The sequence below is a fragment of the Nuphar pumila genome, chromosome 11, assembly GCF_984573655.1.
Source record: "Nuphar pumila chromosome 11, dmNupPumi1.hap1.1, whole genome shotgun sequence".
NCBI lineage: Eukaryota > Viridiplantae > Streptophyta > Magnoliopsida > Nymphaeales > Nymphaeaceae > Nuphar > Nuphar pumila.
The window spans coordinates 32,983,670-33,055,758 of record NC_143259.1 but is presented as its reverse complement, the minus strand read 5'-3'; the positions used below and the strand labels follow the sequence as shown (position 1 = coordinate 33,055,758).

At 36.4% G+C, this 72,089-nt stretch overlaps 1 protein-coding gene across 3 annotated transcripts; it reads left to right on the top strand.

The window, feature by feature from the left end:
• Positions 1 to 21,921: 21,921 nt before the first annotated feature.
• On the top strand, positions 21,922 to 53,844 carry LOC149822230 (uncharacterized). Of its 3 annotated transcripts, none has more exons than XM_089981034.1 (5): positions 21,922 to 22,276; positions 31,272 to 31,386; positions 45,558 to 45,676; positions 53,343 to 53,395; positions 53,598 to 53,844. In XM_089981034.1, exons 1-4 carry the CDS (start codon positions 22,071 to 22,073, stop codon positions 53,392 to 53,394), a joined length of 492 nt encoding a protein of 163 aa, XP_089837160.1. In that variant the 5' UTR covers positions 21,922 to 22,070; the 3' UTR covers position 53,395; positions 53,598 to 53,844. The 3 variants fall into 3 exon arrangements, with proteins under 3 accessions (XP_089837160.1, XP_089837161.1, XP_089837159.1); XM_089981033.1 differs by having other exon boundaries at positions 21,925 to 22,276; positions 53,614 to 53,844; XM_089981035.1 differs by lacking the exon at positions 45,558 to 45,676.
• The last annotated feature ends 18,245 nt before the right edge of the window (positions 53,845 to 72,089 follow it).

Below are 72,089 nucleotides of genomic sequence, written 5' to 3'. Positions count from 1 at the left end.
AGAGCCATCTGATTTCTTGCATGCTGAGCATATTTTCAAAACATCCCTACCTACATTGTCCCGGTCTTCACGTTGTTGAGCTGTCTCACTAAACCATAGTTCGGGAAAGAGCCTCACAACTGAACCACTTATTTGGGTTAACGCCCCCTTGCCACGTACTAAGGGCCATAGTCCGAAGTATATCAGTCGGCGCTCAAGGATGTTGGGAAACCATTACCTTAGGACCAGAGAACTATTCTTATGACACGTACTTCGAGCTTTGGCTTGAGTATATCGGCATATCTTGATTGGAATTAGATGATTAAAGTCCTACCAGCCTTTTCAAATATTGCATTTAGAGTCAGCTTCTAGGGAGTGTTGTTCTGTGCATCATTGCTTGTATAGTTTTTGCTTCTTTTGTGGATATTATCTTATAAATCCTTATTTACTTCACCTTTTCAAAACCCTAGATATTTATTTTAAATTTCCTCTACTTTCTCAAATCCAGGTATACATTTCTTCTTCTCTTCTTCGAAATAATTTTCTTAAAACTCTCGATATTTTTCAAAATTTCCCCTCTATCTCTCAAAATCCAGGTTGTATATTTTTCCTTCTTTATTTCTTCATAATAATTTTCTTAAACCCTGGATATTTTTAAGATTTCCCTATATTCCTCAAGATCCAGGTGTATATTTTTCTTATTTCTTCAGAATGATTTTCCTAAATCCTGGACATTTTCAAAATTTCCCTATATTTCTCAAAATCTAGGTATATATTTCCTAAGAATAATTTTTAAAAACCCTAGATATTCTTTTTAAGATTTTCTTATATTTTTTAGAATCTAGGTATATATTTCTCCTTCCATATTTCTTCAGAATTATTTTCTGAAAACCTAGATATTTGTTTTGAAATCTTCATCTATTTTTCAAAGTCCGGGTGTATATTTTCTCTTTTTTCTTATTTCTTCGTAACTATTTTCCCAAACCCTGAAAATCCCTTTTAAAACTCTCCTTAGATTTTCAAAAGTCCAAGTATATTTTCTTTTCTTCTTTTGATTTCTTCAATTTCTTCGATCTTGCCTGTAATTTTTCAAAATTTTAAATCTTTAGCATCTATTTTTCAAATTTTTCTTTCTTCATATCTTCCAGTGTATCTTTTGATTCTATTTCAAAAAAAATCTTGTTTACCTTTTCACAAATAAAATATCTTTTCATCAAAGAGATATCCCTTTTGGAAATAGCACTCTTTTTTGTATTCTAGTTGTTTATTCTCCCTCACAGAGAAACAATGTGATTGTTGCAATTTCTGTGATGACCCAATCCCTAGTAATGGGGTATCTTTTTATCAATTTGATTCATTCTTTTGTCAAGATTTCCTCCAAAGTTTTTCTAAATATCTCATTTTGTCCTACAGAGAGCATTGGCATTGATTGTGTGGTTCAGACAAGATCAAAGATCGCACCACTCTAGCACATCAGTTACAAACAGTGAGTAAGAAATGAATTCTCTAAAGTCTGCGAGAGAGGAAGTTCAGGCCAGCAAGGATGAGATTGATCCCGCTATATATCGGTTGTTCAAAAAATGATGGTTTAAATATTATCCGAACAGGCTGAAGCCAGTTTCAGAAAAGTTCCCGCTAAAGAGGAGGCACCTGTCACCTTCCCTATGAGCATCATTGACAACCACAACAACAATAGCAGCGCAGGGAGTTCTAAGCCCAACAGAAGCATCAACAAAGGAAATCACGGCAATCAAAGCAACAATCTAGAGGAGTCTAGAGGCTAGAAGGGAAAGTTTTGCAAGAGCCATGGTAGACCTTTTCAATCCAACCCTCAGCAAAAGGACAAAATCGGGAAAGGCCAAAGCACAAAAACTGGAGCAATGATTGAGATTTCACTCCTTTTAGATGAGCCGCTCGGTAAAGTCCTTGAATACATGTTGACCAAGAGATTAGTCAGGCTCCCAAAAGCCACAGAGCCTTCCACGATCATGGGAAGATTCAAAAATCAATTTTATAAATTTCATAGGGCAGTGGGGCATGACACTGATCATTGTTTTGTCTTCAAAAATATTGTTCAAGACTGCATTGATAAGAATCTCTTTGTTGAAGACAAAGAAGAAGAACATTCAATTGCCCTAACCGAGCATGTTCAGTCCAGCTCCCAGAAAAGGGTCAACACTAAACAAAAATTAAGCAATCCAAAGAAGATAAAGCATGATGGTTGGGGTTATGATCGCAAGTTTACTCCTTTGGGTTTGCCAATCGAGGAAATTTTTGGATACCTGCTCGCGAAGGATATGATCAAACTTCCAAGGATTGTTGATCCTCCTATCACCATGGGGAAGTAGAAAGATTGTTTCTGCAAGTTTCATCTAGCAATGGGGTATGATATTGAACACTGCTTCATCCTCAAAAACATTGTACAAGACTACATCGACAAAGAGTTTTTAGTACCAGAAGAAGGAGAGGAACAACCTACAGTCCTGACCAAGCCTTTCCCGGATCACTTAGAAGAATGACAATGCCGATGTCCTCTCATTTCTATCATTTTACTTTTTGTCAGAACAATATAGTCCTAGTTGTTTATCGTTTTCAAGTTGTCATTGCTTTTAATGCATCAATGAAATCATCAACTTTTTCTTATCTCAGGGTGTCACTTTCTCTATGATTTCTCCAAATTCTCATGCAATATGTCTCTTGTAAAGAATAATTTTCTTTGAAAACTTTGGCTTGCCTTTCTTCTTTTGCAAAAAAAAATCTTTTATATTTTCTTGAATCTATAAGGATGCTCATTGCCAATTCTGATTTTCTTCTTTTGTCGTTATGTTATTCTCCCTCCCCATTATACTGGGGCATTTTTTTATTATTATTATTTTATGAAAATTCATTTTTCAAAAACCTTGTATGCAGGCAAGATCAAACAAAATCTTTTCTTCATCCATTCTTCATCAATTTCTCTAACAATTCTTCATCAATTTTCAATAATTCTCATCTAAATTCTTTCCCTTTCAGGTTAAGGGATAAACCTGAACCTCATTTTTTGAGGTCTTATTCTTTCCCTTTCAGGTTAAGGGATAAAACTGGGCTTCTCTTTCAGGTTAAGGGATAAACCTGAACCTCATCCTTTGAGGTATTTCCTTTTTTCTCATTCAGGATAAGGGATAATTCTGAGACCATCATGAACAATTTTAATCCTAAACCATCTTGGATCAAGGATTTTGAACAAATTTCTCATTCATAATCTTCGGATTCAATTCATAACTTTTGTCAATCCCTCTCAAATCCAACTTTCAGGTTGGAATTATTTTTCCTTTTGAAAATCTCAGTTTCGACTCAGGTTTTCCTTCAATTTAATTTTCTTTTAAGGTCCGAGTTCCGACTCGGGTCTTTCTTCAAATTATTTTTCCTTTTTGAAAATCTGAGTTTCGACTCAGGTTTTCCTTTAATTTATTTTTCTTTGAAAATCCGAGTTTCAACTCGGGTTTTCCTTCAAATTATTTCTCCTTTGAAGATCTAAGTTTTGACTCAGGTTTTCCTTCAATTTGATTTCTCCTTTGAAGATCCGAGTTCTGACTCGGGTTTCCTTCAATTAATTTTCCTTTAAAGATTCGAGTTCTGACTCAGGTATTCCTTCAAAATTATTTTTCCTTTGAAGATCCGAGTTCCGACTCGGGTTTTCCTTCAAATTATTTCTCCTTTGAAGATCCGAGTTCCGACTCAGGTTTCCCTTCAATTTGATTTCTCCTTTGAAGATCCGAGTTTTGACTCGGGTTTTCCTTCAGTTTATTTTTCCTTTGAAAATCTGAGTTCCGACTTGGGTTTTCTTTCAAATTATTTCTCCTTTGAAGGTCCGAGTTCCGACTTGGGTTTTCCTTCAATTTGATTTCTCCTTTGAAGATCCGAGTTCCGACTCAGGTTTTTCTTCAATTAATTTTCTTTTGAAGATCAAAGTTCCAACTCGGGTATTCCTTCAAAATTATTTTTCCTTTAAAGATCCGAGTTTCGACTCGAGTTTTCCTTCAAATTATTTTTCCTTTGAAGATCCGAGTTTCGACTCGGGTTTTCCTTCAATTTGATTTCTCCTTTGAAGATCCGAGTTCTGACTCGGGTTTTCCTTCAATTTGATTTTTCCTTTGAAAATCTGAGTTTCGACTTGGGTTTTCCTTCAAATTATTTATCCTTTGAAGATCCGAGTTTCGACTCGGGTTTTCCTTAAATTTATTTTCCTTTAAAAATCCGAGTTCCGACTCAGGTTTTCTTTCAATTTATTTTTCTTTTGAAAATTTGAGTTCCGACTCGGGTTTTCCTTCAAATTATTTCTCCTTTGAAGATCCGAGTTCTGACTCGGGTTTTCTTTCAATTTGATTTTTCCTTTGAAGATCCGAGTTTCGACTTGGGTTTTCCTTCAAAATTATTTTTCCTTTAAAAATTCAAGTTCCGACTCGGGGTTTCCTTCAAATTATTTCTCCTTTGAAGATCTGAGTTCTGACTCAAGTTTTCCTTCAAAATTATTTTTTCTTTGAAGATCCGAGTTCCGACTCGGGTTTTCCCTCAAATTATGTTTCCTTTGAAGATCTGAGTTCCGACTCGAGTTTTCCTTCAAATTATTTTTCCTTTGAAGATCCGAGTTTCGACTAGGGTTTTCCTTTAACTTATTTTTTCTTTGAATATCCAAGTTTCGACTCGGGTTTTCCTTCAAATTATTTTTCCTTTGAAGATCCAAGTTTCGACTCGGGTTTTCCTTCAAATTATTTTTCCTTTGAAGATCCAAGTTCCTACTCGGGATTTCCTTCAAATTAATTTTCTTTTAAGATTTCGGGTTCCGACTCGGGTCTTTCTTCAAATCTTTTTCCTTTGAAGATCTGAGTTCCGACTCGGACTTCCTTTTAAAAATCCAACGCTCGAGTTGGACTAATTTTTTCTTTGAAGATCCGAGTTTCGACTTGGGTTTTCCTTCAAATTAATTTTCTTTTAAAATCCAGGTTCTGACTTGGGTCTTTTTTCAAATCTTTTTCCTTTGATGATTCGAGTTCTGACTCAGACTTCCTTTTAAAAATCCAACGCTCGAGTTGGACTAATTTTTCCTTTGAAGATCCGAGTTCTAACTCAGCTTTTCTTTTAAAATTGAATTTTTTTTTAGGATCTGAGTTCCGACACAAGTTTTCCTTCAAAATTAATTTTCCTTTGAAAATTTGAGTTTCAACTCGAGTTTTTCTTCAAATTATTTTTTCTTTAAAGATTCGAGTTCCGACTCTGGTTTTCCTTCAAATTAATTTTCTTTTAAGATTTGGGTTTCAACTCGGGTTTCCTTCAAAATTAATTTTCGTTTGAAAATCCGAGTTTTGACTTGGATTTTGCTTCAAATTATTTTTCCTTTTGAAGATTCGAGGTCCGACTCGGGTTTTCCTTCAAAAGTAAACTTTTTTTAAGATCCGGGTTCCGACTCGGGTCTTTCTTCAAAAATATTTTGTCTTTTGAAGATCCGAGTTTCGACTCGGGTTTTCCTTCAAAATTAACTTTTCTTTTAAGATCCGGGTTTTGACTCGTGTCTTTCTTCAAAATTATTTTTCCTTTGAAAATCCGAGTTTCGACTCGGGTTTTCCTTCAAATTATTTTTCCTTTAAAGATCCGAGTTCCAGCTCGAGTTTTTCTTCAAAATTAATTTTCCTTTGAAAATTTGAGTTTCAACTCGGGTTTTCCTTTGAAAATTCGAGTTTCAACTTGGGTTTTCCTTTAAATTATTTTTCCTTTGAAGATTCAAGTTCTGACTCGAGCTTTCTTTCCCCAAAAACCAGCTTTTAAGTTGGTCTGATTTTCATTTAAAGTTTTGAGTTTTGACTCGGGATTTTTTTCCTAAAAACCAGCTTTTAAGTTGGTCTGATTTTCATTTAAAGTTTCGAGTTTTGACGCGGGCTTTCTTCTCCTAAAACCCAACTTTTAAGTTGGTCTGATTTTCATTGAAAAGTTTTGAGTTCTGACTCGAGCTTTCTTTTTGCAAAATCCAACTTCTGAGTTAGACCTTCCTTCGAAATTCAGCTTTTCGGTTGGTCCCTTCCAAGTTCAACCTTCAGGTTGACTCTCTTCAAATTCCTTTGATTTCCCCTTTCAGGTTAAGGGATAAACCTGAACCTCGTCGTTTGAGGTATTTTTATTCCTATTCAGGATAAGGGATAATCTTGAGACCATTCATAGAAATAATGCGATTCTGTATAATGGTTCAACCTCATGCTTGATGACAAATTTTTACAAACAGACCTCAGGGTCGACCAATCATTTTCAAACCTTTGGGTTACAATCTTACCAATGTCAATCATTTTTCAGCTTTCGGATTACAACTTTATCAAAAATCAATCATTTTCTCTTCCAAAGGACCATTTTTCTAGGAAGAGTTTGAGGGAGCTCGTTCTTTTCGCATGCAATCATTTTTATCATTCACAAGAATACTTTTTCTAGGGAGAGTTTGAAGGGACTCGTTTCTTCGTGAACCGTTTGCAAAACAATAACCCAATTTTTATACAAAGGAACCCTTTTTCCAAGGAGAGCTTCGACTAAAGCCCGTTTCTTTTTGTGGCCCCCAATTTCTTATTTTGGCCTCTTCTTCATAGAGGACCCTTCTTCCAAGGAGAGTGTGAGGAACTCGCTCCTCTATGATATTTCTCTTGACCTTTGTTATCGGTCACCTTTTTATAAGAGAAGCCTAGAGATAGAGAGTTTTGACGAAAACTTAATTTCTCTTCGAAAGTTCCGTTTTGCAAACACCTCCTCTTCAGGGAAGCGAGGAGTATTTACATACTCGTTCAAGTCAAGGGTCAAGCTTGAGTCTCTCTTTTGGGGAAAAAGAGAGGAGCATTTTGTCACGAATGTGTCAATTCGATGTTAAGCAATTTCTTTCATCAAAGATTTCAAGAATATTTTGCCAATTTGTCACAAAAACAATTGTTGATCTCAAAATTTTATTGCACAAAATCTTATCTCAAGCTACCTTCAATATTCTCTCTAAAAGAGCAAAGCTTTTTGCGAGAAAAGAACAAAATTCAAGCTTTTTTTATTGGTCAACCGAAAGGATGAAAAAAAATCTTTGATATGACCGACAAAGGAAAATTCAATGATGTTGAAAAGTCATAAGTGAATTGATATTGATCATAGCTATGACACATTTTTAAAGATAATTCTTCTGACAATAAGGCAGTAGAAATATCCTGGGCGATAAAAGAATTCACTCATTCTCCTCAATCATGTAAACTCCAATTAACTATCTGTAAAAGAGATCTCTCAACCATCATCAAGTTGAAGACTGGTGGACGAGTTAGATCTCCGGGGCCAAAGAAGACTCGGATCATCTCCAAGTTGAAGGAGTATGTGGCATGTCCTTCTAGGAAAAATTCAGATCACTGTCAAGTTGAAGGAGGATGTGATGAACCTCCTGACAAACCTTCAAAGATATTTAATTTTTGTTATCATCAACAGATTTCAATTAAAGAGATGATATATCATTCAAATTTTTGGGACCAAAGAAGACTCAAATCATCTCCAAGTTGAAGGAGCATGTGACGTGTCCTTCCAGGAAAAATCAGAACATCTCCAAGTTGAAAGATGATGTGATGAACTTCTCGCCAAATCCCAAGAGAGCTCAATTTTATGTCTCAAAGATTGCAAACAGATCATCATGGGTAAACCCCAGATATCAAACTGCCAAAACCACCAGAAATCATCTTTATCTATGTGAAATTCTTCTATCAATATCTTTTTATTTAATTGCTTTTATGAAACTAAGAATATTTCCTCTCTTTTCATATCAAGGAAATGGATAGTTTCCTTGAAGAAACTCAACAACAACAAATTTGAATTTGATTCTTAATTCTACGGAGTTAACCCAATTGGAGGTAATACTCTAGGTAGAAAAACGTAATATCTTTCGCACATATGTGCACATTTCAATCATTTTGAATCAACTATAATTTTTGCATCTTAACTGACAATATTTTCTAGCTATCCCGACATGAAGCAAGAACTTGATGTCTGTTTTGATATATCCTGACGTTATCCCTCATTAGGATTTGATAACCTAAGTTTTCAAAGTCCTTCCCTTCTGTTTGATCTGAGTGCCTGGGCTCTCGGATCTGCACAGTTCCCTATGTTCCTCACTGTCCCGCCATAGACAGTCCCCATTCAGAGTAAGGGTTAAACCTAAACTGTTTCTACAAAAGGTCATCTGTTTTAAAAGTCAGTCAGTCTTAACAATGAGACGCCCAAGATCAACCCCTTTTCAAGCTTTAGGGAAACCCATTTTTATCCTTTTGCAAAACTCTCTCAGATTTATTGTGCAAAATCTGAAGCTTCCATCATGGTTTCTTCTTTCGAGATTTCCGTTGTCCCCTTCAGGTTAAGGGTCAAACCTGAGCCTTGTTCTTCCATGAGGTATCGTCTCCTTCAGGTTAAGGGTTAAGCCTGAACCTCATTCTTCCATGAGGTATCATCCCCTTCAGGTTAAGGGTTAAGCTTGAACCTCGTTTTTCCATGAGGTATCATCCCTTTCAGGTTAAGGGTGAAGCCTGAACCTCATTTTTCCATGAGGTGTCATCCCTTTCAGGTTAAGGGTTAAGTCTGAACCTCGTTTTTCCATGATGTATCATCCCTTTTAGGTTAAGGGTTAAGCCTGAACTCGTTTTTCCACAAGGTGTCATCCCTTTCAGGTTAAGGGTTAAGCCTGAACCTCATTTTTCCAGGAGGTGTCGTCCCTTTTAGGTTAAGGGTTAAGCCTAAACCTCATTTTTCCATGAGGTATCATCCCTTTCAGGTTAAGGGTTAAGCCTGAACCTCATTTTTTCATAAGGTGTCGTCCCTTTCAGGTTAAGGGTTAAGCTTGAACCTCATTTTTCCATGAGGTATCATCCCTTTCAGGTTAAGGGTTAAGCTTGAACCTCATTTTTCCACGAGGTATCGTCCCCTTCAGGTTAAGGGTTAAGCCTGAATCTCATATTCCATGAGGTGTTGTTCCTTTTAGGTTAAGGGTTAAGCCTGAACCTCATTTTTCCACGAGGTGTCATCCCTTTCAGGTTAAGGGTTAAGCCTGAACCTCGTTTTTCCATGAGGTGTCATCCCCTTCAGGTTAAGGGTCAAACCTGAACCTCGTTCTTCAATGAGGTATTTTTCATATTCGTTCAGGTAAGGGTTAAACCTGAACCTCGTTCTGACGAGGTATTTATTCCAGTCCCATCATGGTTTCCCTAGCAAGGACTCTATGCCTTTTATATCCATTCAGAAAAGGATTGTACCTAAGCCTCGTCTCACGAGGTATTTTTCAAAAATATCCCATCATGTTTTCCTCATCCTGTCTCATGGAATTCATGTAATCCATTCCCCATTCAGGTAAGGAATAAACTTGAGATTCATTTTGAAATATTTTAGTCCCATTCAGGTTAAGGGCTAAACCTGAAACCATTACAAAAACTTATTTTGTCTTAGCCATGAGATTTCATCAAAATCTCTCTTTCACAATTTTGGGATCTTTATCCAAAAAGTCTCATCACGATTTTCTCATTTCCTTTTTATCCAATTATTTCATTCTTGAGGATTTCGTCTCTTTTTCCAAGCCATTTAGGATAAGATGATAAACCTGAAAATAATGTTTCACAAAATAATTCTTCCACACCCAGTTCAGATTTTCTGACTGGGGCATTTTAAAATTTGGTGTGTTGTCTTTGCCACTAAGCTCGACTCTCAATCGGCTTAGCAGCAAAGAGGGGCATATGTGAACACACCATTTTTTTCAAAAAAAATCCCCTTTTGCCCCTGGCCCCCAACTTTTGAATAAATTGGATCAATTTCTGATTAAAATTTCATTCATTTCTCAAATTCACTGGAATCCAAATTCAAATTTTGTATCTGACCCCACTTCGAATCCAAGTTTGATATCCAAATCCAATTCTGAGCCCTACTATCCGATTTTCAATTCAAAATCTAAAAATACAAAAATAATTTTCAAAATGGCTTAAACAGTTCATCCAATATCCATTTGGATCCACTCAATTCATTCCCTAAAATTTGAGATCCAAACTTGAATATTTATCAAAAATTTTATATCTAGATCCAATTTAAAACCTGATTTTTTAAATCAATCAGGTATCTTCCTAAAAACCTCATTTTAGAAAATCTTAAATTTTTTAAACAAATATTTTACAAAAATATTTCCAAAACTTTACCTGGATCCCATTCCCTATAAAACCCCTCTTAACTTCCTCGTATTTTAGGTTTTTCATCAAAAACATAAAAATTTCTAGAAAAACAACTTTTACTTTTTCTGAAAAACCTTGTGAAAAGAGCCATTATTTTGAAAATTTGCGAAAACTAGAGGGACCCGATTTGTAAAACCCCCAACGGCCTTCTGTTATAAGAAGAGTCGCGGGGGGTCGATCATTTGCATCCATTCTCGACCCCTCCATCGCTCTCCACTCCTCTACATCGCCTCTCTTCTCTTCTTACTCCGCTTTCTCCTTCCCTTTTTTTTTGGTTTTTCCTCTTGATCGACTGAAGAAATTGGATCCCCCTCTCAGTCGGCTAACAATAAGTATCCCCCTTCTCTCTTTTATCTTATTTTTTCTGTTTTTTCTTGTTCTTTCCATTAAAACGCCCTTATGGCATTGATTTGCTTATGGCAACATCAATCCATATACGTGCAACATCACTGGAATGGCCCCATTCCAACATAAATTTTTTGTTTTTCTTTTATATTTTGTTGTTTCATTTACATTGCATTCCAATCTATAGTCGGTTTTATTTCTTATTTCCTTTTGTTATCTCAATTCCCATTTTGCATTGGAATTATGGTTCCATTGTGATAAATTGGCTTGCACTTTGATTTTTTATTCTCTGCTTCATTTTTCTGTTAGTCGTGATTATCTGTTCGCATTTGATTTCTTGCTTTGATAGTGCCGGATTCATTGTTTTCATTTCTTACTGTGTTCTTGTTTAAAACATTATCTGTACATTTTCGTACTCCTTTTCTTAACATTTATGTGTTTTCCTTCAATTCATCATAGCGCATGCATAGTTTGATCTGCTTCATACTATCATTCAGTAGCGTTGGTTTATCCATTTTATCCAGCACATCGCTCTCTGTTATTCTTGCTTTTATTTTATTTTTTATTTTTACATATATTTTTGCAATTTGCGATTTGAAGTTGCTATTCATTTTTGGCAATTTGTATTTCCTAAGATTATGTTTATGCAATTTGTGATCTAAAGATGGCATGCATCTTGGCGATTTTCTTTTCTGAAATTATGCTTCTGCAATGGGTGATTTAAAGATGTTATGCATTTTTGGTGATTTTCATCTTCCGAGATTATATTTCTGCAATTTGTGATTTAGAGATGTTGTTCATTTGGGCGATTTACATTTCCTGGGATGATATCTCTGTAATTTGTTATTCTCTCTCATCCCTATCAGATCCTTACTCCACACTGCACTTTCATTACATAACAATACCTATACGCACTATTCACCATATCCTATCACACTTCTCACAATGTCTTCACAACCCTTGCACATGCCCTACTTCACCCCTCATGCCGATACAGAAACAGATGAGGTTTATGCACAGATGACTCTTCAGCCTGTAAATAAGTTTGACAAGGATGCATTGTTGGCATCTGATCTTGGTCTTAAGCAAAGCAGGCAACCAACAAAATTCTTCTATACAACAATCACATCGAGTGACACAAGCACACATGGTGGATTTTCTGTGCTCCAGCGTGCAGCTGAAAAGACTTTCCCTCCTCTAGATTTCTCAATGCAACCACCAGCTCAAAGAGCAAGCTTCTCAGAGTTTGTAGTCCCCTTTTTCCAAATATCATAAATTTGTCTATGGAACACAAATTTCCCTTGGTATGCGGTTCAGAATGATGTTGAGACTGAGGAATCTAGGGTGCGTGGGAACAATCACTGGCATTAGTGACACATATCCTGTAAGATGGAAGAATTCACACTAGTGCAACCTTCAGGTTGGATGGGATGAATCTACTGCGGACTCAAACTCTCTAGACAACCAGGAATGCCAGATGAAGAGTCGTGGATAAAGGATGCCTTCAAAAGAGGAATGCCTTGGCTCACAGAGGAAGCTGGTGTCAAGGATGCTCAAAATCCTATACTATAGGGTATGAGCTTGGTACAGTGGATGAACATGCAGTAGAACCCTCAATTACTTGGTTCGGTTACTCAAGTTGATTGCTTGCCTCCCATCACACCATCACCACTACATAACCTTGAGATCAATGACCCATCTAGACAATTTGGGTTTTCAGGGCCATGTACTACCTTTACCTGCACTACCTTTACCTAACTTACAGCTTGAATTGCCCAAGTTACAACAACAACAACCACACTTTCACTCCCTCACTCCATGACACAACATGTTCACTACCTCTGTTATACATATTTCCTCGCTCTCCCCATGCACCTCCACTTACAACACCATTTCCAGCTCCAACACCCTCATCTTCCTCTGCATCTATCACCTGTTGCCTCACCTCACTGCTGCATGCTCACTTGCCTTGCATGGCACCTCTATGGCTTCCATCACTTACACCTATCTTTTACCTTCTGCATTCAGCTATACTCACTTCACTGCCTAGCACTTGCCTGCTACGCAGTGATTACACTTACCTGTTGCACCTCATCTCCACTCACAGCTTCATTTGCCATATCATCTTCATGCCACTGCAGCATATACATCATCTTCCCACTTCCTGCGCTAGCTACACACCCACTTGCACTTGTATTTTCTCCTACACACAGCAGTTGAACACCTCCGCCAACTGCATCCTTTCCCTGCTGCACCAATACCAGTCCATCGTTTCTTACCACCTCACCTTCAGCCACTACATCTTTCACAGTATTTTTCACATCACATGTGTATCACCTTCCACTTTGCATACCATATTCAAATCCTGCATACTACAGTAGGTTAGCACCTACATTTGATTTAAATCGCCAACACATCAAATAGCATCTCACAATGCCCAGCACCTCTATGATTTGTTGTAGCCTGTGTACACTCATAGCACATGCTTAGGTATGTTGTTTCATCTGTACATTCACTAAGCATGGCATCTGCTGCACCTTCTTCCCCTGTACACCCAACACCCTGCGCCTATGCAGAACACTATCCTATGCATCATCTGTGCCTTTTTTTTTACCCACACCTTCGCTAACACTTGCATCATATCACCACAATCCATTCCACACCATCATCACCCAAGCAATCTGATCAAAAGGCTAAGGCTAAAAAAATAGCAAAAGAAGAAATAGTAGCAGAAATGCTGCAATTTTTCCTTTGTAAGCAAATGACCAAAATTTTGCATATGTTGATGTGGTCTCAACAAAATAGACTGTAGTTGCAGCTACATAGAGCTTTTGAGTCAAAGGAGAGATGGTCCAACTTTTTTTTGTGTGGTGTTTCTTCTTTCAATCGACTTATTCATGAACTTAAAGTTGAATACGATCATTCATCAACTTATGATTATGCTTTTGGGGATGAAAATGTTGATGATAACAGCTAACCTGCATCTCCACTTTCTCTATCTTCACAATTTTCGTGAGCTACCTACTGTTCTAAGCATGATAGACACCAAGTATTGTGGATCAAGAGGATCTTTTTATAGATTTCTTTTTGTTTGTTATATTCTTCATGAGGATTCCTTTTTACAACTTTGGTTCAAAAAAATAAATAAATAACTACATGTTGCTACCTATGTGGGTGTTTCAGTTCCTATTTCCACCCTTGAGGATGTGGGTCCAACTCTGACTGAAAGGCAAACCACATTTCACCAATCACTGAATACAGATTCTCGAACTTGTCGGGATGTCTTTACAGAGTTTGGGTACCCATATGAGGCCATTCATGTTGTAATTTCTGATGGATATATTTTGCTGTTGGAAAGAATCCCAAGGCACTGAATATGCCTTCTCATATGTAGGTCTTCATTAGCCTAAGGTATTCTATATATATTCATGTATGTAAATTTTCTCATTAGCATAAGACATATACATGTGCACTTCATCATTGATATGAGCATAGCATTTTGCACAAGTATTCTTCATTAGAATAGGCATGACCATGCCCATTTTTATTTTCAAGATAGCATTTTCATCTTCTATATTTTGCATTTTTGCTTTGTGCTAACTCTGTTTTGCAGGAAAGATGTAGAAATGTTAAATTCATTTTCTAGATTAGGAGTTTTATGATTTTAATTTCAATTCAAGGTTGTAATAATTAGATATTAATGAGAATTTTATCTTTTTAGTTTAGAGTAGAATGTATGAGCATATAATTCTCATAATTGTTTGTTTCATCTCATTTTATTTTTATTTTTATTTTATTTCAAAAATCTACAATGGTGAAACACGAATGACGCATGCACATTTCTAATAAAAGGTAAATAATTCTAAGTAAATGATTCACATTTATGGCCATAGTCAAAATGTGAACAATACTTAGGGTTTTTATCTTTTATGGAATAACATTTGACCTCCACTTAGGTCTCTTTTAAAAATCATCATATTTTTTTGAAATATTCTTTCCTTTAACGGAATTGAATATGTGAATTAACTTAAGATATATTTGTTGCCATAGTCATAGATATATTAAAAGTTAATTTCATTTTAAATCCTATAAAGGCAAAAAAATTTATTTTATTCTTTATTAGAATTTAAATATAGATCATATTATAACACATGTGTGATCATAGTCATGAATGTATTATGATTTAATCTTATTTCAATTCTATTAAAAAATGAAATATGCTTTTAAAATCCCAATCTTTAAATAAATTTCAAAGCATTCATCATTTAGGATAAAATTGCATTTTTTTCATGTTATTTCAAATCATCTTCCAAAAATCCAAGTGATTTTGAAATAAACTTTCAAAAACTCGGTTTTTATTTTCTAAATTCAAAATCATTTTCAACTTCCATTTGGAAATTTAGATTTATCCTTTTATTCCCAAATTCCATCTTATTTCGAATTCCAACTTCCAAATTTTCCATTTCTAAATTCATTCTTCAAGTCCAATTCCAATTCCAACTTCAGATTCTAAATTCAATTTCCAAATTCATTTCCAAGTTCAAAATTCAATTTCAAAATCAATTCAATATTCCAATTTCAAAGATTAATTCAACTTTGAAATTCCATTCTGATTTCAAATTCTATTTCTAATTCCAAATTTTTAATTTTATTTCAAAGTTCAAATCTCAATTTTTAGTATCAATTCTTATTTTCAAGTTCCCTTTTTCAAAATTTCACTTTAAATTCCAAATTTCATTTTCTTCAAATCTTCCTTCTTTAATTCAAATTCTAATCTATTTCAAATCTTTGATTATTTCAACCTCAGAATTTCAAATCTCCCTTTTCAAATCTCGAATTCACTTCAAATTTCAAGTTTAGATTCAAATTTCAGTTTTTCAAATCAAGTTCAACTTTTTGAACCATTTCTTCAAAGATGTTTTCAAACTTAATTCAAAATCACTTGGAAAAGTCCCAAAATCTCTGAAGCATTTCTCAAAAGCATACATCTTTGTATTTTCGTAAGCACAAGCATGATTCAATGTGTATTTTAGGATTTTAGAATATTCATTTAGACAAATTTAGGCAAAGCAAAAGGCATTGATTCGATCCTTGGTTCAATTACCCCTGGTAAAGGCGCCAGGAACGGTTGAACCTCGTACAGACGAACAAATCCCATCTCTCCATCTTTCCCATAAATTTTCAAAATAGAGGTGAGTTAATTTTTTTAAAATATCTTTTCAAATAAAGGTCAAGTGAGACCTTGCAAAGAGTTTCTCTCTTCTTCTCTTTTTCCCCTAAAAAGGAGAAAGAAAGGAAAAGAGAAAATTTTTGCAACGATCATACTGGCCGATCTTGGGAAAACCACAAACCGCAGGGCCACACTGAGGAAGCAAAGCGACAATATGCTCCCACGTTCAGGCCTACAAAAACAATATATTAGTAAGACTACAACCTTCAACGAGCTTAGTCTATAAGTACTAAATATGTAATAAACGAATACCTGAAGAAATGGCCAAACCCCCCTGACGGTTTTTGTACCCTTACTCTCACGGTAAAGTTGATTGTACAAGTGTGCGAGCATAGCAACACCCCATGCTCAGTTGTCAACTTCATCTAAGTCTTCTAGGAACTGCAACCACAAGTAACTTATTCTTGAACCAGAATAATCGGAAAATAAAGTAAGTTCAAAAAATAAAATAAGAAAGCCACGCAACTCTTGGTCAACTGCTTCAGATGCACATGCAGCGGACCGACCTTCCCATTTATTACGAAAAAAAATAAACTTTCATTGATGTGGAATTGCTTCTATCAGAAATACACTCATGCCATTCCTCCATCAACATTCTTAGAAGGGTGATGCACTTGTCCCTTGGGTTATAGTTTGAATCCTGTGTTAGGATAGCACTTTCATGACACTTAAGACTCGTAATTCGTGCCATATCTTCTAGGGTCATGATGATCTCAAAACCCCCAAACTGGAACATGCTTGTCTTATGGTTTCACTTATTGACCAGGTGAGTCATGGTGTTCCAATAATTTTCAAAATAATGTTGGTCCAGAAGGCCACCGAAGGGCATCTTTCGTAATCGGTCTTTCTAATATTCACTCAGCTTTCTGTACCATGACAGAACTACAGGACACTGACACCGTCCTTTCAGTTTTTCATCTGTTGCTCTGCTTCCCTTCTGACCTACCTGTAACACAAAATATCAAATCACAATTAGTCTCATTATACATAGTAATCGCTATACATAATAATACCTATCACAGTAAATCATGGCCGACTGGAGCGATTTGCATATCAAATCACTTTTAACAAACGTGATTTCATTTGCTCGTATCATTGCTATACGATTTAACAAACTTAAGTACAAATCATGGTAACCTCATAATCATTATATATAGTAACTGTTGTCATAGTAATCGCTTTCATTGTAATCACTATCATAGTAATTGCTATCACAGTAATCACTATACAGAGTAATCGCTATACAGAGTAATCGTTGTACATAGTAATCACTATACATAGTAATCGCTATACAAAGTAATCGCTATCGCAGTAATCGCTATACAAAGTAATCACTATACATAGTAATCACTATCACAGTAACCGCTATACAGATTAATCGTTATTCATAGTAATCGCTATACATAGTAATCACTATATATAATAATTCCTACAATAGTACATCGCCACATACAGTAGCGATTTACGTACCTTAGTCACACTTTTATCATCTTCATCTCCTCCCTTCGTCTGCTTTTGTACTTCTTCCTTTCTTCGCTCCTTCGCGTCCATCTTCTGCTTTTTTCTTTCTCTTTCTTTCTTTTCCTCCTCCTGCTTCTTTCTTTCTCTTTTCTTCTCTTTCTCGTTCTCCTTCTCTTCCTCGTCTTCCTTCTCCTTCCTTTGCCTTTCTTTCTCTTCCTCGTCTTCCTTCTCCTTCCTTTGCCTTTCCTTCTCTTCCTCGTCTTCCTTCTCCTTCCTATGTCTTTCCTTTTCTTCCTCATCCTTCTTCTATTTTCCCTTCCTATGTCTTTCCTTCTCTTCCTCATCCTTTTTCTCCTTCCCCTTCCTTTGTCTTTCCTTCTCTTTCTTGTCCTGCTTCTCCTTTCTTTGTTTTTTCCTTCTCTTCCTCATCCTAAATCTGCTTTATTTGCCTTTTCTCTTCCTTTTTCTTCAATTGTCTTTGCTTCTCTTCCTCCTCCTTTTTCAACTGTCTTTGCTTCTCTTCTTTCTTCTTCAATTGCCTTTGCTTCTCTTCCTTCTCCTCCTTATTCTTTCTTTGCTTTTCCCTCTCCTCCTCCTCCTCTTTTTGCCTTCTCTCCTCTTCCTCCTTCTCCTTATTCTTTCTTCGCTTTTTCCTCTCCTCCTCCTTCTTTTGTCTTTCCTTCTCTTTCTCATCCTCCTTCTCCTTCCTTTGCCTTTCCTTCTCTTTCTCGTTCTGAATTTGCTTCCTTTTCTTTTTCTCTTTCTTCTTCTTCAATTATCTTTGCTTCTCTTTCTCCTCCTCCTTCTTTTTCAACTGCCTTCGCTTTTCTTCCTCTTCCTCCTTATTCTTTTTTTGTTTCCCCCTCTCCTCCTCCTTATTCTTTTTTTGTTTCCCCCTCTCCTCCTCCTTCTTCTTTTGCCTTCGCTTCTCTTCCTTCTTTTCCTTATTCTTCCTTTGCTTTTCCCTATTCTCCTGCTCCTCCTTTTTTTGCCTTGATTTCCTTTGCTTTTTTTCATTATTCTCCTCCTTCCTTTGCTTTTGATTCTCTTTGTCATCCTTCTTCTTTTTCATCTTTACTTTTTCTTCATCATTCTTCGTTGGATTATCATCTTCAATATCTAATGGATTAGGCTTTGCTCTATACTTTACCATCACTTGCTCCCTTTCTTTATCATTCTCAATTATCATTATTCTGTAATACACTTCTAATTGCTCATACAAAGCATACTGTTCGACGATTTTGTCAAGAGTCATCCCCTCTAACGATGAAGTGTTTCTTCTCTTGCGAATGTAAGCCATTGGCAACAAATTGATATGGAAATTCCTGTTTAGGGTTTATGGTTTTAGGGTTTTAGGATTTAGGTTTAGGTTTTAGGGTTTAGGGTTAGGGTTTAGGTTTAGGGTTTACAGTTGAGGTTTAGGGTTTAGGGCTTAGGGTTAGGGTTTTAGGGTTTGGGGTTTAGGGTTTAGGTTTAGGGTTTAGGGTTAGGGCTTTAGGGTTTGGGGTTTAGGGTTCAGGTTAGGGTTTAGGTTTAGGGTTTAGGGTTTAGGGTTAAAGGGTTTAGGGTTTAGGTTTAGGGTTTAGTAATATATTAAGAGTTTAGGGTTTAGTGTTAGGGTTTAGTAAGATATTACGGATTTAGGGTTTAGGTACAATGTTTAGGGTTAGGGTTATGGTTTAGGGTTTAGGCATTAGGGTTTAGGGCTTAGGGTTTAGTAATATATTATGGGTTTAGGGTTTAGCGTTAGGGTTTAGTAAGATATTAAGGGTTTAGGGTATAGGGTATAGGGTATAGGGTTAGGTATAGTAATATATTATGTGATATCTGTACCGATTTATAAAATATTAAGTGTTTTCTAGTATCGATTTGTTAGATATTTGTAGAATGTAATTGAAACCTGTGCGCAAGGAATTTACATTGTAGCGACATGAGGTAGTCATTTGCGTATTCAAATCGTTGCTTATTTAGCGATTTTTATGAAAATTGCTTCAAAGCATCGTACCTATAATTAAATAGCTATCACGTGAATCGCTATCGTCAATAAATATAAATCACTATTGCATCAAACGTATAAATCATTCCTATTTTAAACGTAGAAATCGCTGCTTCAAACATACAAATTGATGTAGAAATCACACCATTCATAAGTACATATCATTGTAACATTTGAGCTTCAACAGTGAGTATCGTTGTACGATTTAGCAAACTTGAGTACAAATCCTGGTAATTTTATAAATCATAAATTGCTACTGCATTAAATGTATAAATCATTGTTGCTTTAAATGTATAAATCATAAATTGCCACAACGATTTGCCTTTGTTATGAAAATATGTGTCATTCATTTATAAAAGAAACGTCATTTCATATCTCGCTCGTTGTAAAAAATCGACATGCCTTGTGAGACCTGGATTTTGGTTGACGATTTATGCGATTTACGCAATGGCGTTTATGTCAGCCACAACAATTTTCCTTTGTATACAGAATATTGGAATAATATAACACAAATCGTAATTGTAGTAACATACTATCGATTTTCGAGATATTGTTTTGTTTGTTAATATCGATTTGTGAGCTATTATGCTGAATTTTCGTATAGATTTGTAATATATTATGCGATATGTATATCGATTTGTAACATATTATGTGTTTGCTAGTGTCGATTTGTAAGATATTTGTATTATGATATTGAAATATGTGCATGCGGCATTTATATTGTTGTGCGATTGCGGTGACAATTTGTGTATTCAAATTGTTGTTCATTTAGCAATTAAAATTGAAATCGCTTCACAGTGTCGTAGTTGTCATTAAAACGTTGTCACGTGAATCGCTATCGTCAACACATATACTATAAGTTATTTCTTTTGTTGGCATGGTAAATAACAACTCGATGCATAGTATAGTGCGATGTAACTGACGATCATGACAGATAACATGAAGAATGACGTGCATGTAGATTTAATTTTTCATGGTTGGCAGGAAGAAATCCTTTTGCCTCATAAGTGCGCGTAGTTTTCATTCTCCTCCTCATTCTTCCTTTGCTTTTCCTTCTCTTCGCCATTCTTCTTCTTCTATATATTTAGTTCTTCCTCATCCTTCTTCGTTTGCTTTTCCTCTTCAATATCTGATGGATCAAGCTCCGCATAATAAATATCCAACAATTTGTTCCAATCTTTTTTATTCTCAATGATCATTATATTTTGGTACTTTACATAACCCTCATATATATCATATTGACGGATGATTTCTCCAAGAGTCATCCCCTTCAACGCCGAAGGCTTTCTTGTCTTACGAATTGTAGTCATTGCTAATCTGCACAACACATAAATTTAACCGCATCATTATATGTTACAACCACCTCCCCAAGTACATATTATTATAAATTATCACATTCGTTACACGATCACTAACATTACAAGTCATCACAATATTTGGCTTTATAAGTAAACATCGTAGTACAATTTAGCAAAATTAAGTACAAATCGAGGTAACTTCATAATTACACATCGCTACTACATCAAATGTATAAATCATTGTTGCTTCAAACGTACAAATCGTTGTACAAATCACACCTTTCATAAGTAGATATCGTTGTAACGATTTGGCTTCATAAGTAAACATCATAGTACGATTTAGCAAACTTAAGTATAAATCATGGTAACTTCATAAATCATAAATACACATGACTACTGCTTTAAACGTATAAATTATTGCTGCATCAAACATATAAATCGTTGCTTTAAATGTACAAATCGTTGTAGAAATCGAACCCTTCATAAGTACATATCATTGTAAATCATAAATCACTACTGCATTAAATGTATAAATAGTTGTTGCTTTAAATATATAAATCATGAATCATAAATTGTAAATCGCTACTGCTTCAAACATATAAATCATTGTTGCATCGAATGTACAAATTGTTGCTTGAAATATACAAATCGTTGTAGAAATCGAACCCTTCATAAGTACATATCATTGTAAATCATAAATCGCTACTGCATTAAATGTATAAATAGTTGTTGCTTTAAATGTATAAATCATGATTCATAAATCGTAAACCGCTACTGCTTCAAACGTATAAATCGTTGTTGCATCGAACAAATCGCTACTGCATTAAATGTATAAATCATTCTTAAATTCAAGCTTACAAATCATTGTAGAAATTTAGCCTTCATAAGTACATATCATTATAATGTTTGGACTCTATAAGAACAAATCATGCTAATTGTTTTTCGATGCCCAAAAGGTGGATAGGTACAAATAAATTTGTTTCAGTATGAAAATAAGTGTAATTTAACACGAATAGTACAACCAGTTGTAAGATTTAACATTCAAATTTACAAATCGATTTGTTTACATAACAAAATCTTACACAAAACTCACCAAAAGGACACAAGTTTTGCTAATTCGACAGTGGAGGAGAACACTTAGAAGGTAGATGCAGCTGATGGTGGCAAGGGTGCTCTAACTACGCTTCGATGGCAGTAGACGACAAAAAAGAGTGCTTTGACGGCAAAAGACGATGACAAAATGTTACTCTTTAGGGCAAAAAGGATGATAATTTTAACCCTTTTTTATGAAAAAATATTTTTTGTCCTCTACTCAAAACATTGTTTTATTTTGAGACGGGTACTTAACTCTTTGCAAATGCACCATACTCCGACACACACAGGGAAAGGAGCCCCCACGTGGTTACATACGTTCACACCCGAGACCTGCGTGTTCTTGGGGAATATATAACCTGGTTCGGCCAATTCCCCTCGATACCGTCTACCAGACAATGCCTTCTTCACAACGCTGAGAGAGAGAGAGAGATATGCAGTTCTTCAGTGGGACGGAGACGCCGTCTCCGGCGACGAATCGGATGAGGTGCATGTACATATTCAATCGCAACGGGGTGTGCCTGCTGTACCGAGAGTGGCAGAGGCCTCTCAAGACCCTCAGCCCCCAGCAGGACCAGAAGCTCATGTTCGGGCTCCTCTTCTCCCTCAAATCCTTCACCGCCAAGATGGACCCCGTCAGGTACCCCCTCCGACCCGAATCTCGATATGGGGATTTCTTTTCTTGGGTGCTTTTGACCTTCTGTTTGATGGTCTTTAGGATTTCTTAGATTATCTTTCTCGAATGCCTTTCATATTGTGTTATTGCATATTTCATACGTGTTTTGATTTATGATGTAGATGGTTTGTTTAGTTATGAAGAAAGGATCTTTCTGGATGTGGCAACTTTGGTTATATGACTGTTGGTTGTAATGAAGTTTTTTTTTTTTGTGCATAGAAATCTGTCGAATTCACTGCTTCTGCATTGTACGTGAAGTGATCAAGATCGTTTGTGAAAACCATTGTGAGGCTAATCAGAGTTGGGAATAATGCGATCAATTGAATGTTGATTGGTAATTTGAGATGGAAAATAATTTATTAAATACAACAAGGTTTTCAGTAATCTTCTGGATTAGAGGAAGGTTCCTGTTTCAGTTGTTAGGCATGTGTGATATGCTATATTGCTTACGTTGGTTGAGATCTAACAGATTGCATACTAGAACTGATCCACAGATTGTAGGCTCCCATGGTTAGTGGTTGAGAACTTAGGCTCATCCTCGTGTATAGTTACTTCTTACTTTGGTTACAACTTCATTTTTAAGTGGGTGTGCATCCACCAACTTGTGTTGCCAGTTGCCACTAAGAATCGGCCACTGCTTAGGAATGCTCAACAATCAAAGATGGGCAAATTAAGTGGAATAGAGAAGCAGATCTAGAAGAGATAGACGACGGCTGCAACATACCTCTCCTTGGGTACCAGTATTATTCTTAGAGGTCATTTTTATGCAGCTCCGCTGCTGATGATCATCCGTCTCAACATTTCTCCAGATGGACACCACACACATCTCGAGAAATGCCAAGATGGGTGCCTGTCAGGTTGCTACATGCCCACCATGCAGCGACACTGCATATAATGTCAATACTTATTCTTATGAAACGCACCTCTCCTTGGCTATCTGTATTATTCTTATGAAGGCCTCTGTCATACATCTCTTTTTTTCCTGTTATGACTGTTATTCATCCAAAAGATTTGGTCAAAAATAAGGTGCCCAAAACTTGGAGACCATTGAAAAAATTTGATTAGAGTTTGGAAGGGAGGAGAGATACAAGTTTTAGTGCTATCAAAGAAGCGGATATTGTCGGACATGGGAAACTATGTCACATGGGTGCGGGTGCGGGGATGCGGCACTTCCAAAAAACCCGGGTGCGGGGGTGCGACAGGGGCAAAAATGTAAATTTTATATATATAATTTTGAAGTTTTAACAGTTAACATTGTCATAATATCATTCATCATGCATGCAGTATATCAACTTAAATATCAAATTATCAATCAAATAAGTAAAGCAATTACATAAATCGACCTAAATATCAATCAAATAAGTAAAGCATAAAAGAACTCAATTACATACCAAAGTATATCCTGATGAAGTAATGGATGTTAATAATTTTCTTTTTCATCATCAAATGCATCATTAGAAGGAATACTGGGCTCAGCTAAATCCATGTTTGTTATGTTGAAATCATGTTCTCCCTCGAAGTCACACTCTTCTGGGTTTACATCCCAAAATTTGGATGTTCCTTGTCTGCGTTACAAACCCAATTTGAAAATGTTAAATACAATACAAGTATATTTAAATGAAAACTAAGAAATAATCAAATAACTAAGAGAGCAAATTAGTACCTGTATTCATCATTGCTTCGCGAAAGTAATCGAAGATTTGAATGAACATATACTAAATCCTCTGCACGCTTGCTGGTGAGTTTGTTTCTCTTCATGTTGTGGATTTGAGAATATGTGCTCCAATTTTTTTCACAACAAGATGAACTAGCAGGTTGCGATAGCAATCTTAATGCAAGACGTTGGAGAAGAGGTGTTTCTGATCCAAATGTTGACCACCATGTGATATGATCTATATTATCTTCTTCTCTCGCGAATAATGCTGGTCCATATAATCTCGAAGATGAAAAATTTTCAAACTCTTGTGTGACTTGATGTAGAAGATATGCTTATGGAAAAAGTCTTGTCATGCACATATTTCTATGTCTTGATAGCTCTGGGTCTAAATTTGGAGGGACACCACCAATACCACCAGCCCGCTACTTATTTGCATAATATTTTGGATTAAGAGAATATGCCATGCAATGCAAAGAAGTGTTGCTCTTATCCCATCTTCTGACTAAAATTGAATGAATATGATTAAAAAAATCTGAATCATCCAATGCAGAATTTTTTTCTTCATGCTTGAAAACTATAACTTGTATTTTTTCAATCATATTATCCCACATTTCATAAACTCTGTGAAGCATTGGCTAATCCTTATCAACTTCTTTTAACATTTCCCAAATAGGTTGCTTAAATTGAAGGAAATATACCACTCTGTCCCAAAACTCATTATCAAGAATGCATTTTTTAATTTCTTGAGCCTTGATATCATCATCAACATGATAGAATGTCCAATTTTTATCAGTCACCATGTTAATCAAAGCATTTTTCACTCTTTTAATCCTCTTCATCATCACATTGATGGACGCAAAACGTGTGTCAGCGACCTTCAACAATTTCAAATCAGAATGCCTATTAAATATAACATTAGCACGATGGTGGTTAATAACAAAATTTCTAATGCTTTTGACATTTCTTTATAAATCTTCAATCCATGAACATAAAGCATATGCTTGCGAATTTTCTTCTTCTTTGGGGTTGCAGATGCTCTTTAGGGCTAGATTTAAGCTGTATGCTACACAGAGAGTCCAAAAAATATGAGGGTACTCACTCTCCAAACTCAACACTGCACTTTTACAAACTGGAGCATTGTCTGTAATGATTTGTACCACTTTCTGATCACCCACTTCTTTTATCACTTCTATAAACAATCCCTTCAAATACTCTGCATTTTTATATTCCCCAGATGCATCAACTGCTTTCAAGAATATTGGGCTACTAAACGAACAAGCAATGAAATTAATTAATGGACACCTTTGAATATCTGTCCATCCATCAGACACAATAGAAACTCCATTTTGCTCCCATGAATATTTTTTAATCTCCAGCAACCTCTCCACATTTGCCTTCTCTTCTGCAATAAGTGTGGTTCGTATTTTTTTTGAACTTGGAGGCACATAACCACTCAAATTACAATTTGCCAAGGATGTTACTAAATCCTTTAAATAAGGATTTCTAGTCTCATTAAATGGGAGTGAACCAGAATAAAAATACCTCCCAACTTTTCTATCCAATTCTTCTCTTCCATATGTATTGAATGTTGCTTGTATCGTTCCTCTACCTCCTACATTGACTTTTTTTTTTTTCAACATCTTCTTGATGGCTTGCAAATGGCACACTAACTGCAGAAGAATCGGCCATTGCCTTTCTCTTATCATATTCTTCTTGTATTTTCTTGTATTTTCTTGTATTGTCTTCGCATTGCCTCATCAACTTTTCTGCAAGCTGAAATGCCATGTCCTGGTATCTTCAACAAATGAGCCTTCACTCTTGTGTAAGACCCAACAAAATCTCTTTCGCAGAGCTTGCATCGAAATCTCTTGTTTCCACCACCTCTTTCTCCAGTTTTTGCAAGTTTATCTATATGTACCCATAGTGGCCCCACATCATCAATCCCACTGCAACTATCAGCAAAACTAGCATCAGAACTCACATGTTGGGATGAGGATGACGCAAGTCCTTTCCCTTTATCCGTCATTTTTATCCTGAAAACACAAAAAAAAATACATTCAAATTTTCAAATCAATTATACTCGACCCCCTCCCCCTGTCGAAACACAGGGAGAAGGGGGGGCTCCGCCCCTCCCCTGCCGACCCAACAAGAGAGCGAGAGTGAGGGGGGCTCGGCCCCTCCCCTACTGAAAACAGAGGGAGCAGGGGGGGCTCAACCCCTCCCCTGCTGACCCAACAAGAGAGCGAGAGCGAGGGGGGCTCTGCCCGCTCCCCTGTCGAAAACAGAGGGAGCAAGGGGGGCTCAACCCCTCCTCTGCCGACCCAACAAGAGAGCGAGAGGGGGGGGGGGGGGGGGGGCTCGGCCCCTCCCCTGCTGAAAACAGAGGGAGCAGGGGGGGCTCAGCCCCTCCCCTGCTGACCCAACAAGAGAGCGAGAGCGAGTGGGGCTCTACCCGCTCCCTTGTCGAAAACAGAGGGAGCAAGGGGGGCTCAACCCCTCCCCTGTTGACCCAACAAGAGAGCGAGAGGGGGGAGGGGCTCGGCCCCTCCCCTGTCGACCCAAAAAGAGAGCGTGAGGGGGGGGGGACTCTGCCCCTCCCGTGCCGAAAACAGAGGGAACAGGGGGGGCTCAACCCCTCCCCTGCCGACCCAACAAGAGAGCGAGAGAGGGGGGGGGGGGGCTTGCCCCCTTCCCTGTCGACCCAACAAGAGAGTGAGAGGGGGGGGGGGGGGCTCGGTCCCTCACCTATTGAAAACAGAGGGAGCGAAAGGGGGGGCTCGGCCCCTCTCCTGCTGACACAAGAAGAGAGCGAGAGAGGGTACGTACCTGCGAAAGGAGAGGAGGAGCCTGGGAGGTGGAGCTGCGGCGTCGGTAGGAGAGAGCTCGAGCTCAGGGGGAGAGGAGAGGAGAGGAGAGGAGAGGAGAGGAGAGGAGAGGAGAGGAGAGGAGAGGAGAGATTAGGGGCAATTTTTTTTTTGCCAAAAAGTGGACAAAAAATGACCCTGGGTGCGTTGACCGCACCCAGGGTCGCGTTGACCGCACCCGGTGCCGCACCCACGTCCCGTCGCGTCGACGCGGGTGCGGCACCTGTTTTGCCGAGTCCCTGTGACTTAGATGGGAAAAAATTAAAAATCCCATTATATGTGGGGGTGTTACCCTAAGTAAATGCAAGCATATTCAACAATGTTCTCGTCAACAATTTTCTGGAAATTTGCTCATGTCAAGTGCGAACAACATATGCAACCATCATCAATATTTTTTTGAGGATCTTTTTTTTTTCTCTCTGAACCAAGAAAATGCAGACTTATAGATCTTTAAAAGTGACAATATAGTTGAAAACATTTTATTAAAGAAAAGAGTGACTCGTTAAAGAGCTTGGATATTTTTAGTTTTTATAAACTGAGAAAATAGGAAAATAAATGGTCTGAAAAATGAGATGATCACCTTTATTCTAATTTAGAGTATTTTCTATTCCATAACATCTTCCCAAACAAATTGTTGTTATGAAACTGGAAGATATCAAAAGCTTTATTGTAAGCTGATTTTTAAATAGGTCCACGTTTAGCATGTTTCAACTTGTTTAAGGCATTTATATTTCTTCAGCTGTTTTGGCAAGCTTGAAAAGGTTAAATTTCGTTCTTTCAGATGTAGACAGAACTTTGGGGTATGAGTTTCCAAGTCTTGTAACAAATTAGGGCTCCTATCATATGTTCTTAATATTTGTGAGTAATCACCTCATCAAGAAATTGTGAACCAACATTGGTGACTACATGGAAACTGAGACACACTAGCTTGGCAATCATGGGCATATACAAGTGGTTGACAATGGAGAAATCCACATTGTTGAAGGAACAAGTTAAAGTATTGAGGACATTCATAGGGATATTTCCAATCAACAGAGGAAATGATAATGATGTTTGGTTGTGCACAGGCACATGGAATGGTAGGACTATTGTGTAATCAGCTAAGTCACATGGGTACGGGGACAGAGGGTACGACATGGCAATTTAAAAAAATGTGGGTACGGGGACACAACTATATATATATATATATATATATATATATATATATATATATATATATATATATATATATATATATATATAAAGGAATTGAAAACCTCCTCAATGGAAAACCCTCCCAAACCTCCCCAATGGACATTTTATTGGATTTTTGGTGTTTTTCTCAAAATTTTGACCATACAGATGTGATCTATATGCTTGTTTTTATAGGAATCAGTTCTTGGAGCATTTGATTCTGATGCATGGATAGGTTTTTATAAGTTTCAAAATCAATGGCATACAATCTTCATAAATTTCTTAATATTTGTGAGTAATCACCTCATCAAGAAATTGTGAACCAACATTGGTGACTACATGGAAACTGAGACACACTAGCTCGGCAATCATGGGCATATACAAATTGTTGACAAGGGAGAAATCCACATTGTTGAAGGAACAAGTTAAAGTATTGAGCACATTCATAGGGATATTCCCAATCTCCTGAGACACACTAGCTTGGCAATCATGGGGATATACAAGTTGTTGACAATGGAGAAATCCACATTGTTGAAGGAACAAGTTAAAGTATTGAGCACATTCATAGGGATCTTCTTCTTCTTCTTGAACAGGAAGAAGAAGAAAGAACAAGAAGAAGAATGGTCAGATCCAAGTTTGCCAAACTAGGAAGGCAGAAGTAAGAATCAAGGAATTTTAAAATTTATGGGAAGTGAAAAGCGAGGAATCAATTTGAAAGCAAAATGAGAATCAAATAGGAAGCAATATGGAAAGCGAAAGGAGTCAACATGAAGCAAATAAAAGCTAAAATAAAAATGTCTTTTCTTAATTTGCATGATTTTTTAGTGTAACCTTTATTTTAGAGAAAGCACATGAGAAGTGAGTGGGAAGCGTGAGAGAACACACATGAAAAACATAAAAGGAAGCACGAGAAAAGCACATAGGAAGCATGGATGAAGCGTGTGTGAAACATAAGAGAAGCGTGGGAGGATCACAATTCCCGTCAAGTTTTGGAAGTGAGGATTATCGCACTTCTGGAAAACACGCTCCCTACCTATCAGAGAAACTTCCGCTAACTCTGGTTAGACTTGGGTGAGAATAAAGTATGATCTGACCTGATTTACCTTTCATATAGAAATCATTAAGTTTTGCCCCTTTTCTTAGTTACTTCATGGATTCAGGTCATAACCAGATCTGGGAATCCACCATGACATCCAAGTTGGATAGTAGCATGAAACAGGACCCTCTTGAAAAGTTGGAGGTGTTGTGTCAAGCATGGCCGAACTTTATCCGATCTGGTTTCACCTCTAGTTATTTGCACAGGAGTGTGCATGACTGACTTTATTTTAGAGGATAAAATTGTTGGTAGTGATTGTCTTCTTAGGGGAACACATAAGAGATTTGTACCTTGTTCTTTTGGAGGAGACCGTTTTTTTCATGAAATGTCCAATCTAAAAATGCTTTCTCTAGTTGAGCTGTACTGCAGAGAACTAAAAATTGCAAACTAAGCATTGTGGGTGGAGAAAATATGTTGTGAAATTGGGAGATGTGGGTGCTGTCAACATTAGTGGCAATTAAGGGGAACAAATTCATTCATCTTTTCTCAGATGACTAATTGGGCATCATGCACGCCTATGTGATAATTGGCATCCAAATTGTGGTATGTTTTGGCCAGCCAGAGACTGTAATGTGTTGGATCCTGACAAACTTAGCTTATTTTACGGCCAGCTCATTATTATTGTGACGTCATACTATATATATATAAAACCATAATGTACTTTCTGCTGTAATTTATTGTGATCTTCCTAATTTAAACAAAAAATGGATGAAAATAGTGTTTTTATGCAAAGGACCAGTGAAAAAGCAACCAATAACCTAACACATGTTATCATGAGGAGATGAAGTGGATTGGGTTATCGTGTGACAATTTGGCAATTTCATTGACGATGACCTACTGTCCAACCATCTTATGGAGCTTGGCTTGGATGCAATTTGCAACATCATATGATGGGTTTGGTTTGGCACTTAGTACGGTTTAAAGGAACTTGTTCATCTTTTAGTCTCTTTTTGGATTATCCTTTTAAGATATAAAGCTGCTCATTAGATGCCAAATTCCAATATACACTGTTGTTTCTGTAAAGACAAGATCTGCAAAGCAGTTGAAACCTTCATTCGACAAAGACGATCAGTCAATTTTAGTTATTTCACCTTTTGACTTCCGGACTATGTGCATATCAAGTTTTATACTATGTCACATGGGTGCGGGTGTGGGCGCGGGTGTGGGCGCGGGTGCGGGGATTCGGCACATCCAAAAAACCCGGGTGCGGGGGTGCGACAAGGGCAAAAATGTAAAAAATATATATATATATACCGTAGGTTCCCCCTGCGCGGGTCAGGGTCCAGTTATCGACCCAACCTGCTATGTTCTGGTGACTGTCATGATTCAATCATGTCTGAAATTCCCTGGTCTTCACGAAAAAAAATATTAGCAAAGGTTTGATGTGGTTTGTTGGAGAGAGTCTTTACGAGGCCTACGGCTCCACTACCACGCCACTGCCTAGGGTTCTTCAAATTTCATTTTATACACAGTTGCACACAGATGACAGCTAAAAGAAATTTATTGGATTTGACATGTGGAAAAGAGAGGTCTACACAAGGCTACGACATCTCGTCAGGAGAAAAGTGAATACTAATAGCCACCAAGGCTACCACCATCATTATCATTTATTATGGAGAGAGAAAATCTTTGACGAAGAAGGATCTGGATCGTTGAAGCCTTGAAGGATAAAGACTTCAAAAGGCTCTTGAATTTTGGTTTTAATTTTTGAGGAAGATGGATCATCATTTCCAAGTTAACAGTGTGTTTTCCAACACTGCGAATTAATTGTTTGGAGGCAGGAATAGCATGGGAATCTGGGATGCCAACAAAGCTCGTGAGATGTTGTGGACACAAGTGCCCCTTTATAAAACAAGAGCAGCATCAAGCAGCTGTCAGCAGATTTTTTTTTTTAAATTCCGCAGCCCATTTCGTAGGGCAATTTTTTTTTAAAAAAAAATCCAAAAAAATGGACCGAAATGACCCTGGGTGCGGTCAATGCACCCAGGATCGGGTTGACCGCACCCGCACACGAACCCGCGTCGAGTCGCGTCGACGCGGGTGCGGCACCCTGCTAGCCGAATCCCTGTGACATAGGTTTTATATGATGCATTTATTCTTATGCAGTGTACTTTAGTCTCTTTCTTAAGTTAAAATGTGTTTCATATCTTCTCAACATATTCTGAACAGTGCAGATAAGGGAAATCTTGGGGTTCCACAGTTACCAGGACAAGGTTGCTCTTTTCATAGCTTTCGTACGAACACTTACAAGCTGAGCTTTATGGAAACCCCATCTGGAATTAAGGTTCAAGAACTTTGAGTATTCTGTTTTAGCATGTTAGCATGAAATACTTGTCTTTTGTGTGTGGTATGCTAAAATTACTATTACATGAAATACTTGTCTTTTGCATGTTATATGGCAAACTTATCTTTAAGAATGGTTGCAATTTATAGGTTAATTATTATGCTGAACCAATGAGAAATTGATTTGCCATACATGCAGCAAAACAAAGTTATCATGAGTAAATGTTTTTGTATGATTTTGTTTTGTAATAAATCAAAAGAAGGCATGTAATCTTTTTTCCTAGAACATACCTAAATTTTTGAAAATTTTAAGGATCTATCTACGTTTTTGTAAGTTATTCAAGTGCGTACTTCTGCCAAGATAACTCAGGTTATTAGTAACTCATCCCAGCCTCAACATGAGAACCCAATCCTTGTTACAATCTTTGCTGGACAGGTGAACAACATTGAAGTTTGGTGAAAAATACTTATATACTTCATCTGTACACAGACATACGCACGTGTGCTCATGCACACATAAATGCATGCATGACATAGTTTTACCTAATGTTAGACTAAATGGTCCACAAAAGAGCTATATGCTTATTCATTAGCCGAAAGATAGAGTTAAAAAATTAAGAAGAAACTGTATTAGTTAAATTTTTATTTGAATTAGAAGATTTAAGGTTATGGAATACTAAGTTTCAGCCCGAAGGGGCCAGGTTAAGACCTGGCTGAGATCTTCCCAAAGTCACAAATGAACCAAGTGGGTCTTAAAATGATTTTGAGCCCAGAACAGAGTTTCCAGAAATGCCATAAGAGAGTGGGAAACGTGTTTCCTGGGAAACCATTTTGGAAACGGGAAACACTGTTTCCTTTGGGAAACACTGTTTCCTTTGGGAAACACTGTTTCCTTTGGGAAACACCAAAAAATTCATGGGAAACACGTTTCCCATGTGTTTCCCAAGTGTTTCCCTTTCATGAGATACATATTTTTTTATTTTTTTGTTTCATTAATTTATTATATTACTTTTTCTTAAACATTTCCCATGCATTTCCCAGTCGTTTCCCAGTTTGTTTCCCAAATCATTTCGTTTCACATACACCTGAAAAACCTTGTTTCCCGTTTCCGTCATAGTTGGCAAACTCGTGACTCTGATCCGGATCGCTTGACCCTTAACTCACGAGTCAGCGGGTTGACTCGATAACTCATACGAGTTAAGTCATGAATTTTTTAGTGTTAAGACATGAAAAAAATCAAACTCCAAACTGTATAATCACTAAATTTAGTACATGACATCAATGACTAAGCTATAAAATATTCAACTATACATAATTGTTGATATATGATTTAAAAATAGATGATTCTTTATAAAAATTATCCTTTTATAAGCATTATGCATTAAAACCACATAATGCATGACAAAAGACACATAAGTGGCATGCTGGTGGTCCTGAATCAGTGACCCAGTTGGGGTCTGATCCGGGTTGACTCAGGCGATTCCCGAGTCAACTCGCCGGGTTTGCCAACTATGGTTTCCGTTTCCCTTTCTAGCAACCTTGGCCCAGACACAACCTAAAGCATGATATACCTTTAGGGCCCACTGGCCCAGTAGGCTTGTTAGCTCTCGTAATGTACTTGCACCAGTAATTAGATTGAAAAAATTTGTGCCAAAATGCAAATAAAGAAATCAGTAGTTTGTTCATGTGATTCAGGATGAGTTATATGTTCTACTACTGCTAAGGCTGATAATGTGACTTAACAACAATTTGTCACACAAATGGAGACTTATCCTTTGAGGTTACCATCTTAAGCCTAATGTGGACATTTACTGGTTGATATGAAATGCCTTTTTCAGTGTTGGTTGTCAGTTTGGATTTCATGTTAAAAATTTCTGTTAAATAGATTTTCTTTTTTCTATTTGATGTGAATAGAAATAGTCAAAGCTTCGGGTGCTGTTTGGTTATGTATATGTTTTGGCCTATGTCACATTGGTGTGGGTGCGGATACGGGTGCAGGTACGGTGATGTGACACTTTAAAAAAATGGGTGCGGGGAGGGTATATATATAATTTTTAACAGTTTCAAGTTAACACTAATGAAATAAAAATAATTATCATATCAAATTAACAATCTACCATTTATCATGCATAAATTCACCATTTTTGTCCTCAAAACCAAAAAACTAAAATTTTTATTAAAATAAAATTCATAAAAAAAACTAGCCGAACTTAGAACCCAACCCAAGCTTGGGTTCAATTCTGTTGAACCTAGGCCTGGGTTCACCAGAATCGAACCCAGCAGGCCTGGATTCAGTAGAACCGAACCCAGGCTTGTTGGGTTCGACCCTTGCGCCAACAAGGTGAGGAGGAAAAGAAGAAAGAAGAAAGAAGAAAGAAGAAAGAAGAAAGAGAGGAGGCGGTGATCGAGGGAGGAGGATAAGGAAGAAGAAAGACAGGAAGAGGAGGGAGAAGAAGAGAGGAGGAGACAGAGAAGGAAAAAGAAGAAAGACTGATGACTTTGATGTTTACATAAATGTGTTTTATGCAAATTTGAAACCTTTCCCATAGGGGTTTCTTCGCCAAACAATGTTTTGAACGAGGCAAGGCATTTGGATTCGCTTTGGCGATGAAGATCAATCACCATTTGTACGCTTATTATAGTGCAATTATATTTAGTAAAAGCAGGAGTCTGTGTACATAACAACACAATGACAAAGTAAAGTGCGTAAAGCAAGGCCTGATGAATGAAAGCATGCATCGGGCTATGTAAAGTGCGTAAGAAAGGCCCTGTGAATGAAACTAGTAAATTGCGTAAAGCAAGAGCCTGCACACATAATAGTGTGACGACAAAGTAAAGTGCATAAAACAAGTCTCGGTGAATGAAACCACACATAAGGCTAAGTAAATTGCATAAAGCAACGTATATGTATATATATATAGTAAATAAATAAGTAGCGCATGGATACACGCGTGGATACAGATGCAAGTTTGCGGTATCCTAGAGGACATAAACAAAGGACAAAGACCCTATGGCACTTAATTTATCATAAATATCGAGAGATAGTCGCAAAGGTACATGCGTGAACACCGAAGCAAGCTTGCGGTGCCCTAGAGGGCGTAAACCAAGGACTAGGACCAGATATTATTTTAGAAAGATGTACGGTAAGAAAAATTCCATCGTACATGACAGTTAATCCACCAAATAACTTGAAAAAGAGAGAATGACGTGCAAACTTACCAAAATTTGGCAGCGATGGCTCAACACAACGTTAGAGGCACTCTTAGGTCATGGCTGACACATCTTTACGTCCAGTAAGGTCACAACCAAGAGCGTCTCGAGCAAAACTTGTTGGCGCGGCGAAAAGACAAGGTATAGGCCAAAAACAGATTGAATCTAGTTTAGGTCCAACTGGGTTCGAACCTACCTCAAGTGGGCTACACTAGGTCAGATTAGGAGGAGAAGGAAGAAGAAGAACAAGAAAGTGAAGAGGCGAAGGAGGAAGAAGAAAAGGAACAAAGAGAGAGATAGAGACTTATTGTCACCGTTGTTATTGTTGTTGTTGCCACCACCGTTAGAAGAGGAGGAGGGCGAGGAACACGAGGGGTCGACGTGGAGGGGAGGAGTTGTTCCCTAAACATCCCCTCCCCCATTGATATTTTTTTTAAAGTAGACCAAAATAGACTTGATCAAAGTTGATCGAGTCCATTTTGGACACATATAACACTGGGTGCGTGTTGATCGCACCTGTACCTGCATCGCGCCGACGCGGGTGCGGCAGGCTCTTTGGCGAGTCCCTCGAACAGGTTTTGGCTAATGCAATTTTGTGTATTTAGTGTGACATAGAAGGTTTGCTTTGTTTGCTAACCAAAAATGGTCATTGTAATATACTTGCGTGCATGTGATGCGCCCCCGACCTGCGACACCAGTGATCGAGCACACACAAGCGGACCCGCTCGGTCCTTAGGCGATGACACGACTCGGTCCAGACCCACCTTGCACACAGTTAGCGCGCAAGGTGGCCGCACATGCACATGTGCGTCACGTGCCACAACGTCAGCCCCCTTCGCATATGACACAACTGCAGCCACACCAGCACATGATGCAACACACGGCACGCTAGTCATCGCTTGCATGGCCGTGCCACGTGAGGTGCCACTTGGGCCGACAACCACCACCACCTGAGGTGGCGTTGTTCCCCAATCTCCTCTCCAATTCAGTTGGGCACAAACCACTGATTGTTTGGCCCTTATGGTTTCCAGTTTTCCTTATGCCTTTGTATTTTTGGGAAGCTTTTAAAGAATTGAAGAACTTGACTTCTCCTTGTGAGCATTTGCTCTTCTTTCTTTTTCTTTAAGGTCTGTAGAACCAAGGAGTTCGTCTCCCACAATTCGGCTAGATCGTTCGTCTGACTTCGGCGATGTTCAAGCTTGGGATGGCCGTGGATGTTGATCGATTCCACGGGCGGATTGTCACACACTCGGCGATTCTGGCGTCGGATTCCTTGTCTACAACAAGAATTCGGTAAAAGATGCGAGTAGATCAACCTTGATTGTTGATAATGTAACGACCCCAACTCATCCCCTCGAAAATGCGGATTTTTTTTTTTCTAGATGTGAAAATATTCCCAGAGACCTGGGGCCTTTACAGTTCCACTCACCGCTGGATAACCACACACCACGATAGAGCTTACACTTATCTTCCAAACCAACATCAAACCATTATCCATTTATTGAAAAACTGATAAACATGTCTAGAGACATTTGCATAATGAATTTTTGAAAGTGTAACATCCATTAATTGAACCAAAAAGGAAAACAAAAGTAAAGCCATGATGTCCCTCTAAGATTTATCCAGCAAGTGCGTAGCACCCGTGACTTGCCCAGACACCAGTCACTTCACTGAGTTCCTGCTCCTGTGAAAAACCATAAAAAGGAGGGGTCAGAAATCCAAAGGATTCTGCGTACAGATCCCTCTAATGAAAATAAATGAGCATAAAGAACACAAGTACAATTTTATGCAATTCTCCTTGAGGAAAAGCAATTATTACATCTACTCAATCCAACTTAAGCATCCATGCAACATCATTTAAGTATGCATAAACTTTAATCAATAACAGGTATTCACTTTGAGTAAGCAGGGTATTCTACATACATTAAAGAGTAACCATCACCCATCAACAACATATATCAGGGAAAAGAAACAGACCATGCCTGATCTAATGCATAGCAAAATTATGCATGATATATGTGTAATGTATGAACACCTTATTTTCTTTTATTTAAGTTCATGTTTCCATATGCATGCCCTATTAAATGCATACAATTTTAAGTTCCTCTTTTTAATTCCATCGCCCGCGGATACACCAAACGGGTAAAATCTCCGAGGTCAAGTTAGGTTCCCAGGGTAGCTTAGCACACAATTTATATTTATTACTGGGTTCCAACTTAGCCCTCGACCGAATCACCTTCGGAACATTAGACCTCTACATCTAATGTCGGGGACACAAGGGACACCCCACGCCCACAAGTGCCACTTCCTTGGTACTATAACCTCAATGCTTTGACTAACACACCACTCTCGGGTAAAGTGACGGATTCTCCCTAAAACCGTGGCCAGGAAAAGGAACCTCAATATCGGGTTCAGGGGACCAAATTTAAGCACACGGAGTTTTTGTATCCTCATAGTCTCCCCAAGACTGAACTTCTAAGATCTCCATTCTCCAGATGGAAGATCCCAGAACATAAGTTACACTGTTCTTATTAAAGTCAATTGTTTAAGTGTGCAACACCATATGCAAAGGTAAAGTGAAAACCCACATCCTTCTTTGCGGGAACCCTTACGGGACTCCAGCCCGTGAGGACAACGGGAACAGTGTAGTGGTGTGCCCTACCAACTTGTGTGGTTTGAGTGATGCTATTAAACATATAGGAAAAACAACCAAGTTCACGACTCTACAGGCCGTGATGACCCATTAGGCCATCAATGCATCACAACAAAAGCAAAAGTAGTGTTTTATTTATAACACTAGGCCAAAGTGTCAAAAGCATGCAACCATAAACCCAATTATAAGCATGTCATTTTTACATTCTCACTACGTGTACTACCTCCATCACATATAGGGATCCATCAAAACGTATCTCCTGCAAGTATGTGCACGTGAATAAGCCCCGCAATTTCGCATACTTATGTTAAATGAGACATCAATAGTCTAGTAGAAGCATGATTATACAGTTTACGTGTATACTCATAACTTTGCTCATTTCCATCAAAATGTGCATCTATTAAAACTCACACTTCTCCTGTCAATCCGAACAATATATCACTGAAGGAGGGAGGCAGGAATTAAATATATTATATATATATATATTTTTTTATAACACATCCAGCCCAGCCGACCTTGTTGGCTGGGTCTGACAGCATATGCACAGGCCCGGTCTGGGCCTGTGTATGCTGTCAAGACCTAAACAGCATAGAGGAAAAATCCCCTTTTTGAAATTCTGTATTTATTTTATTTATTATATATATATATATATATATTTTCTATGGCATCCGACAACCCTATCTTATGCCTACACACACGACACACCCAAGTGAGAAAAACTGCATTCAATGATACTCGGCTTCCTACACCCTTATGGCTACCAGGCTCTTTATCAGCCGTAGGACATTCAACAGTTGATTTGACTACATGCCACAACCCCTTTTCAATGAATGGCATTTCTTTAATGTCTCACAACTCTTCTACAGGGAGCAGTCAAACCCAGGTAGGTATCTTCTTATGTAGTAACTAGTTTGCCACAACTATTCCATTTTAAAAGAAAACCATAGAATCTGATTTTATCCCAACCCTGAGCACTAGACAGGTAAATCTTGCTTCCACATAATGGACCTCTCACATGCCCTTTTCCAAGTAAAACAGAAGCGTTCAGTGTTCCTACTTACAGGGATTAACATAACATGTAGTATTTTAACTAGCTTGGTGGAATGAAAATGTACGTGTTACATGGTCTAAATCTAGCAGATAAAAAAAAAACTATAGATCAATCTAATCTTCCAGACTCAGCGAGCAAAATTTAGAGTGAGAAAATTTCATACCAAATCCGGTTTTCAGTTTGTACGCATAAAAATCATAAATCATTATTATCCATCCCTTCCCTGACAGCCGTTGACAACAAAGCATAAAACTACAGCCTTCTTAAAACAATAGAATATGCAAGATCAAAACACAGATCAAGTAATCTATATTATGCATACCAGTCAGCCAACTTAGATAATTACAGTATATATATAACTACGCAGGATGATAAAATAACACGCCCCTTCTTAGAATTGGCAGTACAGAACTACGAATCACAAACTCATACCAAATGAACTGGTCTATTAAAAAAAACTGAATGTAGTCGAACCAACAAGGATTTTGGCGACCTTGGATTTCAGCAATCACAAGCCGAATCATCCATAACATACTGTCCAGCACTCTCCAATGGGGTGAGCAGAGGATAAAGGAATTGGGGTTCAAAAATCCAATACATGTAAAAGAAAAGCCCTCTTTACGATAACCAGTAACCGCACCGAACCAAGGTTTTGCACAGACTTAGTCCACTCAACAATACAATCGACCCTACTCCCTTGGGTTTAATAAACCACCGAACCCTTTATTCTGTTTCCATCCAAAGAAAAAGAGCACAAAATCGAACCGGGGTTCGATTGCTCATTTATTTCCACGAGAGGGGACCCGTACCGCTTACGGTGGTTTCCGGTGGCCTGAGACGAACGTCGCAGAGGGGTGCAGACTGGTGACGCTCCTTCCAACTGCCGTGAAAGGAGATGCTCGAGGGGCCCTTGACGCCTGCGGATGGCCGGTAATGGGCTCCTTCCTCCGGCGTGCGCACACACAGCGAAAGAGAGAGAGAGAGAGAGAGAGAGAGAGAGAGAGAGAGAGAGAGAGAGAGAGAGATGAACCAATCGGGGGAAGAGACTCGTTTGGGACCTCCTTTTGAAGAGGAAGGCCCGGCAAAATCGGAGCCCCCTTCCCTCCAGCGGCTGCGTTTCCAGCCTCCGCCCTTTCCTTCCTGCGATTTCGGTTAGGGTTCTCTCTCAGAACCCTAACCCCCTTCCTTTTTTTTTTGTTCAGATATATCGGGCAACCCTTATCGGGTTGCCCCTTACTCTTATAAGCCCTGTTACACAGGGCTCGGCTGGGGTCCGGACCCGAGACCCGTAAGCCAACCCCAATGATATGGATCCACAGTTGGATCCAAATGGATCCAACTGGGGATCCCCAGATTAACCTTATAATAAAAAATTTATTTTATTATTTTTATTTCCTTTTGGTTGATACTATTTATAACTGCTTGCCCCTTTATGGGTCCTAGATCCGAAATGTGGATCTAGGCCCAAATTGCCTATTTTTTTTGAAATATTTTGTAAGATAAACAAAAATTTAGTAGCAACATTTTTCGGTTTTTACAGATAAGCTCATCATACTACTCTCTACAACGGTCTATGTAAGTATTTCCTCAAAAATGCCCAAACTAAGCCTTGGATGAATACATGATGCGATTTAGGCACGATGCATGGATGTTTCTACAAGTTTCATTGTTTCAGAATAGTTGTGGGATGATTTTAAGCCAAGCACATGGTTTGAAACTTTGAATTATGTAATTTGGTGAGATTTGTGCGGTTTAATGTTATTGTCGGAAAAACGACATAAGGGGACCTATCAACTTGTTTTCTCGCCACCAGAGATCAGATCCGAAGAATTCGACCGTGGATCCGTGATATACAGTGTGAGGATACAAGGATACAGTCTGAACAAATTCATCACGATCCGACGTGTTTGAAGAGCTCCGACGAGGCATCTGGCGATCGGCTACTGTACTGCCCGTGCGGTGCAGTGCCACCTTTGGATCTCTCCTCTGTCATTGTCGACATTTCCCCGACATTCTCTGCACTTCCTTCGGCAACTCAGGTGTGCTCAGTCGATTGGGCCACTCTCCAATAGCAAATTCCATCTCCAGCCATCCAAACGCCGGAGTCCCTTGGTTTGGTTGCGCAGGAGGCACACCAAGTCTTTCACAGGCGGTGATAGACCCGATTCAAGTGACGTCGACACTCAAGCGATTTTCGCTAGCAAATAGGGGTTGGTGCTTCCACTTGAACCTCCTTCGACGAGAACGCATGCACTGGTGGCCTCAATGCTAGTGACATTGGAGTTGTTGTGCACGACCTGCATGCACATACACAAGCTGCAGGCCACCTGTGGTAGGCTCGTCACAAGCAGACACACAGGGGTGTGATAGCCACTGTGCGCAAGTGGTGCACAGTCGTTCCGTCAGCAGGGGCGCACCAGGCAGGTGCTCTAGAGACAAAGCAATGCGTATAGGGGCATGTCAGGCAGCACAAGGCCCAACAGTAGGTGCACCTACGCACGAAGTCCCATAGGTCAGGATCACAACGGTGTGAGCAACTCGGTCCCACCTGGGGACAATTGTGAGTTGTCTTGATCTTTATAAGGGCAACACACTTTAAGTTTGTAATAAATAGGGTTTGTTGCACACACTCGCTAGCCTCATTGGCTTGTGATATGACCTTGCACGGTCGTGTACTTGAGGTTGTATCATCTCACATAAATGAGTTGCACCCCTCTACAGCCCGTGGTTTGTCGCATGGTTTGGTTGTTGATCTGAGCTTGTGTAACGACCCCAATTGACCCTCGTTAAAAATAGTGATTTTTTTTTAAACAATTGCGAAAACACACCCAAGGATCCCGGGCATCACAAATTTAATATACCAAACCACAAACCAAACCATGTATTGAATCAACAGAAGAATAAATCAAACTTTATTAATTTAAATCAACTATAAAAAAATAGTCTGAACATAAAAATCATCTATATCCATATGAACCATCTTGTCAGAAGCCAGAAACCAGTCACAACTTGTAGTCTCAAGCCAGCTAGTCAGGACATTACTGAGCATCCAAAAACGGGTAAGAATCGAAGTCCTTTGTACGAATTCTTCTAAAAATCCAAACAATAAGGAAATAGCATAAACAGATTCATGCATAAATTTCAGATGAATATCACAAGTAATAATTTACCACATTTATTCTATTATTCAAGCATTCAACCCAATATCATGTAGAAACAAATATTATGCAAAGCCAAATATGCATAAATGCATGAACTAATGCTGAACAGTAAAATATGCATGAATAATTTATTAAGTTATTTATCAGAGTTGCTTTTGCATGCATGTCCCTATTAAATGCACACAAGTTTAATTTTCATTTTTCCTTAAATCCACGGATACTCAAAATATGCACAAATTTCCGAAGTCCAAGTTAAGTTCCCAGTTGTAGCTTAACACACAATTTGTATTTTATTACTAGGTTCTATACTTGTTTCTCGACCAATATCATGGATCATAAACTTCCATCGAAACATTAGGAATCAACACCTAATGCCGGGGCAGCAATGGAAATCCTCAAACATTGATGCCACTTTTTTGGTATACTAAAACTACAGCTGAGTCAACACCACCACCTTTAAGCAAAGTGACTGAAATCTCCCTAAAACTGTGGTCGGGAGGTTAACCACCTTATCGGGTTCTGGGACACAATCGCACACGGAGTTTTAGTATCCTCACGGTCTCCTATGACCTCCATCCAAGATTTTCACACTATAGAAGGGACATCAAGGAAACAATTAATTACACTATTTGGTCTCTTTTACATTTTCAAAACAAATTTCAAGTTCTTTACGCGAACCATTTTGGACATCTACATGCAAAACCAACAAATTTTGGGCCTTGGTCCTCACAATTTAACAGTGCAATTAATTTTGGAAAACCAATTAATTTATAAAAATAAATTTTGCAATGTATAAATAAAATCAACAACAATTGGAGCAACACATGCTCTTAGCCTATACGGCCCGCAGTGGTTCACATCTGACCACCAACACATCTCAAAAGTAATTTATGCATCTTTGCAAAATTTCAGTGAACATGCAAGATACACACGGTTTCCAAACATGTTCACAATGTACGTTCAAAACACATAAAATGAATGCATATTAAGTCAAGCACGTACACATGCAAATAGATGCTTGTAGAACCCATCATCATGATCAATCCCATGCATAATCAACCAAACATGCATATGATCACAGTTATGCCATCATCAAATAAATTTCGGATTTATGTGTATGATATGCACTATTGCAAGCCGATCAAATCATGATCAGGTTAATGTACATAATCAAATCACAATCCTTTACAAGAATCTACCATCACGAAGCCATACTGGTCCGATAATCAAGCTAATAGCTGGGGCTGATCCATGTACATCATCAAAATCATGTACATGGGTCGGCCAATGCTGAAAATACACATTAACGACATGTTGGCTGATCCATGTACATAATCGAAACCATGTACATGGGTCGGCCAAACCACAATCCAGTATGTACCGGCTCTGCTGGCTGATCCATATACATGTTCATGAACATGTACATGGGTTGGCCAGACCATAAAGAATGCATATACCAGCCTACAAAACATACTGACTGCATATATACATGAGTAGGATACTCGGTAATATGAAACTCATAAGTATCCCAATGCAAGAATACTAACATGACAGAATTTGAATCAAAATAATTACTCAGATGCATGAGCATATATTCGACCAATCTGAATCAAGACCAAAAAATATTCAGACGTATAGGCATATAGCTGGACAGGTCTGAATCAAAACTGAATGGACATGTACTCGGCAGGGCAGATCTGAACCAGATCTACCGGAGTATATATGCTCGGAAGATCTGAAAAAAATATTATATATTCCACTGCATGCATACAAAGCTTGACAGATCTGAGTCAAAAAAATATTTATTCAGATGCACAAATATGAGATTCAACACATCTAAAACACTAAACCATATTCAGCTGGATGCTTATGAAACTCGATGTGCATATTTTTTGATACATGATTATGCCACACGGCAAAGCTAAATCGAAAAATATGTTTAGATGCATGCACAATAGGCAGACCTGAACCAAATATGAATATTTAGATGCAGGAACAAGAAAATATACAGATCTGAAAATATTCATAATCCGTTTGCATAATCATGAAGCCCGACAACCTGAAATTTATAGATATATCTGTATACATATATGTTCAGACTGCGTGAGCAAGAGAGCTCTACAAACCTGAATATATATATATATATATATATATATATATATATATATATATATATATATATATATATATATATATATATATATATATATAAGCAGGGATAATCGTTAACGAAAATCAACATCTATGGAATGAAGATTATACGTATTTTCCGGATTGATACTCTAGGGAAATCGACAAACACAAAGAAATAAACATATATATATATTCTTTTGAATCAAATTTCCTTTTTCCCTCTAATACTTATACATAAATTGATTTATACGTATTCTCGGCCCGTAAAAAATTTAGAGAGAAACCTGTACCTTGATCAAAGATCAGAAAAGATCGGAAAGACTCAGAAAAATCGATGGATGTATGAAAAACTATTTTTTTCTTCTCCTTTTCTTTTCTCTCTTTCTTTCTTTTTTTTTCTCTCCTCACATGAGTTTTGCTTCTCTCTTTTTTTTCTCTATCTTACTCTCTCTAATGTTCTAGAGAGAGGGAAAGACTAACCCCTTTTTATATATTGTTTTTAATATTTTATTATTATTATTATTATTTTTTATTTGGTTGTTTTCTAGATAGGGGTGAAGTTCCCTCTAGAAAGCCTTAGTTAGGTAGAATTATACTTTATGTAGAACTCTACTCTACCTTCTAATATTATCTTTTGTAATTAATTAAATTATTTATTTTATTTATTATTATTATTTAATTAATATCTTAAAGAATATTCCAGAGGGTGTTGCCCCCCTCTGGAAACCCCTTTATGGAGGTAGAACTCTACCTCATCCTATTTAAATTTAAAGGTTGATTTTAAAGTTTTAAAATAGCCATAGATGGATTTTGGATCCAGATCTGGATCCAATATCTAAATCTACATGGATCCTACTTGGACCAGATCCTAGTCAATATGGATCTTGGACTGGGTCTAGATCCATATTAACTTGGATCAAACGAAGCAGATCCAATCCAGAAAATGTCAAAAAATAGAGGCCGGACATTTTTGAAAAATGCAATTTTTGGGCTAATCGTAATCTGATTTCAGAAAAACAGGTCACCAATGCGATCAATATTCCGAGGCGGATCTAACGGTAGTCATAACTGATTTTCGCCTTTAAATTTTGCTTGAATTTAACCTTAATTTCGCTCGATTTTCATTTGAATTTAAAGGTTAAAAATGGGAAAAATTTCAAATCATAATTAGCTCAACTAGGTCTTGTAAGTGGGCTTTGGGCGACGCCCAGACCCAGCTGATGTCACCTATAAAATTAACTATTTCCCCATGATTTTATCAATTTTAAATAAATATATAATTTAAAAATTATATTTTTCAATTTTAAAAATCATGGAAAAATACACGTTATTACAGCTTGGTAGGCTAGATCCATACTCGTGCGAACTCCGGACCTGTCGGCTTCATAGTTACCCGCAATACCCTTTGGAAGGGGTAGGGTTGTTTTTAGAATACCCTTCCGCTGCTCGTGACGAGCAAACCTCTTTTGGCATGGAGCTTCGCAGCAATCCGGGCGTGAACCCACCACATGCAAGAACGTCTTCCTTTTACTTATGCATTTGCTATTCTGCTGCTGACAAATGGGCATAATTTTAGTTATGATTCTATTCATGAGTGGATACTGGTACACAGGACAACCAAGGCTTCTGTAATTACATCCGAGGAAAGGAATACTCTGTTGCATTATTAACCCATTAAGTCTGATTTGGCTGCTTCTATTGAAACTTGAAAGTAATGTTTAATTTGCAATTATTATTCAGGATTTGGAATGTGGTTGCATATTGTTTTTGAACCTTGACAACTGAGATTCAAGTCTCAAGCTTATTTTAACTTCAACTTTTTCATATTACCTCAAAACCATGGAGATCTGGAGATCTTAATATTTGCCAGAATTGGTAGTCAGAACGCCATTGGTGAAACTAGTTATTTCTTATTTGTTTACTTTTTTCTTCCAAGCCTTACCACATCCTTGTTCACATGACAGATCATTTTGGTTACTGATCCCAAGACAGGTGATCTTCGTGAGGCCTTAAGGAACATCTACAATCTTTATGTTGAATATGTAGTTAAGAATCCACTCTGTGTTCCAGGAAATCCCATCAGGTAGTTCAGAGGATAATTTGCGATGCTTTTCCAGTTCATGCACTTACAGCTAATTACTGTTTATTTTGTTCTGTACATATAGAAGAGAATGATGCATGTAGGATTGTTATGGAAGGTCTTCATGTTCTCATCATTTGACATTCACAATCATAAGTAACCCCAAACATGCAAGATTTCTTAAGTTGCTAAGAGTGAGTTCATGTACTTGTGTTCTAGAAAATGTGTGCTTGATAAGACAGTTTCTGTTCTGCAATTTAAATATTATCCTGGTTTGGATTATCTCATCCATTTTCTATTACCATATTACATCCTGTTGTTGCTTGACTTTTCTTAATACTTTCTTTTTTTGTTTTAATATTTCTTTTGTAAGTTTTCAAGTAATAACCAAGGATTATGCATATTCTATTTGAAAATGCATCCTTTGAAAATTTTAGGTAATTATGTTTGGTTCTTTGGAATTAAAGCTTTATCTCATGTATGATGAAAATAATTTCAACAGCGTTTGTTGCTTGTAATTTTAATCTAAATACACAAGGAGAAAGTTCCATGGAACTTAATGTACGGTGCACTCACACATGCTAATAGACTTTGGTACCTTGCTGTTGATTCAGAAATGCTGCAGAGAAGAGGAAGAAGAGAATGGAATTCTGGACAGATTTTTCTGTATTCATTTTCCCTATGTGGGTTCGTGTGGATCTCCTTCTATTTTATACTAACTTCCCTTTTGTGTCATTATAACATTACCCCATGATTATAGAAAGGAAAACATAACTAATGGGGGTAATAAAGTAAACATACAAGACTAATTAAATACACATGTGGGTATACAGACTTAAGCACATTGGATATGGGTCCAGATCCAATCACGTTAGAATATCACGTTACAATACCCTCCCTCAAGTTGTACGTGGTTTGTACCATGGACAACTCGTTCTTAAGATACCAGAATCTTTGCATTGTAAGGCCTTTCATGAACAAATCAGCTATTTGATTCTTCGTTCTCACAAATTTTGCTTCTAATTCTCTATCTTCAATATTTTGCCTGATGAAGTGCTTATCAATCTCAATATGTTTGGTTCTACTATGCTGAACTGGATTTAATGATATTCGAATAAGACTTGATGTAGCTGCTGCCATAGCTTTGTATTCCGCTTCAATACTTTACCTAGCAACAACCCGTTGTTTCCGACTACTCCAAGATATCAAATTTCCACTAAGGTAAATACAATAGCTGAAAATTGATCCCCTCATATGGATCTTCTGCCCAATCAACCTCAAAATATGCCATTAACATTAACGTATCATCTCATTGTGATCTCCTCTTATACACCAACCTGTCTCCTATTGTCACCTTCAAATACCTTAATATCCTTTTTGCTGCCTCCATATGACTTCATATTTATTGAGATACTTGGTTCACAACATATACTATATCTGACCTAGTAAAAGTGAGGTATTGAAGCATACCTACTACTATACTGACCGTTGGATCACCATGGGCAACTCTTCTTCTGTACCACTTAATCTTTGGTGTATGGGGCTTGGTGTAGAGACATATTTACAATCTTTCATGCTAGCTTTGGCAAGCAGATCCATATTATACTATGTTGTGTCAGAACAAGGTCACCATTTTGAAACCTATCTACTTCTACGGTTCTACCTCCATGAAATACTTCAACTTCTCGAGATATTTCATTTGAAACTTCATGGCAAGAACAATCTTGATTTCTTTAATATTCTCTTCTGAATTCAACCATGATTCTGAATTTCTTAAGAAAAACTCTCGAACCAAGATCTTGAAGTCTGTTTCAAACCATATATTGCCTTATTCAGAATGCAAACATGTGTCCTCAAGTCTTCAATATTGTACCGCAGATTATTTCATATACACTTCTTCTTTCGGGCTCCCTTGTAGAAACACATTTTTCACATCCAACAGATTTAAAGACCAACCATAGTCTATAACAAGGGATAAAATCAATCTTATGGTACACATTTTGACAACAAGGCTGAATGTTTCATCATAATGCAGGCCATACTCTTGTGTGTAACCTTTTGCCACAAGCCTGGCCTTGTACCTCTCTATTGAACCATCAGGTTTATATTTTATCTTATAAACCCACTTTAAATCAACTGAATTCTTCCCATTAGGCCTTGGTATGACTTCTCACATGTGACACTCATGAAGGACCTTCATTTCTTCATTCATAGCCTCCACCCATCTTCGATTTTGAGCAGCTTGATTATACGACTTGAGTTCCTCATGCTTAGTTATCTCAGTTAAGAACAATTGATGATGTATAAAAAAACTGTCATAACTTACCCATCTCTCTATCATATGTCGGATCGTTTCTGTTTTTGTAATTTTGAATCTTCTGTTGAATCTTTTGTTGTACACTGCACCTTCTTTGTACTTGTGAAATTCGAATGAGGCCTGATCAACAACTTCTTGTTGTATATTGTCTTGCTCAACATTCTCTGTGCGTGGCTGCATCTGTTCTGCATTTATTTCAGGTGGCTTCCCATTGCCTTTTTGTAAGAACTCTCCAGAATCAGGACACAAAAATAATTCTGCATTGAGCCATGGCTGATATGATTCTATATGGACAACTTCTTTACCCGCAAATGGCTGATTTTTATCATTGGCAACATTTTTAAAAAGTAGCTCATCAAACACAACATTCAATGATATTCAAACACTTTCCTAAAGGATCATAGCAGTGATAACCTTTATAATCATCCGTATATCCAGCAAATCTACACACCTTAGCCCTTTGGTCAAATTTAGTTCTCAACGTTTTATCTACATGAACATAAAACATGCAACCCCATGCTTTCAACTCTTTATAATCTGGGTGTTTCTCATATAACATAAATGGTGACCTGTTTTGTAGACCTTTTATTGGCAGCCTGTTTATCACAAACACTGCAGAATGGAAAGCTTCTGTCCACAAGAATAAAGGCATATCACTCGCATGAGCCAAACTACTCTCTATAATATGGCGATGCTTTCTTTCTATAACGCCATTTTGTTGAGGTGTATATGGGCAAGATATCTTGCGATTAATCCCATTATCATGCAAAAACTCAATGAATTCCTTCGAACAAAATTCTCCAACCCTATCACATTGAAAATTAATAATAGGAAGAGAGAATTAATTTATAACAAAGGCATGAAACCGACAAAAGATAGCAAGAACTTCATACTTGTGTTTCATAAAATAAATCCATGAATAATGAGTAAAATCATCAACAAAAATAACATAATACTTGCTTCCAGACAATGAATTCTTGGGTGCTAACCCCAAACATCAAAATAAATAATTTCAAATGGTCTTGAAGTTCCATTGCCAGATAAAGAAAAAGGCAATACATGACCCTTGCACACTTAATTGAAATGTAAGGAACCTTCACTTATCCTTCTTAGACTAGAATTAGGAATCAAACGACTAGAAACAAGTCTCTCAACAAAAGACCTACTACAATGGGTTAAACGACTATGCCATATTTCAGGCTTATTAGACTCACGAACACTAGAAACATAAACAAAAGATGACGATGACAATGGTAGCAACTCCAACTTTTTGATGGCACGTTTAATTTTGGCTTGACAGTCATCACACGACTCTCCTTGAGGGCACACATATTTTTGCATCTCTCCCCCCTTCAATTAACGTCTTCTTCATGATAAGATCTTTCAGATAAACAGAATTAGGGGTAAATATGATGCTAGAATTAGTATCATCCACAAGTTTGAAAATAAAAATTAAGTTTTTCTTGATTTGATGAATATAAAGGACATTCAATATGAAAAGGGACTTAGAATTGTACATAAGGATGAAAATTTGACCAATATGTGATATGGGATGTCGAGTTCCATCACCAGTTATAACATTGCTTTTACCATGATAAGGAATCAATTTAGAAAACTTACCCACATCACCACTGATATGAGTTGCTGCACCAGAATCGATATACCATATCCCTTGGTCGTTTTGTTTTAGATTCAGCTTAGTAAGTGGTAATGTTGGTGGAACTACTAGTCCCACTAGATTGAGCTTTCTGCTGTGCTTGATTTTGACCATTTTGTTTATTCTGAAACATACTCCCATTTGAGTTGTACTTGGGATCATCTTTGTACCAGCAGTTTGCCTTTATGTGGCTAGGTTTTTTACACAAATAACAACTAGGAACACCACATCCTCATTGATTATTCATCAAGGGAGGCATAGTAGGCGTGGGTAGCAAATCACATTCACCTCCATTGTTCTTTCCTCAACCTCTACCTCCACGAAAACCACAACCTCTTATAAGAAGACCTCTTGAAGAGGATATCATGTGTATCTCCTTCGACCTTTGTTAGCACTATAAGACAACCCTTTAAGTGATAACCCATAATCAAGTAACTTGGGTGAGATAACTTGGGTACGAGATTCTCAAAGGTTGGAAGCTTCTCAAGGCATGACATGGTGGTAGCAAGGACATGATACTCTGAACCTAGCCCATTAAGGGCTTGCTGCACTGCCATTATCTGTGACTTCACACCCAATAAGAGCAAGCTGATCGATTATGCTCTTATTCTTGTTCAGATAATCCAAGATGCTACTATTACTGTCATTCTTCAAATTCTGAAATTCTCGCTTCAAATACATAACTTTAGACTCAGATATTTGGGAATATGTCTGAGCCAAGTGTATCCACAATTGCATGGCAATGCAATCGTTTGGTATCCCAATCAAAACCTCCTTAGAAAGAGTGGAAGCTATATAACATGGACTCTTCTAATAGGGCACCCCACCCGCACCCATGCAGGTGTGATACTTAGACACAGGTTCCTTTGTTTTAGGTAAAGTCAACCACACTGAGGTCCATTTCTGTCCAAAAGTATATTCAGTTAACCCTAACAAAATTCAATTTTATCTATTTTATACATATAAATATATAAATGCACACACATACATGTAGTGTTAACTTAAAACTGTTAATATATATATATATATATATATAGAAAGAGAGAGAGAGAGTAATGGGTAGGTACTAAATGATCCATGCTAAATGAGTTTTTCAGGGGTATTTCATTTTATTTTTAAATCCCGACCCTGCAGATGTGATCTATATGCTTGATTTCATAGGGATCAACTCTTGAAGAGTTCGATTCCAACACATGGGTGGGTTTTTATAAGGTTCGAAAAATCAGCTGTCCAAAATCTTTGTAAATTTTTGAGGCTCCAAATATCAATTGTTTTCATCGAAAACACATGATCTAGGTGTGGATTCCTCATAAATCGACCATGCCCAACACATTTATGGGGTCAAAACTGCAAAAAAACACACCGAAAGGGCAGAAAAACCCATTTAGCACGTATCGATTTCACACCTCTCTCTCTCTCTCTCTCTCTATATATATATATATATATATATATATATATATATATATATATATATATATATATATATATATATATATATATATACCCTCCCCGCACCTCTGCACCCAAGTTTTTTTAAAGTGCCGCACCCGCACCTATGTGACATAGAGTGGAAGTGATGTAGACAACAAGTGCTTGATCCTTCTTTATCCAATTGATAAACTTTGAATTTCTAATCTACCTAGATTCAACAATCTGTCCCTTCTCATCTTTGTCTTCATGCAAAACAAACTCTGGCAAGACCAAGACAGAGTCATCCAGGTGTTCTGATAGATCCTGACTCATAAAAGAGGTAATTTGTCTTTTTCAGATAAAAAAATTTGAATTATTGAGTTTTTCTGATACCAACTGAAGAAGAAAGTTGGATGACAGATTTGGAGAAGATTGAAAAGTAGGATCCATGACACGATACACGTAATAAAGACAAATAAAGAAGAGTAATACAAGAACAATTAAAAAACAGGAAGAACGAGAAAGTTGTGAAAAGAATGGGAAAAGATAACCTATACCGCATAAGTAATCATTATACGAGCAATAAATGAGATCATAAATACTGCGTTTTTTCTTGGGTGCAGTACCAGAAATTCATATCCCATCTCTATTGATAACGTTGTTTTGATCAAATATGATTGCAACGACCAAATTTTTAACACAGGTGGATGTAGGCTTCGTAAAGTTAAAGATACTACAAGAAAGGGCCAAGGTTCATGCAAATTGTAAAAAAATCCAAATAGTGGACATATCATAAGAAAAGTGCACCCAAATCAGATCCAATATACAGTACTCGAAATCAGATATGATAATCTTCAATATTGAATAGAAAGAGAAAAAGAACCCTAACTTGAACAACAAGTTAGTGATAACGCAAGGGAGAAATGAGGGAAAGAAGATCTGAAAAACAGGATAGAAGAGTGATCAGGAAACAAGTTAAAGAGTGACAAAACAACAATTAGAAGGAAGAAATAACGCAAGGGAGAAACGAGGGGAAGAAGATCTGAAAAACAGGATAAAAGAAGAGATCTGGAAAAGAAACATGATCCATAAGAACTTTGGATAACTCTCATATGGAACCCTGCTCTAATACTATAATAGACTTTGGTACCTTACTGTTGATTCAGAGATGCTGCAGAGAAGAGGAAGAAGAGAACAGAATTCTGGACAGATTTTTCTGTATTCACGTTTCCCTATGTGGGAACGTGTGGATCTGGTACTAAAGTAAACATGCAAGACTAATTAAATACACATGTGAGTATACAGACTTAAGCCCATTGGATCTGGATCTGGATTCAGATCCAATCACGTTAGAATATCATGTTACAATACATGCACACACACACACACACGCATCTACCTTGAGCATATGGGAATCCCTATGGTGCCTGCCAAACGATGATGAAGTGACCTGCAATTCATGACCCATGGCTAAGCTATACAAATATAAAAGACTAATATGTAACTATTAGCAGAAAGAGCACAGTGCCATAAAAATGCAGAAACACCAACTGTTTGGTACTAAACCTGAAGAGGCAATTATTACCAGCAGAATACTGCCACATTGTACACACTTCAGAAATTCGTGATAGATTCTTCATGTTTCCAGACTATTTATGAAGTGTGCACAATGTGGCAGTATTCTGCTGGTAATAAGTGTTTTGGCCATAGTGAGAAATGGTTTAAGATGGTAAATCATAAGCCTACAGATACTGCCATAAAATGTCAAATCTTTAAACCGGTATTCTGGTCCAAATTTGTAGACTTGTGCCAGATTGAATACAAGAAGCGGATCTAGAGTTCTCCTGGGAGCAACATGACAGTTCTGTACAGATGTGAACATTAGGAAGAACAAACAGATAGGCATGTTTGCAAACTAGAGGTCCAGAAACTTGGCATTTGGACCAATTTTATTCTAATAAGACTGCTTATAAGACTGTACGGAGTTCAAAGGAAACTTGCTATTTCTCACAAGATTTTAATTTTTTTATATGTAACTTTGTACCACGTCCTAGAGTTTTTTGGCATCTCTAATTTATATTTTGGTCAAAGCTACGCATGCCATTTAGTTCCAACTCAATGCTTCATGAAAACAAAACATGAGAAAAACGAGAAGTTAATGTTGCTGCCAGATTTCTTCCAATTACAGTCTCAAATAAGTAATTTTATTCTTTTCGTTATTGCCGATCATGATTGCATAAGTGAATTATTTTCGAACAATGAGTAAACAAACTGTTGTGTTTCAGGTCGGACTTGTTCAACACATCTCTGGACCAATACGTGAGGAATTTGGCATAAGGTATTGTGAGTGCATGTACCAATCCGGTACATCAAGTAGCTAGTTGATGAAAAATCATGAGCAGGTCCTTGGTGTGGTTTGATTCTTCACAGTGAAACCTATAATGCAAACCATGATCAAAGCTCTCTCATGAATATTGTCCAAGCAGTATTCCGCATTGTATTCATAGAATTCCTAATTTTCTTTCCTCTTCATTTTTTAGTGTCATTTTCTGGCAGGTCAGTGTGAGGATCCAACTGCAGCTAATGTGTCTACACAGCTTCAGAGAGAACATCATAATCTTCTTTTGTGAACCATAATGTGATTGACGAAAGAAAGAAAAAGGCCCCTGCTTGATTGCATTTTTTATATGAATGGTATTTATCATGTTTGTTAGGTAAAGTCGGGAATACATTTAAAATTGTAGAAATGAAATGGACATCCATTGTCATTCCATGTTTTATTAGCTCTTTTTATGTGTACTCATCTCGACTGATTCGGCCCCCATAGTTATTGGATACTTTGTCAATAGATTTACAGGTTTAACCATTCATGCTAGGTCTTATGTGATGACCTTTTATATAGAATTCTTCACGTTACGTCTTGGACAAACTTGGGGCTGGTCGAACAACTCAGGGAATGAGCATGTCAGGCTAGGGATGGGTCCATTGTGCCCGAGGGGAGGCCTGACCTGCCAGTGCCACTGCCTTGGTCTAGGCTTATGTCTTTATCAGGTCAAGACCTAAGAACTGGGCTTATGTATATGTGATGCAACTTTTCTCAAAAGTATTTTTAAAAGATATTTTTAATAAAAATTTGTCCGTGCAAATCGTGCATCAAATTCTAAATTAATCGATTCACACTAGTGGTGGAGTTTGGGTTAACTCAAGGAACGTGTTTAGAACTGTATATTCTAAACAAAGCAATCTTTATTGTCTCAAAAAGAAAAAAAGAAAAATAAGCGTAATTAACCTATTACAGAGGATTCGATCAGAAATAAAATTATTACAACTTTAAATAAATAAGTGGCTTGTGGATAAAAAAAATAAAAAAATAAAGAAAATCAAAATTTGCATGGCTCTTTTTGCTTGCGATCTAGCTCTTGTTGTTTTCACGTGTATGGCTCTTGCTGTTGCGTTTCAATGACAATAAAAAAGGCACCCACTTGCAAAACTCAAAGTCAAAACAAGACAAAACAATTAGACTATCTAATCTAGTTAAGGTTAGTTGTAAGAAAATAACAATTAAATCTAAAAACAAAAAATTTCTATGTTTTTAATTTTAAAGAAAAAAAATCTAGACTAAAAAAAATTGGTTTAGCTCACAGTTTGTTAAAGTGTGATTTTCAAAACAGATTTTGATTTTATCATTTAAAATGTAGCAAAATCGAGAGCTAACTATGTTAAGCTAATAACGAAAACAAAAAATAAAGTAACTCACAAACCACTAATCTATCACTGCACACTGCTAAACAAAAATTAAATAAAACAAGTGCAAATTAAGTGTGTTGTTCGGTTGACAGATCTGTTGCCAAATCTGTTGATCGAACAGGCTGGTCTAGGCTGGCTCGGCTGATTAGGGATATGACGAGCAAGCCAACCTGATGGGCTGTGCTGGACTGGTTGGATCTGATTAGATTAGGGCTGGCCTGATCTAATAGATGTGCGACGGACCTGATCAGGTCTGGGCTGCCCAACGTAAAAAAAAAATTTGGTTGCAGCTTGCTAATCACAAACAGATCATATCTAACTATCGATCTCAGGTCTGGTTTGTCTTGGCTGAGCGCAAATCAGGCTCGACAGAGTTAACTGACCCATATCTGGCCTGGTTAGACTTGCAGATATGCCTGGACACAAATATGGTCAGGGTCTGAGCTGACCCGACCTGTTGTAATCAATCACTCATCAGGTTGCATGGTCAGCAGCCTGATCTGTTTCAGATTGAATAAAAAAAATATTAGGGCTGTTATGGCTTGGCAAATCAGGGTGACCGGATCTGCGTGGCATGATCTAGTCTTCTGATCGATCTGCGTTGGTAGATCTGATCAACAGATCAGTTTTGGGCTAACCAATAGATCAATCGACCAGATCTGATTGATAGATCTGGTCGGCAGATCTAGCATTAAATTCAACTCACTTTTTTTTGTTTTCTTTTTCAACAAGTAAAAAAAGGTAAACTAAACTATCAAGCAGAAAAAAATTAATGTAATCAAGAGGAAACTAACCTATGCAGCAATAAAAAAAACACTAATGTATGCAGAATTTAATAATGACTACCTATATGCAACAAAAACTGCGCTAAATAAGAATTTAAAGAGAAGGGGGAGAAGAGGCTTACCTCGAGTTTGCCTCCGACGGATTGGGGAGAACAGAGCAGACTTTCCTCTATCGCACGCATCACGCACCTCCAATGCAAGAAGGAAGACTCCAAACCAGCAAGAAAGAGGAAGGAGAGAGAGAGAGAGAGAGAGAGAGAGAGAGAGAGAGAGAGAGAGAGAGAGAGAGAGAGAGAGAGAGAGGTGAACTTCAATGAGGGAAGACAACCCCCTCTAGCTCTAAAACAAATATTTATAATGCTAATTAGGGCTGTTTAGAAATTTTTCTAAAAGAGTATTCTAGTTTTCAAGACTTAAAAAAAACCTTCTCTTTTAAAAAACAATTTCTAAAAACCTGTTAAAGGAAACTAAAATTTTCTAAAAACACAAATGGGTCCCAAATTGTTTCTTTTTTTCTTTAATTGTGAACAAATATGATCCTGCAGGATAATGCATAAACATAAACTAAACACAGGCTTTTAATACTAATTTTGGACAATATCATGCATAAAAATATCTAACAATATGAATAAACTATGCATGATCAATATGTGTAATGATTTTGAGCCTGGGCCCCATTGAAAAAAGGGTTTATAACCAAGCACATACCTATCTACTGTTTGGGACAGGCAAGCCCTTCTTTTTTTCCTTTGATGAATAATGCTAGAGAAGAGGTCTCCTATTGAAGATACTATTTACAAACTATACAAATATAGAAAGAATTACTGAAGAAAAAAGCTCAACAGGACACACCCTTTGTGCAGTGTAAGCTCAATTGCTTACAATGAAGGTATCCCACTCTTTGGGCATATCAGCCAACCAAGACTCCTCCTCCCTACCCTTGAGGGGAAAAAGTAGCAGGAAGCCAGAAGAAGCAAGCACTCGCATTTCACCATCGATTTATGTAATGAAGCCATTTCTTAGATTAAGAAAAAACATCTCAGAATCCATCTGAACCCCTGACAGTAGATGCCAACTTTATGTTCTGAAACCACAAAGCCATCTGAATATAGGTGGTCATCGGACTTCGTTGAATCTCCTTGCTACTGAGAGGAGTTATACCTGTTTTATACTAGAAACGAAGCAAATTCCTCTGTTCCTCGGGCTACTCTTAACTTCCAAAAAATGTCAACACAAGCCTTTCACACTTCATTTTTTGCCTTCCTGATTGTGCACAATGGGGTTTCTTATTTAGAAAATGACAGTATTTAATGGTAAAAATGTCATGTTTTTCTAAATGCCCCACAATTTCCAAAATCCACCCTGTGTCTAAAATCACAAATACCCAACTTGTTAGGAACCTTTTACCTTTCACATGTGCGAAACTCATGAAGTTCACATGATATATCACAAACTCTCACTTAAAAAGAGGTCCGCACTTTTTTTTTTGCGAATATCACAAAGTTCCCATAAACACATTTGCGAACATTCAGTTAAACCAAACCTCAAAACTTCAGAAATACTTAACTAAGTTCGCATATATAATATGAAATTCACATAAAAGATATGCAAACCTTCAGTTAAATTGAACATCATCACCTCGTAAATATCCTACTTAATCTGCATATAGCTCACGAAGTTCTCATAAAAATATATGCAAAGTTAAACTGACCAAATATGTGTACTTCTAGTAACTGAAACTGGAAACTTTATAGTATTACACTAAATTTTCCTATATAGTTTGAAGTCCACATAACATTATATGTGATTTCCTTCATGTTTGAAACTTTGCATACGTAGTGCGAAGTTCGCAAACCAAATCTATGAACTTTCTGAAGCTGAAACCTCTCGAAACTTGTAGGATATGCAGAAAAATAACTTGTTCGTACAATTTAATTTAATTTATTTAAACTAAATGTGATCATACATATATTCATTCTATTCATTAAAAAATATACCTGCTCATACATATATATTCATTCTAGTTATTCAAAAATTAACCTGCTTATACATACATTCATTTTATTCATTAAAAAATGAACATATTACAAACATTTATAGTATATAGCTCAACATTAAAAGGTTCAATCTTTGTTTTCTTAATGCCAGTCAAGTTACTATTTTTATTCATAGACCCTCTCTTCTCTCGAGCAAATGATTTAAGCAAAATCGCCTCCTCTGCAATCTAACTCTTGAGCCTACGAATCCTGAAGAAGATTCACAGGATATTAGTACGAATGTCAATATGTCCACACAAATTATGCACGAATTTCCTTTAGTTTGAAGGATATTTGCCAGGTATTTGTGAGAATAATAGCAGGTCCGCACAAATTATATGCAAATCTCCTCTGATTTGACAAAGATTCACATGAAATTCATATAAATATCAGCAGATCCGTGCAAATTATCATAAATCTCCTCTAGTTTGAAGTAGATTCACAAGGCATTCATGTGAATGTTAGCAAGTTCATGCAAATTCCACGTGAATCTCCTCTAGTTTGAAAGAGATTCACAAGACATTCGTGTGAATGTCAGTATGTCTATGCAAGTTCTACGTGAACCTCCTTTAGTTTGAAGGAGATTCATAAGATAATCGTGTGAACATGTATACACAAAATATATGTGAATCTTTTATAGTTTGAATGAGATTCACAAGATATTCATGTAATAGAAAAATGATTGTATTGTCCTTTTAAAATGGCACAAAAAATGCCTCACAATTTGCCAAAATCCTTCCATATCCAAACTTTTAATTCCTTAACCTTTTAAAGATATTTTTACCCTTCACCCAAGTAAACTTGCTAATGTTTGTGTGATAGATATGTGCATCGTGTGAAACATGCAACATCTCAATAACAAGGAGATTCACATAAACATTTCACAAACTTGAAGAAATCCACATAAAAGAATTTGCGAACTTGGCTTGTTAAATCCTAACAAAGGAGATTCACATATCAAATATGTGCATCTTTTGAGGTTCACAAGCCTTATGTGAACCTTCTAAAATTTAAAAGTTTTAGCTCGATAGGTTCACTCCAAGTATTTACAGTAGTTATGATATTTGCATAGACATCATGCACACCTTTTTCAAATAAAAACTCGCTTAAAGTCAAGACATACATTAAAAAGTGTTTGTATGTCATTCACAAATATTAGTTGTAAATGTCCTCACCTTCACATGTTTACTGACTGATTGAAGGTTTACAACACATATTTATGAATGTCACGACTTTCACATAGATACCATGTGAACCTCCTTTAACTAAAATCTTGCATATAAAGTTTGTGCATACATCTGCACATTTTTGTCTTTACTTTCGCAAATATGTGTTATGAACCTCGTTACCTTCACATATTTTTTATTGTAGGTTCGTGTCACACATTTGCGGAGATTTTGAACTTTGCATGGATACCATGCAAACCTCTTTTAACTAAAAACTCGTATAAAGTCTGGACGTACATTCACAAATGTGTATTCTGACTTTCTTAAACATGTGTTGCATACCTCCTTACCTTTACTTTTTTTTATTTGTATATAAAGTCATTGGTTGTTATTTTTTTATTTTTTTGTTTTACTTTAGAACCCTAACCATTTTTCCTTTAAAACCTTAATACTTTTTCCTCTTTCCTTACTGTGATTCCGGTGCAATTCTTCTTCTAATATTCTAGCAAGGTTGCAACATTTTTTTGGTCAATTTCTCCATCTTTCGGTTCCTAAACACTTTAGATAAAAAGAAAAGTGAGTTTCATATATTTTCTTGCATTCTTAGGGTTTTTTTTGTATATATATATATATTGGTTTTGTAATATTTGTATTTGGTTGTTGCCATTGTTGATTTATGTTTGTTTGCTTGTGTTTTATGTAATATTTGGCATTGGATTATACATTTAGTGTTATATAAGTTTAGGGTTATATATATATTGGCTTTGTAGTAATTATTTTTTGTTATTATTGTGAATGATTTATGTTTGTTTATATCTTTTATTTAATATTTGATTGTTTTGTTTTGGGATAATAGGGTTAGGGTTGATTGCGCACAAGCATTCAATTGGAGTAATGGGCTTAAGGTTGAAGTGACTAGTTTTCAATGTGCGACAACAACCATGGTTGGTATAAGTTGTTTTGTTAATGGAATATATGAAGGGTATATGGATGGTCTTTTCTTTCATGCTATTTTCATTTGATATAGATATGTTGCGTGGTTGGTGTAGACAATTAATAATAATCTAAAAGGGATTAAAGTACATTATCATCTCAATGATGATTTTTGTTAGAGATCTATAATGGCATCCAAAACAGTAGCTTTAAGAAATTTAAGGCTTTAATGTCTCATAAATTTGATATGTTGAAGACTATCTGAGCTTCTAGTATGGATATTCTGCAGACATATGAAGCCAACAAAGATTGACACTCATTTTAGATGACGATGATATAGACTCTATGTTATGTAGTAGTGATGTTTACTTAATTGTTTTGATTACACAACATGACAAAGTTAAACAAGAAGTTGTTGGAAGTGACATGCAAGAAGTTGTGTATTTATCTCAGGCAATATATATTGAGGGTGAAGGGCATGAAATTAATTGACAATATTGATGTTCTTAACATGCATGCAGAAGACATGTAGTTGCCCTAACCAATTAGAGATATAAATATTATACGTGCAAGCAATGAACAACTTGCACCAACAATTGATGTTCTACACGATTAGAAGATATGCGCAATTAATCAACAAACTAGTGCTATTGATGCTCACTACAATAATGCAGATAACATCCAACCTTCCAAGGGGGATGACATAACTAGAAACAAGTTATTAGGTTATGTAATCTATGCTTGAAATATAAGTATTATTTTTGTAATTAATCATGAAATTTAGAAATACACGAATGATGAATATATGCAAGCAAATAAAGAGATAAATGTGATGCCCTGTGATCTAGTTTGTGCATTCGAACAACTAATTAGTGATATCAACGATCATGTAGACAATGAAAAATTAGATCATTGTAACAACCCTGATTTATAACTCAAATTTTTTGTGATTTTTTTTTAAATAGCAAAAACATACAAATCAGGATTGTCATAGTTGTCGTACCAAACCATACACTAACTAAATTGCAGAAATTAGAGTACATCATTATAGATTGAATTGAATTGAATAAAAGTTCAAATAATTCACAATAGTCTATATTTGGAACCATCCCCTAACAAAATGTCCAAGCCAAACCAAATCCTCCTAGCACGAGGAATCAAAATCTCTACATATAGATCCAAGATCCATATTTTTGTTTATAAATAAGAAGAGACCCCTCCTCCTTTCAAAAAAAATTTCAGCCCTTTCTCTCTTCTCTCTCTTGGTATTAGCTTAGGTTAAGCCTAGTTGACTTAGACCAAGCTCACTTGCAGTGAGCTTGGACCTGCCTAGCCTACACTGAGCTCAGTTGGGTCAACTGAACTTGACCTACTAGGTTAGCCTCTCTCTCTTCCTTTATTTTGGTCTTAGCCTAAGTCAAGCCCACTTGACCTAGACTGATCCTACTTGAGATGAGCTTGGACTCACTTGACCTAGGCCTAACCCAGTTGAGACAAGACCTCTTAGCCCAGACTGCTTGACCTCCTCTACCATTTCCTTGACTAGGTCCAACTTATCTGATCTTGTCTAACCGACTTGAGTTAGGTTCAAATCCAGTTGGATCTAAACTAGGTCCAATCCAATTTTGGTATAAACCTCATTGTTTCGTCGCACCATCGAGTTCTGCAAGAGACGCTCTTGGTTGTAACCGTACCATACGTAAAGGATATGCCAACCATAATCTAGGAGTGCCTCAATTGTCGTGTTGAAGCCACCACCGTTGACTCTTAGTAGGTTTGCACATTGATCCCTCTCTTCCATGTTATTTGGTGAAATAACTGTTGTGTACAGTGGAATTTTCCTTCCTATACACCATTCTAAAATAATCAACGGTTCTAGTTTTTGGTTCACGCCATCTAAAGCATTGCAAGCTTGCTTTGGTGTCCACGCGTGTAGCCTAGTGATTATCACTCGATATTTATGGTGAACTAAGTGCCATAGAGTCTTAGTCCTTAGATTACGCCCTCTAAGGCATCACAAGCTTACTTCGATATCCACGTACGTATCCTTGCAACTAATTGTAATGCCCTAATTTTTGAAACCAAAATTTTTATGGAGGATTTTTTTTTTCAAATCCCTTTTTCATGATTTTTAATAAAACAACTGGAACTCTTTAAATACAGTTCAAGCTTTGGGCGGGTTGCAATTTACAACTCACACATGTAAGACTAGAATAATTGAATCAAACCATCAATTGAATTGCAATAAATCAAATACTAGTCTTCCAAATATCAGAGTTTATAGGACTAAAGACAAATAATAAAGTAAATAAAATGATTTAGTTTATCAAATAACCTAAATGAGTATGACCCTCTTGATGCCACCCCGAACCTCCTGTCATCGCCCTCTAGCTTATTCGTTACCTGAAATATTAAAATGTAGGGATATTAGTTACAACCCCAGTAAGAAAACACCCTACACACATGCATTAAAAGAATGCAAATACATAAAGCATACATCTTTTCCAATGCAAATAAATCATAACATGTTATAACATATAAACTCAACACAGTTAGTGATTGCAATAATAATAATTTAATCATGCAGGATTACATAATAATTCATTTTTTTACCATCAAGTAACATACATGCATCATATCATTAGTAATCAAGATCACAATCAAACAGATCTATATATGCCAATATGTGCATGAACTAGAAATTATGCATGACATGCATAGAATTTTATACCAAGATTCAATGAATCATTTAACCACTTATGAACCTAATTTAATGCATTGTTTCTCTTTCCTTTCCTGAAGAATACACACTCATGACCTAATCCTAACTCAACAATCAAATACAAGTTTATTATGCTATGTATTTTAATTAACTCATCGATTCGAAGAGCCAGGCCAAATATCCAATGAAGTAGTCTTTAACAGAGAGAGACTTAACAGTGGTTCAAAGAATCAATTTCTATTCTGTAGAGCCTGACTACCTACCTAGGATAAATTGACAGCCCCAGCCCCTACACTGACGACTGGGGGCCCAAGATGTGCCTATGCTCTCAAAACGTGTTAGTCGACATATGTACTTCTTGCCCTCTTCAAAGTAGGCTACTGGAATAAATGAGCTATTAGGTGTTATTTATATTGGGTTCAACTACAACACTGGATGCACTCAAATCATTGCCTCAGCAGGCAAGAACTCACACCCCCCTACAGTCACCAAGGTGTCCTAACATAGCTCATTTGAACCTAACTCAATGTATGCGCTCTCTTGTAAGGAGCACCCAAGAGTCCAGTTAAAGTGTGTATATATGAGCATGTTTAACATAGTCAAACTAGGTACTCACAAGCACCCTATTGGTTTCACCAAACCTGACTCGCATTTGAGCCTCATGTATGCATGCCCCACATGACTTACAATATATCGCATGCCACATACCACACTCTATGATGGATTAGACTCATTTCAATTTAGCATGAATCATGAATTTTATAAAATAACACATGCATGCTTATGCATGCTACTTGGCCCAATTATCATGCTTAATTTTCATGTTTAATATGCCATCATGTATAAATAATCCACATGCTTACATGCAGCATATTTATGACAAATCTCACATCAACATATACATGATTAACATCTCATATCATAATCAAGCATATGATTTTAGCAAAATAAATTCATGTCAAGATATTATCAAAAATCAAGATCTCTATAACAACAGAATTTGTATGCTGTTTACGGGTCTGTCAGACCAACATATAAATATATCTTCTTAAAAATTCACAGTGGTACCAAAAGCTATTAGCTTTTAAATTCATGGACTTGAGAGTATTTTTTGTTTTGACAAAACCTGCCAGAAACTTGTTTCACAAAGAAGCAGTCACCAGATCCAATCCGAGAGAGATTTCATCCTCCCATTTTTTTTGGTGAAAGCTATATTATTAGATTTCAAAATCATTTGCGTTTACCAAAAAAAACTCCATCATATGAATTTTCAAGATTTTATAGACCGAATGTCTGTGATAGTTCTAAATCCAGATTTTCTATAGAATCTTGAGTTTTACATATTTTGTGTGAGTCCTAAAGATTTACAGAAAAAGAAACATATTTTTCTTTTATTTTTTTCAAATCTATTCATATGATTCACATAACATATCCAAAAATCACTCATAAACTCAAAACCAATGCTTTATTAGATTTTCTGCAAGACCGACTATCAAGAATCACTCTACACACATGACAAATTTTTTGTCTTGGGTTACAGTAGTCATAACCCTCACTTTTGTACCAATAATAAGGCCAAATTATTTTTTAAGACACCTCCCATATGTTTGGATGGTCTCTATAAAAGGGTTTGGCCATTGGTGATCTGATTTGAGAGTTATATTTATTTTACTGCAATGCGCTGGTCAAGAAAATCAAAACAACATAAAAATACAGTATAAATTATGATAAAAACAAGAAAACTCAAGCATAAATATGAAATATTTATTTTTAATCATGCATCAATACATGAGCAATATCAAAACATCATCTACAATCATAAAGAGATGTCATATGATCATAACACATGCTTTAAAATTTAAACTATCAAAATAAATCATGACTTTTGCATAGAATAACTAGTTCAAGATGCTAGCATGCGAAAATACCATGAAACATATGAAATAAATTTGCAGGAACATGATTCATAATAAAAACACATGCTATAAAGCAAATATACATGCAATCATGCTAGAAACAAGGATATAACTATCTGAAATTATGTAGGAACACAAAACTATGCGTTTCACATTACCCGATTTTTTGGTTTAGCCGTCTGGGCATAGATTTACCAAAAATGATTTTGTAAATCCATTTCAAAGCATGATATTGAATTAAAAATACTTATTAAACCTTTTTCAAACTTATTCTATATCTGATCCACCATGGATCAACCCATAGAATCAGCAAGACACACAATTTATGTGTTTGCATCCTATCTATGCTACAAGTAGGATGAATCCTACCTGAAACATGTTTTCGAAATTACCAACACTTTCGTCTTCCATCTTAGCACCTTGAAGCAACTTCAATGGCTGTTGGAAAAACCTCAACAAAAAGGAAGAAGGAAGAAGAAGATGGAAAAAGAAGAATAAAAAAAGAAGTGGAGGAGATTGGGATAGGTTTTACTTTTTTTATATATATAATTAATTAAAATAGGGAGGCGTTCCCTCCTTTTTAGTCTTCCTAAGCCTACTAGAAGTCCTAACTAACCTCTAGGTAGGTTTCCTAAAGAGACTTCTATCTAAAAACAAACTCTTCTTTTGGAAGAGTTTAAACAAACTATGGACTCTTCAGAGTCCTGTTTAAAAAAACTTACTCATTAATACCTAATGTGGGGTCCACAAGAGGGGACGTCCTACCCTCTCTAGAACCCTCTAATTTGGTTTAAATAAATTAATTTATTATGTGATCTCTAGAAAAAGCAAAGTGGGTTCAACCTAGGTGGCGCCCCACTTGGGTAAAGATCCAAGTGATCCGATCCAGACTCTTGATCCGAATCCAAACCCAGTTGGAGTTGGATCCAAGAACCAAAAGAGAATCCAAATCCAAAGTTTAAATTTAAATATTCATATCCTAACATGAGATCCAAATCCATACTGAATCCAAAACATAGGTTTGGATCTGAACATAACTCATCCACGATCCACAAAACTTTGAGTCACTCCTCTAGGCCACCCTAGCAACACCTGGCACCCCACGAAGTTGGGCTTGACCTCCTGTGCCTCTTCTGAAGCCTGGTTAGAGTACAAAACATAACTTAGTCAATTTAAAACAAACTAATTTAGAATATGATCCTAGTTTAAAAACTCAAAATAGAGGTTGGTCAATTTTAAAATTTGCATTTTTTGAACCAACCATTAACCAAAATCATCAAGTTTGATCTCTCACGAGATCTACGGTTCGTAACAAACCTAGCTAGAGTCCTAGTTCAACCTAAACTTTTGAATTTTGCTTAAATTTAAACTGAATTTATCTTGAATTTCACTCAAATTTAGAAGTTGAAATAAATTAATTTCGCAGGTATTACACTAATTTTCTATTTACTATATATATATATACATATACTTTGCTTATGCATTTTGTATTGCCATCATGCTGAATGGTGCCAAGGCTCATTCTTTCCACAATATATATGTACTTTGCTTATGTATTTTGTCTTGCTGTCACACCGAACAGTGACAAGGCTCTTGCATTTAGCAATATATATGTACTTTGCTTATGCATTTTATCTTGCCGTCGTGCCGAATGATGCCAAGGCTCCTACTTTTTGCAATTTACTTAGCCTGATGCATGATTTCACCCACCGGGCCTTGCTTATGCATTTTATATTATCGTCACGCTGTTATGTGCACAAGCTCTTGCTTTTACTAAATAGAGATACGCATAATAAGCATACAAATGGTGACTACTCCTTATCGCCAAAGCAATTCCAAATGTCCTCCCTCGTTTAAGATGTTGTTTGCCAAAAAAACCTTATTAGAAAGGTTTCACAATTTACACAAAACTGCTTTTACATAAAAATCCAAGTCACCAACGTATGGTTTAACTAAGGCTTGGGTTTCTAATAAACCATGGAAGATGCAAAGTATGCATAATGGTGCACATCTATCCCAGAACGAACGTAGCGCTTCTTTCGTCAAACAGAGAAGGTGCTGCCAAAATTTTTGACAAGATACTCACCGAGTTTAAAAGAGCGTAGTGCTTTTTTCATCAAACAGAAGAGGTGTTGTCATTTTTTTTGACAAGTTACCCTCCATAGAAAAAAGGAACGTCATGCTTTCTCTGTCAAACAGAGGAAGTACTACCAAATTTTTTGGCAAATTACCTACATGAGCTAGTATCAATGGCACGATGATGCCCACGTTGTCGAAACCCTGCCTAGACAGCTCGTTCTACATGTGCCTTCAAGGGCACCGTACTCGTAAGGGCCTGTAATGCCCCAAAATTTCAACCCTAAAATTCCAGTGAAAACTTTTTTTCTTTTTAAAACAGCAGAAACAACATTTTTCTCTGGTTTAAACATTCTGGGTAGGTTACAGTACAATCAATCATCAAAACTGATTTAAAATATGAACATTAAAATTTAATTCATTTTCAATAATTTAAAATACATATCAGAGTATTTTGATAACATTATTTTTTTTTCAAAACTATTCTTCGAGAAAGGAAAAGACTGACTCTCAATGACATCTTAGAATTCTTCATCCACTGCGCAATTGCACATTATAATTTACCTAAAATCCCATAAAATGAGTCACACTCATGAAAGCCTGGTAGGAAATAATATACTTGCAATAAATACGCGATATCAAAATACATTCAAACACAACCTCATATATCATCATGTAACACATATCTTAGCAGACAATAATATAAAAATCATGTTAACAACAAGATAACAAGTCAATTTAATGTACATCTATTCATGCTAAGATTTACATTAATATAATAATTTATGCACATGTATGAACATTTATAAAATGCATAAACATATACAAGATATATGAACTTACCATTCCAGTGATGTGAGTCCCTTATGCATGAATATGTTCTTATCTTCAATTATTGTTTTCTTGCTTAAATGATGTATGTCATGTTCTGTCTATATGTAATTCATAATCTTTTTTCACATGACAATATTTGTCTGTGAGTACAACACAGACTCTCACAGATAGAGGTATGACCCAGGTGTGTATTTTTAAACAATTGTGTCTTATTAACATGTGTGACACCCCAACTATGCATACTTTAGAGAGAGAATATAATTTTATAGAGAAAGTTCCCAACTCCTGCAATCTTAATATATCATAATTTTCTCATAAGTCTTACCTAGCACACCGCGGGAAAATCAAGGTAGTTATCCTGATTACTAGTCTTGTGGATGGGGGACAAAAGTAACCTTCTGTACTAAGCCAAATATCCTACAGAACCGTCAGTACTTTGCATACTCTCTCAATAAGCCCCAAGAAAATTAATTTTATTTTGATTTCTTAATTAACTCTCTTATTAATTGTGCTAATGCAAACATGAAACCATATTTAAGGTTCATATGCAATAATATTCATGGCATTTTATGCATGCTTTCTATTAGTCTCTACCATAAAATTAATATGATAATACAATCATTATTCATTTACACAATCAAGGTAAGCTAAACATTCATATTTATGCATGCCCAATTCAATCAATAATGAAATGCATTCAATTAACATGCCTCTCAGTCTAATAACCCATTTAAACCTCAATAAATATGCTACATAAAGTAAAATACAATCAGGCATCAACACATGCCATATTGTATAGTTCAGATCCCTATTAACCCGATTTTGGAAACTCACAAAAAATCACAAAAACCGAACTTAACTCTCAATATTTTATTGAGATTTCCCCATCATCTTAGAAACACAGACCAAGAAACAAAATTACAAAATTCATTGTAATAAATTTAGGAAAATTCTAGGACTGAACCCTGTTCAGAAAAAATATCAAACAGATCCTGTCAACTTTAGAAATTTATTTCAATTTGAGGAATTTCTCAAGATTTACAAAAATATCTTTTGACAAAATTCTTTTTATAGAATCTTGTTATATATGTTACCTTCAGATTTTTTATAATTTATTTTGAACAATTTTGATTAGGGTTTTCAAGCTTTCAAATCTTTGGTCGGAAGAGTCCTGCTGACAAGGCAAAAAACCTGTGCTCTATTGCAAGGGACATTTTGGCTTCAAAATTGAACAAAATAGGACAAAACAAGATTCTAAATTCAAGCCCTGGATGTTTAGAACACTCAAGTATTTTTTTTATTTATTAACCATGTTTTCATAGAGATGTGAATTTTTTCTGAAATAGGTCGAAAAAAAAACAATGACAGAATAACCAAGATTCAAATGCATGCAAGATCTATTAATCAAGAACAAGAATTATGATGAAATTTATATAATCACAATTTTTGATGCTCTAAACATATTTATATCATACAACACATCTTTAACCATATTTATGTTAATCTTGCTAAAACATTAACATCCATAATCCAAGAATCTCAAAACCTTCATGGAATATCTCAATTATAATTTCATATATGCAATAATCACAAGAAACATTAAAACAACATAGAATCATGATTTATTTATATAATAAATGTTGTTTAATCATACTACACATGTATTAATCTACCATATATGATCAGATTAAATTTTTGTATCATAAAACATCAAAACCCTAAAGTGTTTTTGGCAAAATCTTTTTCAAAATGTTTTTTGCGTATTTCTAACCAAGATATATGCAAGAGACAAATTTACATTATCAAGATCTATGAAAAAAATACTCAAAAACATCCTTCTATATTCATTATACATGTTGAACTTTAACACCCCAGTCTTTATAACCTAAAAAATGGTGGATTTTTTTTTGAAATGCTTTTAAATCTTTTAACAAATAACAACAGAAAAAATTACATCAGTCTAAAATTTAGCATGCTACTTCACATGAACCCTTACAAACATACAATTAAAGAATTTAGAATTTAACAACTAATTAACCATGCATAAAATAAAATCAAATATTTACAATATCTAAAATTAATTATAATTATCCTTAAATTGAATTAAAATAAAATTAGAGTCCAAAGTTCTTGTGAAGGCAAAGGAAAGGTAAGCTCAGTCCCCATCGCAACCCTCCGCCTTCGCATGTAGGCCACTACTCACTTTCTAAAAATATAAAATCTGAGGGGTCAGACACAACTTGTCTCAGTAGGATAGATTATACTAAACTTGTAAAATAGAAATACGAATCATGAATTTCATCTAATTTTCTATAGTGAATTAAATCTAAGAGACTAAACATTCATCTTAATTATCAACAAGCATAGAAACATGAAATCTGAATAAACATGCATTCTTTATTTAAGTCAGACAAGGACAGGTCCCATCACGGTCGCCAAACCTGTTATCGTCGCAAAATTTTTCCCGTCTTCCCTTCCTTGCAAAAGAGAGAGGGAAATGCTTTCGCGATTCAAACTTGACCGGATTTTGGAAATTGTTTTGAAATACTCGCCTCCGTTTTGAAAATTGCGGGAAAATCCATGGGATGGGGCTCGACCTGTCGGTACGAGGTTCGACCGTTCCTGCCGCCTTTAACAGGGGTAATCGAACCAAGGACCAAAATTATGCTTGACTTAGCGAAATTATCGAAATTGTATTCTATCCTAAATGCACAGAGAATTCAAGCATGTGCTATGAGATTTTTGAAAAATATAAAATTGGAAAATATGATGTATGCTTAGAAAACATCTGAAGTTGAAAAGTATTTCTCAGGAAAAGATGGAAATCAATCTCTCAGGAAAACTCAGATGAAGAAGGTTTGAAATCTCGAGAAAATTTATAAAGATTTGGAAAATCTTGAAGAAGGGAGAATCTCGAGAAAATCTTGAGAAAGTTTATAAAGACTTAGAAAACCATGAAGAAATGAGAATCTCAGGAAAATTTTGAGAAAGTTTATAAAGACTTAGAAAAATGAGAATCTCAGGATAATTTTGAGAAAGCTTAGAAAGACTTGGAAAAATGAGAATCTCAGGATAATTTTGAGAAAGCTTAGAAAGACTTGGAAAACCATTAAAAAATGAGAATCTCAGGAAAATGGAAGGAATTCTTGAGAAAAGATGAACATTTGAGAAGGAAAGCACTTGTTGGGAAAACTCGGACTTTGAGAATTTTCTTAGGAAAATGATAGAAAACTTATGGGAAAGTTCTTTGGAGAAGGAAATTCAAAACATAGGAAATTGAATTCCTGAGAATCTTGTCTTTGAAGTGTCTGCAAATCCGCTTTTTTATTCTTGAGAAAGATGAAAATTCCCTTTGAAAATAGATATTAAGAAAATAACTTTTAAGGAAAATCACGGGAAAACTTTGATTTGAGAAATCCAACTCCGAATATCATCATAGTTTCTTGAGAAAATCGATTCCATGAAATGAAAATCTTTTGAGAAAATCATGAGAAAACGAATGATGCAAATGATTTGAATGAATGAATGCACTTTGAAAAGATTTCTGAAAAATTGGTTGGAAAAATGTGGATTAAGCCAAAGTAAATCCTTCATATATTCTGACTGTGGCCATGAATATATTCAGGGTTTATTTGAGTTAATTCACAATATGTTGAAAACATTGGAAATATGAGGTGCATTTTCAAGATAGCCTAAGAGTGTAGGCTCAATGTGACTGGTAGAGAGATGATGGATCTGGGTCTCGTCCATATTCCGACTAGGGCCGTAAATATGGACTCCACCGAGTTCATTAACTTTCTAAGAGTTGGTGCACGTGCCATTCGTGTTCATCCACGGTGAATTTGGAAAATTGAGATATATGCATCATATAATCAGGATATTACTGAAATCAAACTATATGAGATGCAACCTAATCTAAGCAGTAAAAGTAAATCTTATTCCAAAGTTTACATTGGATTGTTACATTGCATAACATAAAGTAAAAGAAAATTGAAATGGAGCCAAGGAATCAACATCTTCTAGATTTTTCTGCAAAATGAGAGTTAGTACCAGATAACCAAGGAAATGGACATATATACTATATACAACAAAGATATATATGTAGATATAAAAATATTTGAATTTAGGCTAAATGATATATGGTAATGAAGATATATTTGCAAAAAAGTAAAAGAAAAGGAAAAATATATGTGATATCCAATGCACATGAAGGTATATATATATATATAAGTATATATATGTGTATATATATATATACATCTATACATATATATATATATATACATATATACGTATACATATGGGTAGATATACATACATATCAATATATATATATATATATACTTGTAATAAGAGAATATACATATAAATGAAAATTCCATATAATGGGTAAAATCAGAAAATACAGGTATAGACAGTTTCTGTAGGTGATTTCACACAACCATACTTCTCAAATTATAATGCAATTTCCAGTAAAAATGGGTATGGAGCTTCCCTATATATCCATAATGAAGCACGCCAAAGATGGTTGGGAGATTACGATTGGATATAGAGATATCCGTTCATGAATATGGCCAAATATCAAGACTGCACACCTGCAGCAGAAAATGGATATGTGCAGGAAATGGGTTGTGGAAGCACCATGGGCTGTCTTCAAGGGTATCGTGAAAGGGGTTGTGAAAAGCTTAATGGAGATGTGAAGATGTGGTGAAAATTGTATTGAGACTAAAGGAAAATGTGCAAATGATGCTACAAATGGAGATGTAGATGCAGGGTGACAATGTGATTTTGCAGAAAATGGCATGTTGCTAACATGA

What these genes read in the sequence shown, in the direction of transcription:
- LOC149822230 (XM_089981034.1), top strand. Translation starts at nt 22,071, where the DNA reads ATGCAGTTCTTCAGTGGGACGGAGACGCCGTCTCCGGCGACGAATCGG. An exon ending in AAACCCCATCTGGAATTAAG is followed by an intron (nt 31,387 to 45,557) that starts GTTCAAGAACTT and finishes TTCACATGACAG; the next exon opens with ATCATTTTGGTTACTGATCC. An exon ending in GTTCCAGGAAATCCCATCAG is followed by an intron (nt 45,677 to 53,342) that starts GTAGTTCAGAGG and finishes GTTGTGTTTCAG; the next exon opens with GTCGGACTTGTTCAACACAT.